Source organism: Vipera berus (assembly GCF_964194415.1).
Source record: "Vipera berus genome assembly, chromosome: W".
Classification (NCBI taxonomy): domain Eukaryota; kingdom Metazoa; phylum Chordata; class Lepidosauria; order Squamata; family Viperidae; genus Vipera; species Vipera berus.
The window spans coordinates 15,244,267-15,300,811 of NC_138210.1; the positions used below are offsets into that span (position 1 = coordinate 15,244,267).

Here is a 56,545-nt window from a genome sequence, read left to right on the forward strand (position 1 = left end):
CGCAATACACAATAGTGGCGATGAAGATGGGATGTTGGTAAAGGAAAGAGCTGAAGCACTTGAGCCAGAAGTCACTTGGGTGTCAGACCAGGCACAAGAGCCCTGGTAGGGACCACGTCCCCACCCTGCCTGCCAGTAAGCCACAATGGAGGTGCAGTCACCCTGAGGGATCCATCCCCAGGATTCACCCAGCAGCTCCTTAGCAGCAGAAGGCTACGACCAGGACCTCGTTTATTTATTTATTTAATTAGATTTCTATACCGCCCTATTCCCGAAGGACTCGTTGAGCATCAGCCATGGCCAAACTGGGCAAGCTGAATGAATTCAATGTTTCTCACCCTGAACGATGGAGCTCCTATGTCTCCAGGGTAGATAACTACTTGCGGGCCAACCAGGTGACAGAAGATGGACTGAAGGCAACAACCCTGCTCTGTGCATGTGGGCAGGCGACCTTCGACATCGCAGAGAACCTGATAGCCCCAGCCAGCCTCAAATCAGTGACATACGGTGATCTGAAACGAAGGCTGAAGGAACATTTCGAGCCCAAGCTGTCTGTTATCGCTTGGCAGCATGCATTTGAACAGAGAGAGGAGTTGGCAGCAGAATTTGTGGCCGCACTCCGACAAGCATCAAGACTCTATGAGTTTCCTGACCTGGAAGATCGACTTAGAGACAGACTCGTGTGTGGACTGAGGAATAGAGACTCGCAGCAGAGACTTTTCGCAATGTAAAATCTGACATTCCAAGATGCCCTAAAAGATGTCATGGCAGACGAGGCTGCCAGTGGAGCGATAAAGGCTCAACGACCTCAAAAGACGCCCCCCAGCCAGACAGCCATGTACCAAGAAACAACGAAAAGACTGGAAGAATCAGATGAAGGTGATGAGATTGACCGGTTACAAAAGGAACCCGTCAGATGGCATTGGCCTACTGACAAGGCAGTTCTGTTCTCTAGCTGTGCAAGCTGTGGCGGGCAACACAAGAGATTGGAGTGCAGATTCCACACAGCAGTGTGTCGTGCTTGTGGCAAGCAAGGGCACATCACCAGAGTCTGTAGAGGTCGCCAGAGAGAAGTTAAGTCTGAGGATGTCCCACAAAGAGGTAAATGGGCCCCGGGACAAAACAGGGTCGGATACTGCTCCAGGAGGAGAAGCATTTTAAGGACAGGAGCCCAACGTCCTCTCAAAGAGAAGCTGAGACTTAAAGTCAGGCTACAAGGGGTTCCTTGCTCTATGGAACTAGACACCAGGTCTGCCCTGTCCATAATCTCTCTCAGAACATTTAGCCATATCTGTAGGCAAGGCAGAAAGCAAGTCCAACTCAAACCGTCAAGCCTGGTCCTGACAGACTTTCAAAATTGCCGCATAGCGGTGAAGGGTGAAGCCACAGTAAAAGTCAGCTTTAAAGAGTTTGAGGGTCTCCTCAACGTTGTGGTCATTGAAGGCCAATGCACCAGTTTAATTGGACTAGACTGGTTTGATGCCCTGGGCATTCGAGTAACTGGCATCCATCGCACACAAACAGCTGACCTAGCAGCTGTGTGCCAAGAATTTGCTGATGTGTTTAGCCCTAACCTTGGTCAATACAAGGGAGCACCAATCTCCCTTAACCTTGATCCATTAGTAACTCCTATCAGGATCAAACCACGCAGAGTGCCCTTTGCACTAAAGCCTAAGATAGAAGTGGAGCTGGACAAACTAGTACAGCAGGGAGTGCTTCAACCTGTAGATAGCAGTGTGCAGGAAACCCACATTGTAACCCCAGTGAAGCCCAATGGGAACATTCGCATTTGTACAGATTACAAATGCACAATTAACAAAGCATTGCAGCAACATGCTTACCCATTTCCAGTGGTAAGCCATATCATGGCATCACTTCAGGGGGGTCATTTATTTGCTAAACTGGACCTCGCACAGGCATATCAGGAGCTGCCTGTGGACGATGCCACAGCAGAGGCACAGACAATAGTCACACACAGAGGGGCATTCAGGGTTCATCACCTGCAGTTTGGGGTAAGTGTTGCCCCGGGGCTATTCCAGAGTGTCATGGAATGAACACTTAAGAATATTCCAGGTGTCTGCCCTTATTTTGATGATGTTCTGATTGCTGGAGAATCCACAGCAGTCTTAGCAGAACATCTCAGAGCAGTATTTCAACGGTTCCGCGAAGCAGGGTTGAAGTTAAAAAAAGACAAGTGTCAGATAGGTGTGGACTCTACTGAGTTCTGGGGATTCCAAATAGATGCTGCCGGTATCCACCCCTCTGAGTCTAAGCTTAAAGCTATACAACAAGCCCCCAGACCTAAATCAAAGAGGGAGCTGCAGGCATTTTTAGGGCTGTTTAATTTTTATCATTCATTCCTGCCACACAATTAATTTAATTTAATAATTTAATTTGTATACCGCCCTTCTCCCGAAGGACTCAGGGCGGTGAACAGGGCAATACATAATAAAAAACAGAATACAAAAATTAAAAAGTGATTAAACCATTATGCCCGTAATAATTAATACATATTAAAAATTAGAACTAATTATAAAAAAAAACCCAACCCCATCCCGTCAGACCAGGCCAGCTTGTTCAAAAAAGAAGGTTTTGAGATCGCGCCGGAAGGAGTGAAGGTCGAAGGTCGGGGGCCATCCGGAGCTCGACCGGTAAGCGGTTCCAAAGGTCTGGCGCGCCCACAGAGAACGCTCTCCCCCTGGGGGCCACCAATCGGCATTCTTTGATCGGAGGCACCCTGAGGAGGCCCTCTCTGTGGGAGCGCACTGGACGGAGGGAAGTTGACGCCAGCCGCAGGTGTTGCCGTAGGTAATCCGGACCCATGCCATGAAGGGCTTTGTAAGTCATCACTAACACCCTGAACCTCACCCGGAGAGCAACCGGTAGCCAATGCAGCTCGCAGAGCAAAGGTGTAACATGGGAGTATCGGGAAACCCCCAAGACAACTCACGCGGCTGCATTCTGCACCAGTTGAAGTCTCCGGGTGGACCTCAAGGGCAGCCCCATGTAGAGAGCATTACAGTAGTCTAGACGAGAAGTCACGAGCGCATGAGTGACTGTACGCAAGGCATCCCGGTCTAGATAGGGCCGCAACTGGCGCACCAGGCGGACTTGGGCAAAGGCCCCCCTAGTCACAGCTCCAATATGCTCTTCCAAAGAGAGCTGTGAATCTAGAAGGACCCCCAAGTTGCGAGCCCTATCTACGGGGGGTAATAGCTCACCCCCCCATGGCCAGAGATGGAATAATCGGAATTTCCCAGGATGCCGGCACGAACAGCCACTCAGTCTTGTCAGGGTTGAGTCGAAGCCTGTTCCTCCCCATCCAGACCCGGACCACCTCCAAGCAGCGGGACATCACGTCGAGGGCATCACTGGGGTGGTTTGGGGTCGAAATAAAAAGCTGGGTATCATCAGCATATTGATGATACCCAACTCCAAAACCATGAATGATCTCACCCAGCGGCTTCATATAGATGTTGAACAGGAGAGGCGAGAGAACCGATCCCTGAGGAACTCCACAAATGAGAGGTCTCAAGGTCGATCTCTGCCCCCCTGCCAACACCGACTGCGAACGTCCCAGAAGGTAAGAGGAGAACCACTGGAGAACTGTGCCTCCCACTCCTAACCCCCTGAGACGTCCAGCAGGATACCATGGTCGATGGTATCAAAAGCCGCTGAGAGGTCTAAAAGGACTAGGACAGAGGAGCAACCTCTGTCCCGAGCCCGCCAGAGATCATTCACCAGCGCGACCAATGCCGTCTCCGTGCTGTACCCGGGCCTGAAACCCGATTGGTACGGGTCTAGATAATCAGCTTCATCCAAGAACAAAGGGAGCTGCTGCGCCACCACGCTCTCAACAACCTTCGCCAGAAAGCGAAGGTTGGAGACCAGACGATAGTTGTTTAAAATTGCTGGGTCCAAGGCAGGCTTCTTGAGGAGGGGTCTCACCACCGCCTCCTTCAAGGCGGCGGGAAAACTACCCTGACTCAAAGAGGCAGTAATCACTGCCTGGAGCCAGCCTCGTGTCCCATCGCGGGCCGCATAAGTCAGCCAGGAGGGGCACGGGTCCAACAAACACGTGGTGGAGCTCAGCTTCCCCATGATCTTGTCCACTTCTTCAGGAGTCACAGGGTCGAACTCTTCCCAGATTAAATCGACAAGGCCGATTTTATCCTCATCGTCAGACTCTGCCCAGTCGGAGTCGGAGCCCAGTCGGAGTCCAAACCGGTCCGGATCTGAGCGATTTTGTCCGACAGAAATCGACTAAACTCCTCGGCTTGACCCTGCAAGGGTTCCTCCCTCACCTCCTGATTAAGGAGAGAGCGAGTTACCCTAAACAGGGCGGCCGGGCGATTATCTGCGGACGCGATGAGGGTGGCAAAGTGGTTAGACCTTGCCACCCTCAACGTCGCGAGATAAGTTCTCGTAAATGACCTTAGTCGTAACCGGTCGGATTCGGATCGGCTGGATCTCCAACAGCTCTCTAGGCCCCGTCTCCGACGCTTCATCTCGCGGAGCTCCATGGAGAACCATGGGGCCCGTTGGGATCTGCGTCGGGTCAAGGGCCGCATGGGTACAACTTGGTCGAGTGCCTCTGTGGCTGCCCTTTCCCAGGCTTCCACTAGGGCATCGACCGAGCTGTGGGCAAAGGAGGCAGGTGGGGGCCCAAGCGCCGTTTGGAACCGCTCAGGGTCCATAAGGCGCCTAGGACGGAACCATCTTATTGGCTCAGCAACCCCACGACAGGGAGTGGCAAAACGGAAGACCAACCGCAGGAGATGATGATCGGTCCATGACAGGGGTGTAATAATTGGGGAAACCCCCCCAAGATCATCTAACCACCGTCCAGATAGAAAAACCAGATCGAGCGTGTGATCCCCCCCCGTGAGTTGGGCCCAGAATAACCTGCATCAGGTCCATGGCCGTCATGGAAGCCATGAACTCCCGAGCTAACTCAGATGATCCCCCCAGGGATGGTAGGTTGAAGTCACCCAAAACTATAAGTTTGGGGAACTCAACCACCAACCCTGAGAGGATATCGAGAAGCTCAGGCAGGGCTGCTGCCACGCGACTGGGCGAAATGTACACCAGCAGCAAGCCCAGCTGAGCTCTAGGGCCACATCTCAGGAGGAGGGACTCACACCCGACTATCTGGACTATGGTGGCCTCCCGCAGACATAAGGTCTCCCTCACAACAACTGCCACTCCATCGCCCCTACCCTGAGCCCGAGGCTGGTGCAGCACCCGGAAACCTGATGGGCTAAGATCAACCAGGGGGACCCCGCCCTCTGGGCCCAACCAGGTCTCCGTAATGCAAGCCAGGTCCGCATGCTCCTCCTCAATCAGATCACGAATGAGAGGTGCTTTATTCATTACGGACCTGGCATTAAAATACACGAGCCTGAGCTCAGGTGGCTGCTCATCCTCGCTCCCGGTACCACGTGCTGAAATCAGAGGGTCGGAGCGCATCACCGCTTGAAGACAGCGGGGACGCACTCCCGGATATTGATATGGCCCTCTGTTCATACACCTGTGGCCATTCCCAACCGCCGTGGGAATAGACAATCCCACACCCTGCTCCGGGGCCCCGTAGGCCCCCAGCCCAACCCCCACCACGGCGCGATCAGTCCCTGACCTGGTCTGAGAAACGGTTGGTGGAACCCCCCTAGTTTCCAACCAAACCTATAAACCCACCCCCCTCCCTAACCCTACAAAACATTTAGCTAAAAAACACACCAGGGGCCTCTTGTTAAATTTGGAAGAGAGGCTCCTGTCCCTGCCCAGCCATCTCTCGGGGTCCCAACAATTGGGCCCGTCATCAAGAGGAGAAATCAAAAAACAGGCGGGTCACTCCCAGGAAGGGGGGGCACCCTTGAGAGCAAACAAATCCTTGCTAGAGTAGCGTAGCCGAGCCATAATTGTCTATGAGAGTCCAGCAGGGCAGACCCATAATTAATAGGGAATCTTGAAACAGAGGAAAATAGATGTCCAGACCGCCACAGCTTTGGCACAGCAGCTCCATCGCTCCTGGACAAAAAAGCACCATGGGTGTGGACAAACACCCACGAAAAAGCTTTTAAAGCAGTCAAATCACTGCTGTCATCGAGCTCCTTACTAGCTCACTTTAATGAAAAACTGCCCGTAAGTTTAGCATGTGATGCATCACCTTATGGCATAGGAGCAGTTTTAACCCATCTAATGGCAGATGGTTGCCAAGCACCCATTGCTTACCATTCCAGAACATTATCACCAGCAGAGAGAAACTATGCTCAGATAGATAAGGAAGCTCTCGCTATTGTAGCTGGAATTTTAAAAATCCATGATTTCCTATATGGGTGTTCCTTCACCATTTTTACAGATCATAACCCTCTGTTAGGTCTCTTCACAGCAGACAAGCAGACCCCACAGATCCTATCACCAAGGATGCTGCGATGGTCAATTTTTATGGCTGCCTATTCATACAGGCTAGTCCATAAGCCAGGCAAGGAAATGGGCCAGGCTGATGCACTCAGCCGACTGCCTTTGCCTCACACAGACCCGGACCCAGCACCTGCAGCTCACATCCTGGCAATCCAGGATCTCCCTGAGACACCCCTTCATGCAGGAGATGTGGCTGCTGAAACTGCCACTGACAGAACACTCAGTCGTGTTCTGAAAAGGGTGTTGAGGGGGTGGCCTGAAAGCAGACCAGGTCCAGAATTTCATAGTTTCACTAGCAAAAAAGATGAGCTGTCAGCTCATAAAGGCTGCGTGCTGTGAGGAAGTAGGGTGATAGTCCCACCCACATTAAGAGCCAGGGTTTTAGAATCCCTGCATGAGGGACATCCAGGCATTGTTAGGATGAAGGCACTTGCAAGGAGCTACTTGTGGTGGCCTGGCCTGGACAAGGACATAGAGGATCAGGTAAGGAGCTGCCAGGTCTGCCAGGAGACCCGACCTGAAATGCCTCAAGTACCAGTGCATCGCTGGGAGACCACGCAAGCTCCTTGGTCTCACGTGCACATAGACTTTGCAGGGCCCTTTCAAGGACAGGTGTTCCTCATTGTTGTGGACAGCTACTCAAAATGGCTAGAGGTAGCACCTGTCCAAACTATGACTACTGCCAGGACCATCCAGGAACTGTGCAGAAGCTTTGCCACGCACAGCCTGCCAGATGTTATTGTGTCTGACAACAGGACACAATTCACAGCAGCAGAGTTCCAGTCCTTCCTGAGGACCAATATGATCAGGCACACTACTTCAGCTCCTTTCCATTCTGCTTCCAATGGACAAGCTGAATGAATGGTAAGAATGACTAAAGAGGCGCTGAGGGGATTAACAACAGGTGACGGGCATCATTGCTTAGCAGATTTCTTATTATGCCAGCACACAACACCTTGCACCCCAACGGGCCGCAGCCCAGCTGAGTTGAAATGGGGTCATTGGCTGACAACCAAGCTGGACCATCTCCATCCTGACAGATCAGCTGCAGAGACATCACAACCCAAGCCTCCAAGAAATTTTCAGCTTGGTGAGAATGTGTGGGCAAGAAACTACGGGTGGCTGATGTTGTTTCAAAGGTGTCAGGGCCACTATCTTACGAAGTGGCCCTGGACGATGGTAGTGTGGTCCGATGCCACATAGACCAGTTGTGGCGGCGGCCTACACAGAGCCTTGGCGCTGACAGTGAAAGAATTGTTGGGTTGCCTGGTGTCCTTGCCATGCCTGAGTCACCCAAGACTACTGAGACTGTTCCTGTGGAACTGGGGTCACCAACAGACTGTGTCCTGAGTTTGCTGGCCAGTGTCGTGAGTGAATACAGTGGCACTGGTGTACCCAGCAAGAATGGACATGATGGCACCGGTCTACCTGGTATGAACGAACATAGATGTACCGGACTACCCGAAGCGATCAGACTAAAGGGCCCTGGTCTAAACAGCACAGCAGGATGACTGGTTGATCGGGAGCCCCAAGCAACACTGCGGTGCTCCGAAAGGACATGCAAACCACCGGCCTATTTAAGTGATTCTGTACATAGCTTACACTAGCTATGACTTTGTCCAGGGGGAAGGGGTGTTATGTATTGGTTTGAAAAGTTAATGGTTGTTATGAACAATTGTTTTATATTAGAAAGAGTCTCCAACTGTTTTGGAGGGAAGCTGCAGCCTGCAACTGAGCGGGAAAATATCCTTTAAACTGATTGGCTGCCGCCTAGTGGCAGCAATGTATAAATAGCTGTCAGTGTGACAGAGCACTTCTGTGTATTCAGCAATAAAGAGCAGTTGTATTACATCGGTTTAGTCTATGTCTCAATGAACGCAATACACAGTAATGGGTTTGTCAAAAACAGATCATGTCCAAAAAATCTTATTGCATTCTTTGACCAAGTGACAAAATTAGTGGACCAGAGGAATGCTGTGGATATAATTTACTTGGACTTCAGTAATGCATTTGATAAAGTAGATCACAACCTACTACTTGATAAGATAGAAAAATGTGGGTTAGACAGCATCACCACCAGATGGATTCGTAGCTGGCTGACCAGCCGCACTCAGCGTGTGGTCCTCAATGAAACCACATCTACATGGAGGGAGGTGTGTAGTGGGGTGCCCCAGGGCTCTGTTCTAGGCCCAGTGCCCTTCAACATCTTCATCAACGATTTGGATGAGGGGATAGATGGGGAACTCATCAAATTTGCAGACAACACCAAGCTGGCAGGAATAGCCAACACTCCAGAAGATAGGCTCAAGATACAGAAGGATCTGGACAGACTTGAACACTGGGCGCTATCTAACAAAATGAAATTCAATGGTGAAAAAAGTAAGGTTCTACACTTAGGCAAGAAAAGCCAAATGCACAGGTATAGTATAGGTGGTACCTTGCTCAATAGTAGTAACTGTGAGAGGGATCTTGGAGTCCTAGTGGACAATCACTTAAATATTTATTTATTTTAAATTCTGAGCCAGCAATGTGCTGCAGCTGCCAAAAAAGCCAACACAGTGCTAGGCTGCATTAAAAGAGGGATAGAATCAAGATCACGTGAAATATTAATACCACTTTACGATGGCTTGGTAAGGCCACACTTGGAATACTGCATCCAGTTATGGCCACCATGATGTAAAAAAGATGTTGAGACTCTAGAAAGAGTACAGAGAAGAGCAACAAAGATGATTGGGGGACTGGAGGCTAAAACATATAGGGAACGGTTGCTGGAATTGGGTATGTCTAGTTTAATGAAGAGAAGGATGAGGGGGGAACATAATAGCAGTGTTCCAATATCTCAGGGGCTGCCACAAAGAAGAGGGAGTCAAGCTATTCTCCAAAGCGCCTGAAGGCAGGACAAGAAGCAATGGATGGAATCTAATCAAGGAAAGAAGCAACCTAGAACTAAGGAGAAACTTCCTTACTGTTAGAACAATTAACTAGTGGAACAACCTGCCTCCAGAAGCAGTGAATGCTCCAACACTGGAAGTTTTTAAGAAGAGACTGGACAGCCATTTGTCTGAAATGGTATAGGGTTTCCTGCCTGCGCAGGGGGTTGGACTAGATAAACTCCAAGGTCCCTTCCAACTTTATTATTATTATTATTGTTATTGTTGTTGTTTTGTTGTTGTTTTCATGTCATATATCCTGTTTACAGTTCTTGTTTACATTTGTTTTTCCCACAATGCTCTAAACATTTTTACCGATTAGGATTTTCTCAGAATTTGTTGTTGTTGTTGTTAGTTGTGAAGTCGTGTCCGACCCATCACGACCCCATGGACAATGTTCCTCCAGGCCTTCCTGTCCTCTACCATCTTCTGGAGTCCATTTTTCTGGAACTCCCTAGCTTTCTCCATGATCCAGCGTATGTTGGCAATTTGATCTCTAGTTCCTCTGCCTCTTCAAAATCCTGCCTGTACTTCTGGTAGTTCTCGATCCACATACTGCTGGAGTCTAGCTTGAAGGATTTTAAGCATAACTTTACTAGCATGTGAAATGAGTGCAAAGGTGCGATAGTTTGAACTTTCTTTTGGCACTGCCTTTCTTTGGAATTGGAATGTAAACTGATCTTTTCCAATCCTGTGGCCACTGTAGAGTTTTCCAAATTTGCTGGCAAATTGAGTGTAGCACTTTTACTGCATCATCTTTTAAGACTTTGAATAGCTCAGCTGGAATACTGTCACCTCCACTAGCTTTGCTGTTGCTAAGATTTCCTAAAGCCCATTTCACTTCACATTCTAGGATGTCTGGCTTGAGGTCAGTGACCACCCTATCATGGTTATCAGGGATGTTAAGATCGTTCTTGTATAGTTTTGTGTAATTTTGCCATCTCTTCTTAATCTCTTCTGCCTCTGTTAGGTCCCTGCCATTTTGGTCCTTTATCATGCCCATCTTTGCATGAAATGTTCCCTTCATCTCTCCAATTTTCTTGAAGAGATCTCTGGTCCTCACTAATCTATTGTTTTCTTCTATTTCTTTGCACTGTTCATTTAAGAAGGCATTCTTATCTCTTCTAGCTATTCTCTGGAATTCTGCATTCAATTGGGTGTATCTTTCTTTTTCTCCCTTGCCTTTCACTTCCCTCCTTTCCTCAGCTATTTGCAAAGCTTCCTCAGCCAGCCATTTAGCTTTCTTGCATTTCTTTTTCTTTGGGATGGTTTTAGTTGCTACCTCTTGTACAATGTTGCGAACCTCCGTCCATAGTTCTTCAGGCACTCTGTCTATCAGATCTAATTCCTTAAATCTATTTGTCACCTCTACTGTATATTCATCAGGGATATGATTTAGTTCATATTTGAGTGGCCTAGTGCTTTTCCCTACTTTCTTCAATTTAAGCCTAAATTTTGCAACGAGAAGCTCATGATCTGAGCCACAGTCAACTCCTGGTCTTGTTTTTACTGACTGTATAGAGCTTCTCCATCTTTGGCTGCAGAGCACATAGTCAATCTGATTTCTGTGTTGGCCTTCTGGTGATGTCCATGTGTAGAGCCTTGGGTTGTTGGAAAAGAGTGTTTGCTATGACCATCGTATTCTCTTGACAAAATTCTATCAGCCTGTGCCCTGCTTCATTTTGTACTCCAAGGCCAAACTTGCCTGTTATTCCGGTTATTTTTTGGCTTCCTACTTTAGCATTCCAATCTCCCATGATTATAAGGACATCATTTTTTGGTGTTAGTTCTATAAGGTGCTGTAGGGCTTCATAGAACCGGTCACTTTCATCCTCTTCAGCACCGGTGGTTGGGGCATAGACTTGGACTATTGTGATATTGAATGGTTTGCCTTGGATTCGAACTGAGATCATTCTGTCATTTTGGGAATTGTATCCCAGTATTGATTTTCCTACTCTTTTATTGACTATGAAGGCTAGTCCATTTCTTCTGAGGGATTCTTGCCCGCAGTAGTATACCTGGTGGTGATCTGAATTAAATTCACCCATTCCTGTCCATTTTAGTTCGCTGATTCCTAAGATGTTGATGTTCAGTCTTGTCATCTCTTGTTTGACCATGTCCAGCTTTCCTTGATTCATGGATCTTACATTCCAGGTTCCTATGGAGAAAAAATCTTTACAGCATCGGACTTTCCTTTCACCACCAAATGCATCCACAGCTCAGCGTCCTTTTGGCTTTAGCCCAGTCTCTTCATTCTTTTTGGCGCTACTAGTACTAGTCCTCTGCTCTTCCACAGTAACATATTGGACGCCTTCCGACCTGAGGGGCTCATCTTTCAGCGTCATATCTTTTTGCCTTTTGGTATTGTCCATGGGGTTTTCTTGGCAAAGATACTGGAGTGGGTTGCCATTTCGTTCTCCAGTGGATCATGTTTTGTCAGAACTCTCTGCTATGACCTGTCCATCTTGGGTGTCCCTGCACGGCATAGCTCATAGCTTCATTGAATTACACAAGCCCCTTCGCCACGACAAGGCAGTAATCCATGAAGGGGTAGAATATTACATGCAATCAATAAAACAAGAAGTGTTTTGAACCTTATGTCTCGCTCAATGCCTGCAAAGAACCGGCTACACAACAGTATCTTTGTTAGAGGCATTTGCCCACTCATTTTTATTGGGAATTTTTTCCCTTCTTTTTCTCTCTGCTTCTCTCGTCATTTTTTGTCTCTCCAGTTCTAGTCTTTTCACTGGCATCTCTGTAGCCTGTTTTATCCAGTCTTTTTTCTTATCCTCAAGTTTATTTTGTAGTGTTGAAATATAAGTTGTCTTTTCCAAATCCAGTATTTCTTGTAAATTTGTTTCCACTTGGCTTAAATCATACTTGTTTTGTAGAATTCCATCTTTAAGTCTCTATCCTCAAATTTATGTACAGTTATCTGTTTTATCTGTTCCTTCTCTGTTATATTTTCCTGGGGGGGGGGGGTTGTTGGTATAAAATTGAATTGGAGATGAGTTGATTTGTATTTTCAAAGTTATTTTGAATGTCTTTGTGATTTGAAATCATTTTTATTTGAATTAGTTGCAACATATCATATGTCTCCTCTTGAAAAGTATTTATTTTTTTCTTGATAAGTACTTCCTATAACTCTCTGAATTTCCATGATGGCCAAGAATCCAGATTTTTAGCTTTGAAGTCAGTTACATAAATACTTATAATCGAGAGAGTTCAAAAAAGGTCTTTTTTTGTTCCCTAGAGTTTGTAAGTCTCACTTTATCTACAGCCCAAATTATTTTCTTTTTTGTTCCAGCTGTTCTGTATTGTTAAAGCTTTGAAGATCACAAGTAGAGATTAGTTTTTTCCCCCAGACCTTGCCAAGTCCTACATGAAAGCCATAGCTGTCATAATCCTCATCTACCAGTAGGTGTCAGCATTGGTTCATTTTTTCAGATTTTAGTCCTCCATAAAAGGTTCAATTTGCCACTTCCGTTAGCAAAAAGGTGGGGCAAAAAAGCCCTCCTTCACTTTTGAAGGTTTTTTTTTTTTTTGCTTCTTGGGAATTTTTCCCCTTCAGGAAAGTTGATAGGTAGGATAGAGAAAATCGATGTTCTTACCCAGATTCAAGCACACTGTTTATGATTCACCTAAAATAGTGCTTTTGACTTCGGTTGCTCACAGCTTGGGCTAGACTCTGAAGTTAGGCTAGCCTTTCTCCTGTTGGTTTCTGGAAGGCTTGACCGCTGTCTCTCCAGGGCAGCTTCTGGCCCATTTAGGGTCCCCAAACAGGAAGAAACTCAGCTGGAGGGCACGGAGTCCCGAACCCCTCAACTGCTACACTGCGCACAGGACCGAAAGTCCCAAGATACAAAATCTACTGCCTTTAGGACCACTCTAATTCTTCTTGCTTGCCAACAGAATGGGGATGGGGTTTGGGAGAGTTGGGGGTCTACAGGTGTCTCTTATCACCATGAGAGCTGAGACCCATTGTGGAGTTGTTTTGACGAACTGAAGGTTCTTCTCATAACAATTAGCAGAAGATGTTTTGGATAATGTGACCTAAACTGTCAGAGAGGGGAGGGAGGATTTTACTTTTTTAATTATCTGCTTCCCGCCATTTCCTCAGAGCTAGTTTTAATTCAGTTATGCTGGTTTGATTCATGTCCAATAAAAGTTTATATTAGAGAACACAATAACTCTGGTGTTTTCCTTGATTGGGCTTTTTCAACCGGGACGTGACACTAAGCTCTCTAAACAAATACAATTCTGTTGAGGGGTCCTGAGCCCCTACACCCCTCTGATAACCCCCACCTGGTACCAAGCTTGGAGATTGTCGGGGATCCCCCAGGGAAGGCAGTTCTGGTACACCTCTCTGCTTAGCCCATCTCGAAATTGGTAGACCAGCAGACACTCCGGCCACCCCCTCAGTCTCCCAGCTATGCTGCGAAACTCCCTAATATACTCAGCCACAGATCGGTCCCCTTGCCTTATGGAGCAAATGTTGGATTCTGCCTGGCGGGCTTGGGTGGGGTCCCCGAACCTTGCCCAGAGCCCTTCCAGGAAAGTGTCAGCATCTGCCAACTCTGGAGCCCCCTCATCATGGAGTGCCACCATCCATTCAGCAGCATCCCCTTCCAGATTTTCTGCTATAGCATTCACATGGGCTATGTCATCTGGGAATGCTGCCCCATGTCGATCCAGGTAGATCCATGCCTGGCTCAGGAAGTAGGCAAGCTTCTCAGGTCGTCCGTGAAATGTGGACTTCAGGGAAGGTGGCCCACGATCATCCCATACCAGCAGGTAGACAGGTGGCACTCCCACAGCCTGTTGAGAGGCTTGGGCTGGAGCTCCCCCCACTGCAGGGATGGGGGGGGCTTGCCTGGCAGCCACTGATGGACTCCCCACTGTTACCTTGCCTCCTGGTGGCCCTTGACACACTTGGGTCAGCGCTGCCAGCTGAGACAGGATGGGTGAAGCCACAGCTGGGGCCATCTTCAGTGCTGCTCCTCTCAGCCCCCGTCCGTCGAATCACCAGAAAGAATGAGTCCGGAACGAGAGCTGGTTCTCCTGAGCCACGTTTATTTGCTTCATAAACAGTCACTCGAAGACAGACGAAGTCAGCGTTGATTCCACAGCACAATCAACGCTGCTAAATAGCCGGCAAGGCCGACACCCACCACCACACCCTTAATTGCCTAATCACCCCTCACCCTACTTAACCACCACCCCCCTTGGCCCCTGCCCTTTGGCACCCACCCCCAGGTACGTATCCTCCCCATCCTCGTCCCACCACCATTGCAGCCGGTAAGCCACCCCCCAGCCCAGACCACCCCCCTTTTCCCCTCGGGCCCGCACACCCTCGCCACCCCCCACAGGTCCCCAGACCGCCGCGAACTGCGCTCCTTGGGCCATTCGCTGTTGGTGCTTGCCGTGCAGTCCCTCGGCAGGCAAAGAGGCCGGCAGGGCTTCGGAGCGAGCTGTCTGCGGGTTTCCAGGGGAACGCTGCGCTGGTGCGCGTCCTTGGCCCCTCCCCGTTCTGCCGGAAGGCCCTGCTGCCTCCTGGGCCGCCCTAGCGCTCTTCCTCGGCCCGCTGCATCGGCGCTGGGTGACGACGGCCGGCTGCACGTTTCCACGGCTGCTGCCCGGCCTGCCGGAAGGCCCCGGTGGCTGCTGGGGCATCGAGGGGAGCGCGGGTGGCTGCTGGGCCGTCCCGGCGGCCGCGCTCTTCCCCGGCTCGTTGGAAGGCCGCAGACGCCGGCAGCTGGTCACGGGGCCCGGTGAGTCACTCCGCGGCCTCACCGGGTGTCGGGCGTGTCGAGCCCGACAGCGGTGCCCTAACACCAAGCACCAAACTCTGGAGCTGGAGAAAGAGTTTTTGTTCAATATATACTGTGTGTCGCCTAGAAATCAGCTGTAGTGTTCACCTTACGCATAGAGAAGTTAAAATCTGGTTTCAGAACCGAAGAATGAAGCTGAAGAAAATGAACAGAGAGAATGGGATTTGGGAGCTCACAGCCAACTTCAATTTTTCCAGATGGACCTATGGACGCTTTTGAATAGTCTAACAGCCCATACGACCCTGCACCCCATCCCATCTGGTCAGGCTTTAGCTATTGGCACCTGTGTAGATCTGAACCTTTCAATCCTATTCTCAGCCTCTCCACTGCTTTGGTTTAGTTGGGATAAAGCCATAGCAAGGCATAGCCCAGCATTCCTTCTGGACTGCCGTTCTGTTGTCACTTCTGGAGAGCCTGGCCATTGAGAAATAGGATGTCCAAAACCCTATGTGCCTATTTTCTTTCCCTTACCTACCCCTTAAAAACACACCAACAAAAACAATTTTAAAAACCTAGCCAAAGGAAAGGTGCATTCGGATCTATGCCACATGTTGCAAAGTGGGTTTGAGTGTTATTTTCCATCATTTAAATATTTGACCACCCCACCCCAAATATGGATCAGGTTTGATGAGATTATGATTATGATGATTATTATTTCTTGTGCAGCCAATGTTTAGCAATGTTTGGAAGGAAAAAGGGTCAGATTATACAGTGCAAGAAGCCAAAACTGTTCATTTGTTTACTCATTTATTTTCCTAAATGTTGAACATTTCAGCTTTAAAAGTTTTCTTGGGGGGGAACTGCTCCCCTCCTTTCTTGAATAAACAGTTTTATGTTCCTGAATAGTTATTATTTTCTAGTTGTAGGACTGAAAGTCATTTTTGCTTTAGACAAATGATTCTTATTGTTCCTTATGCTTCACTAGCACATACAAAGAAAGATAGGAAGGAACATTTATCCAAATGGAGAATGGGGTGGAGACCCCAATTTTGCCTTTTCTGTTCCTAAAGATGTGTGTATCCTCTCAAGAATTTCCTGGCTGTATGAAACTAAAAAAAGAAAACACCCTTATTTCCTTGGTGCTGTGAAGTTACAGGCATTGAAAAAGTCAAGCATGTAGTGCAGAGAAGAAAAGAACCTTATGAAACATATGTATAAATTTCTATTATTTTTAAAATATTAAAATACCAATACAGTTGGAAGCAAAACATTCTATTAGGTTATTTTAGATGCTAGCTTTAGTTTAATCTCATTCTTGCTCTTATCTTAAGTCTTGAATAAATTAATATTCTAAAGATGCTGTGCACAAAGATGAACCAAAATGGAGACACTGTTCATATTTTATTAGAAGAATAAAAAGTTGTGGAATGGCTTTAACAACAGCAACCATCACCAAACAAAAACTGGTTTGGTGGCTACTTACTCTCAGAACCCTATGTTTAAATCGTTGATAACTTTTACAATAAATAATAGTTGGACCAAGCTGCCTGCAATTACTTTAGGAATCTACTTGAATGTCACCTAGACAGTCACAATATGTCTGGGCCGTACAGCAATGGTGCAGTAAGATTTGTCAGCTTTTGTTTAGTTTTACGACTTGCTAGTATATCTGCATTGTAACCGTCTTGGAGGAAGAAGTGGTTTCAGTTGAGTGAGGAGCTGTACAGACTAATGAAGCTGAGAATCCTGTCTTTGAATGTAGAGAATTGGAATTATTATTATTACTATTTCATAAGTATAACTCAATTAATTTGGTAGTCTCTGAGCGTGAACAAAGCAGAACCTAAAACACTAAAGGAAAGCAATGCAAAAAGGTGAGCAATAAGAATTTGGATCTTAAACTTCACTTGCCTGTGTTGCAGGTCTTCTGCCATGATTCACCTGGCTGCAAGATGTGACTAGGCAGAAATGCCCTCGTAAGGTTCTATATACCAGCAAATGAATATCAACTGTAAAATTGAGACAATGGAATCATCGAGGTGGGGAGGAGATAGATAAGGAAGGAGGGTGGGGTTGGCTGAGATGAGGTTGATGACAATTTTAATGGTAGCCTCCTCCTCCTCCTCTAAAACAGACTTTAGATCGGTTTTAAAAAAAGAAATTGACTATTTACGGAAGACTTTTTAACCACTCCCGGCCTATCTCCCCACTCTTCCTTTACTTCTCATTACCCACCTCTTTTAAGCTCTAAACGATTTTATCCAAAAACGTTTATACTGAAAAACGTTTATAAAAAAGACCCATCACACTCCATATTTATAACAAAGGAGCTTGGTAAGTGGAGATGGCAGTGGGACAAGGGATGGACATAAGGAAGGGCTGGGCTTGCTTACTGGCTTGTATTTATGTACTGGGCTGGGGTTCCCCCATTCTTTCTTTTTAACCCCCACCCCACCCGGGGCTCTTTTGCTTAAGGGAAAGCGGGGAACCCTGTTAATTTGAAAGCTGAGGTCGTTGATTTAGGTACTCTTGTTGAGTCTGAACATTTCTTTCTCTGCAGCACGAAACTTTATCGCTTCAGTTTATATTCATGAAATAGGTCTAATCCCAAACAGACGTTTGAGGAGGATAAAAACATTGGCTTTAACTACCGGAAGAATAGGGGGTGGCGCGTCAAGTTCCAAGGCCATATATTCTTTCTGCGCACCAAAATGCTGCTTTCCATTAGCCAAGGTGGAGAGGGGCATTAAAACAAAACAAAAACCCGTATGGAAGAGACCTTCAGGGCTAGGCAAGATCCATTGGGTTCGAATTTCTATTAGGAGGAGGATTCTTTCCACAACCCCAAGATTTATTTCGAGGTCAGGGGCCCAGCTTTAACAATTTATGTGAACAACTTTTATGTGAACAGCTTTAACAAGTTATGTGAAGTTATGCAGGCAAAGCTTTTCTTGCCTGTAATACAAGCATTTATATAAATACACACACAAACTATTATCCAGAATGGTTATGAAGCATATAGATACATACTTATACACACAGCACCCTACATACACACATACAAACATGTAAGCATATAACATATGTTCCTGTGAATTACACTTACACTTTGAACTAGGAGTTATGCTTTTGAATGAAATATATAAATAGGACATGGCTTCCCACAATCACATTCAAGGGTTATCCTTGGGTGTATATGTCCTATACTACTTCTCTATTGCTTGGTAAGTTCTTATTTATTTGCCATGGTCTCAAAAGTCTCAGAACGCCTGAACTCCACAGAAAGGTGTGCAGTAGAGGACCTATCAAATCTTTCTCTAAATTTGTTGCTTTTGGGTGGATGTGGGAGAGAGATAGCCTTATTCCTGGACAGGCACAGGAGCAGGAGCCTGAATTTAGAAGCATATAACCTGTATTTGAAAACAATAAGTTTATGAAAGGTCTTATCAGATGGCAGACTCTTTGAAAAAAGCAAAAAAGAAACAGATCTCAATAACTCACAACTCAAATGCCCATATGAAAACTTACTTTTGTTTGCTTTGTCTGGGAGGCAGGTTCAAATATTTTACGTTTAAAAATTAGTAGATATTTTAAATGGCCCAGTGGTACTCCATAGATAACAAATAAGAAATCTGTGCACACTTGCTGAGGTAGAGCCCATTTAAATCAGCGGGGCTTACTTTGGAGTAGGTATGCATAGAATTAGATACTAGATGGGGCAGGGATTGCTGAAAACTAGTATTCCAGAATTTGGAACTAAATGTCCACAAACACTCTCTATGAAGCCCTGTACTGTACTTAAGTGGATTATCTCTGATGCCTGCATGCTTAAATACACTTCCTTGGAAATAGATCCCAAATATTTTTGTTCAGGGTAAAGAAAATCTATTACCTGTCTTATGATAATAGAATTATAAATACAATCAAACCAGCCAGTTTCATCCTGTTTTGTATTGTTATATCAAAATTATCCAGATTGGTTACAAAGCATAGTTACAAAAATATAGATGTTATTGAAATAAAATCTCATAGAGAAGAATATGAGGAACATAACATAGGAAGTGTCTGCTTTTTCCTTGCTATACACTATACATTTCTGTCATTTCAAATTGAAATATATCCCCTTTACTTACATCTTATTGCAGTTGTTCCACTGTCACCATTTAAATAATTTATATAGACTTTATTCTTTTATTATAAATAAAACTTAATTCTTCTAGTTCTCATTTAAAGATGTTAATGAAAAATAAATAACTGTAGCTTCCAAAGTGCAATACAGTAATCACTGAGGTGCCCTGCTGTTAAGATTATTGTTTTTCCTTCTAGGAGAAAGGAAGTTCTCTGCACATATTTCACAACACCAGACTCTAGGTTTTAAACAAAAAAGGCATCCATGTGTATACATAGACAAAGAGAGACATACACATTTATCATATACATTTTATATATATATATATATATATATATATATATATATATATATATATATATATATATATATATATATATATATATATATATATATATATATATATATATATATATATATATATATATATATGTGTGTGTGTGTGTGTGTGTGTGTGTGTATGTATGTATGTATGTATGTATGTATAGGAGAGAACACACACACATACACCTTCATTAGTTCTTTTGTGGCCTATACCCTGTTTCTCACTGAGACAGCTGTAGAGTTCAACTATGTTTAGTATAGAAAAATCTTTGTCTGATTTTAAAATAACTGGGTGGGGGAAAGGTGGCCAATAATACCCCCTTGAAATTTTTCCTCTTCATATATGTAACATATTCTTTCTTGTGATTTCAAGATCTCAGGTAAAAAAAATATATGGCTGACTGCTAATTTTATTTTTTTTTGTTTCAACTTTTAGCCATCGGAGAGTTCTGCGGAAAAAAGAGCAAATCATTGAGGCGATGTAAACCAAATAAGAAATATATCTTTTGCGTGCTGAATATTCACACATGACTTTAATTAGCACACGGTTCCCCCTACAACTCTGAATTTTCCCGCTAAAGCATTTGTTAAAATAGAGGGATTGTAGAGATCGTCTTTTTCTTTTATTTTACTGTTCAGGTTCTCCGCGCCCCCCAAAACCCAACCTCAACAGTGGGGAAAGTGCAGGAATCCTTCGGAGAACATACTGGATTCAAATGTCTTAGACACCCCACATTTAGCCCTAACTTTAATTCACAGCACTGGACTTGATTAGAGACCCGAATCACCTTTTTCGTTTCCCCGGGGGCGATGTAACCCTCCGCTCAGTTCCGATGTGCCAGGTTCTGCACAGAAGCCTCAGAGCATACAAGGAAAGAAACAACTACTTATACCCCAAACCCAGTTGCTTGGGATTGAAATCCTAATTTAAAAAGCCCAACGGGGAAATGCTTTAACCTGACATCGAAGGCGGCTTCTGTTTCTTACGGCTTCCATTCTTTCTTAGGAATCAACCATAGATACAGAGACACAGATATTACATAAATATATATGCCGCAGACATCCCAGGCAATCGATATGCATGCGATTATCACCCACCCCCACCCTCCATACACACGTATGGATGTGTGTTTGTATACTGCTCAAAAAAATAAAGGGAACAGAAAATAAGACATCCTACTATTAAATACAGTACATTGTGTTGTTTAAGTGTTCCCTTTATTTTTTTGAGCAGTATATATCTACAGTATCTCCCAAGCGCACGCTACAACCAGCCTCACACAACCTTTCCGTGCTTGCGCCGTCCTAAGGAGAAGGTGTAACACTTCTGGAAGAGGCTTACAAACCTGGGGGTATGGATTCTCCATACAATCAACTTGTTCGGAGGGTGTGTGTGTGTCTATTTCCTCGGTAAAAAAAAAAGTCTGGGTCTTCTCTTCAGTTTACGCGCGGTCTCTCACTCTCTCTCCCACCCACCCTTCCTTTCCCTTGTTTAAAAACGCGTCCTTTGCTGGTTTGTCCACGAGCCGGAGCTCGAAGCATAATTCTCTTCCACCACCACCACCCTCCAACGCAAGGAGATGTTGTGGATAAGGTTGCGGAAGTGCCATAGAAGTAAAGCACCAGCCACCAATGCTCGCGCGTGTGTGTGTGCGAGAGCGCATTACTTCCCACTCGCCTACAAGTTACCTTAACGGCAAAAGATAAAGGGATCGATTGACCTCCCTGTCGAAAAAGTTATTTTTAAGGGGGCAGACAACACCCAGTTTCCAAGCGAGTCTGCTTGGGAGCTCCGGCGACTGAACCCCTCTTGCGACTCGGAGAAAATCCGCGTCCGAGGTGCCTTTAAAGAGGTTGGTCTCTCTGGGGGCTGGAAATCACTCCCGCGCCTTGCCTCCGCTGTTGGGGCGCCTGAAAGTTGGGACCGGAGCGTCTTTCAGAAGGAGCCCAGGGTTGGATCTGACTTTTTTCCTGCCAGCCCGTCAGCTCTGAACTCTGCGGCGCGCTGTCATTTACAGCGAGCTCCCAAACTAAATAAAATAGTATAATTTAACCTTTCCAGGCACTCGTAAATTTTTACGCATGTGAAACAGAGCAACGACAATGAATATGCCCATAGTTACTGACTTAACAGTCTGTGGCTCCCGGAACAATAACTCCTTATGAAATATAATAACATTGGCGGCATTCTGTATTTAAATATTTATTTTCTCTCTTTTTTTTGGCTTAAACGATTGTATAACTTTATGTGGAGGTCTCCGATCACAAGGAGAGCAGCATGTCTGCGCGGTGTCTTTCTCTCGATCGCTTTCTCTTTTCTCAAGCAACAAGAACCATTGATGGAATGATTAATTATGATATAAAATAGTCCACTTAAAAAGAGTGATCATAATAGACCCCCTCAAAAAAGTCTGATCTTTTTATGTCATTTGACCACAATTAAAACAAACCGTGCTCTACAACTTGCTTATTCCTTTGAATTAAAAAAAAGAGCATATGCCTTTGCTATAAAAATGATGGCTGGAAAACACTGACCCATTTAATAGCCTGCGGAATGATTTATTCTTATTGTTCGGCTGCCCGGGCACCTGACACGCGGCAGCCAATGGGCTGCAAGGCAGCCTTCAACTTATTAGGTGACTGTACTACTTCGCAAGGACTAAGTTGTTACATGAAATCTGTAGTTTCATAATTTCGCCAGTGCTTGCCTCTCCTTTGGCTTGGCTGGGGTGGCGATGTCTTCGTCTGGGACGCTCAGCAGCTACTACGTGGACTCGTTCCTCCTCCACGAGACCGCGGAGCTAGTGCAGTTGCACTACGCCTCGGCCCCCCTGGGCCAGCCAGGCAGGCAGGCGACCCTCGGAGAGCATCCCGAGTTGACCCCCTGCAGCTTCCAGTCGAAAGCGTCCGTCTTCAGCACTTCCTGGAATGCCGTGCACCCGCCGAGTGTCAACAATGTGCCGGCCGCCTACCACCCTTACGTGCATCATCAGCCACCCGACAGCAGGTACAAGCGTTCGTGGCCGGAGCCTCCTTGTCTTTCCCCGGCTTGCCAACCAGCAGGCATTACGGCATTAAACCTGAACCGCTCACGGCCAGGAGAAGTGACTGTACCACCTTTGACACGCATGCACTCTGACTGATTATGCTTGTGGTTCTCCTCCAGCTGATAGAGATAAGCCAGCCAACGAAGGGGCATTCTCGGAAAACAATGGCGAGAGCGAGGCAAACGGAGACAAACCCCAGCTGGATCTAAGTAAGTGCACTTGCATCAGGGCCCAGTTGGACTTGAGAGAGAGAGAGAGGGAGCGAGGGAGGGAGCGAGGGTAAGCCGTGGCCGGCTTCTCAGGTAGGATCCACTTTGGGCTATGCGGCAAGAACTGGGGGGGGGGAGGTAAGATGGGTGAGGGTTTCTGTGGTCAGAGGTGGGATAGAAAGTGCAGAGGCTCCCCGGAGTTGGGGCGTGTGAACCGCTATGTGCGTGTGTGTGGCCTCTCTTTTTCTTTTCTTCCTTGCCCCTCTCTGAGTCAAAGCACAGTAGGCTTGGTAGGAGAAGACATTCACAGAGATGGTCTGATTCTTAGTTTCAGTCTGCCTCTTTCAGACACAGTGTGCAGGGGAGTGTCACATGCATGGTTTTTCCTGGCTATGGCTTCCACTAGAAGGCTAGATAGTGTAAATTCGGGTGGGGCAGGGGGATAGCTGTGAGGGAAGGTAATCCAAAACACTGGGTGTGAATCCCTTTCCTTTAGCTCACAAAGCCAAGAATGCCCAGTTTGGGGAAAAATCACCATCTTTCTCTCCAGATCTTTGAGAGGAACACACCCACAAATCGGGTTCATAGGGAAGTCAGGTTTATCATTAAAAGCCGAAATGTGGGTAGGTTCTTTTGTCCCCTTATCCCCATATAAGATTCAAGGAGACATACCAGAGGTGGTCAGAAAATGGACACATTTTCAATGGGCCCTCTGTTTTTATGGGTTGTTCACTACCCTCTTTTTAATAGCTGGGGCATGGGGAGAGGTGTGGGGAGAAAGCTGTAAATGCCAGGTTTAAAATTACATTCTAGATAAACAATATGAAGGAAGGTGGCTGCTGACATTTTTCTCCAATTCCATATGACTCTCCAGTGTGTCCCAATTTGAAGCCTATTGTTGCCCCAGTAAAAGAACGTGGGAAACTAGCAGTATTTGGTGTGGGGGTGGGTAATGATGAAGGCAGAAAAATATACATTTGTGTGTGAAAGTCTTTGCTTCCTTCAACCTGTTTCCCTGCAGATAACCCAGCCGCAAACTGGTTACATGCAAGGTCCACTAGGAAAAAGCGTTGCCCTTACACCAAACATCAGACACTGGAGTTGGAGAAAGAGTTTCTGTTCAACATGTATCTCACCAGGGACCGGAGGTATGAAGTGGCCAGGCTCCTGAATTTAACTGAGAGACAAGTGAAAATCTGGTTTCAGAATCGTAGGATGAAAATGAAGAAAATTAACAAAGACCAAGCAAAGGATGAATAATGCTGGGCAGCAGGTTTAATCTGTCAAAACAGCAAAATCTGCCACTTCCCCCCCACCATGGTCCTTTAACACCACACAACGCAACTCCCCTCCCCCACACCCTGAAACTGTCCAGGCCTCACATATTTTTATTTTTTCATTGCTATTTGTCCTTGGTTAATTCAGCTCTTGAATGTACCTTGCCAGCCTGTAGAGAGACTGCCACGTTCTGGTGCTATTTTGGAGGTACCCTCTTTCTCCCTTTTTCTATTCATAGGAAAGTGAAGGAGGAACATTACTGCACCAGGGTGATAGGAAGGAAGGGAAGGGAAGGGAAGGGAAGGGAAGGGAAGGGAAGGGAAGGGAAGGGAAGGACCTTTTAGTGCACAATTCTTCATGGACCATATAGGTTAGTTAAATTTATTTGCTTGTAGCACAGCAGAGAGAGGTTTGCTGTAATACTTGAACACTGTTTTATTGTGGTATTTTTGTGGTTCAATTTTTGTGCTTGAGTGCCGTACCAGATGTGATTGTGTAAGCTAAAATACAATTTGAACTCAGGTTGTTTATTATAAAGATTCTATAGAGTATAGCTCTGTAGTGTAAAAACTGAGTTTTTTCTGTACCATTGAACAGTGAACCTTGGATTGTACGGGATAAAAGTTATAAATCATTCATTTCTTATTCTAAAGTTTAAACATAAAAAAGCAAAATCTAGAATAAAAAGCTTATTTGTGTGTGTGTGTATAAATATAAATATAAAAAGAGGGATGCGGTGGCTCAGTGGGTTAGGACGCTGAGCTTGTCGATCAAATGGTCGGCAGTTTGGCGGGTCGAATCCCGGGTGCCACGCACGTAAAAATGCAAGTAGAAAAATAGGGACCACTACGGTGGGAAGGTAACAGCGTTCCGTCGTGCACCTTTGGCGTCTAGTCATGCCGGCCAAGCGCTGGCTCTTCAGCTTTGAAACGGAGCACTGGCCCCTAGAGTTGGAAACGACTAGCACGCATGTGCAGGGGAACCTTTACCTATCTCCTTAATAATCAAATTAGCTTGAACATTGTTTTTGCACCTGAAAGCAGTTCTCAGATATCAGAGCTATACCTATATGTGAAAAAGGTAACTACTTCCTATGGTTTACCTTTTAAGATTAATCAAAATTATTTCTATTGTAATGAAGTTTAATTTTATTGATAATAAATCATACACTAAACAGGACAAGAAATACTGAGATGAATGCCAAGTGAAGTTCAGGAAGGCAACGAGAACCAAGTTTTAGATACCACAAACTACTTGAAGAAAATTTCGCCCACCAGAAACTGTTCCAATGCTCCTCTTCCTTTCAAAACTAAAAACGCGAGCACTCCCAGCTCAAAAATCTGGTATGAAGACGGTATAAGGAGCATACAATAAAAGAAAAAGACGGCTGTAACCCTTTCTGGGTGTAAAAGCCCAGGCGGGTGAAAGAACCTCGTCCGGGTCTCAAGGTCTGTAAAAGTCCCCCCACCTCCACCTCCACGCCAGGATGGCCGGGACGGGGTCTGTCTGGCTGTTATTTTTGTCTTTGTTTCTGACTATGCCTTGAGTGAAAATAAAAAGTAAATAAAAAACAAAATCTCTGTGCTATGCTTCACAAGTGGGAAAAACGGGATCGGCGCTGGCGACGGGAAAGGAAGATGGAGGGGCCATGGAAGCTGAAATTGCTGTCTGTCCCAGGAGTTTGGGATCTGGGATGCCCTCTGTTGCTGTGTACAGAGGGGACTTCAAAGCACCAGACTTCGGAGCGCCTAATAAACGGGGGGGGGGGGGTCTGTAAATTGTCTGGAATTCGGTCCTTAATGAGTTTACACCTGTCCAGCCGCAATTAAGTTTTTCTACAAAAGCTCTTTCATTTGTTTTGACTGGCTCTTTTAGATAAAGCGGGACTTCGGAAATAGCCTGCCTTTATGAGTCCCCTTCCTCTGAAATGTAGGCTTGAACGGTGGACGTTTATCTATAATGCATTTTCCGCCGGGATCTTTTTCTATAATAGCCAAGGCAAGGCGAGGCAGATTATTTAAAACGTTTGCGATGTAGGAAACACATCAGTTTTTCCGATTTGTAAGAAGAGTCCTGCACATTTTGGATCTTTTGTAAAGACCACGAGGAAACAGCAGATGGCAGTGTTGTTCCATGAAAACGAGAGAGTGTGCCTAAAAGCCAGGGGAAGAGTCTAAATGTTGATTTCTAGAAGCAGCATAATGCATGCAGGGTGGAAACTGCTGACTGGATTTTAACAAAGGACAAAAGTGCTCGTTGCCTATTTACCCCTGTGAACATCTGAATGCTTCAAAAGGAATGCAGCAATGTCAGGCTGGATGCATATTTACAGGTGAAACTCGAAAAATTAGAATATGTGCAAAAGTTCATTTATTTCAGTAATGCAACTTAAAAGGGTAATGAGTCTATCTCATATATTAGTTTCCCCTTTTAAGTTGAATTACTGAAATAAATGAAGTTTTGCACGATATTCTAATTTTTTGAGTTTCACCTGTAATCATACGAAGAAAAAAACTAGCAATTAACAGTGAGAATTTAAGATAGCTTTGATTAAAACGGTCCAGTTGTTCATCAGTATGTCATTTATTGTTAAACTTAATTTTAGCACTCCAAACCAGTAAGCTTTTTATTATTGTTTTTAAAAATGTATCAAAGATCAGATTTTGTGTGTTTGTAAGTTCAGGCCTGTGAGTAATATGTAGGTATGTGTATGTATGTATATATGTAATTGTATGTATACAAACACACACTACAATCAATATATGAAAAAACAATGGCAACAATTTGCCTTAATGAACTTAAAGTGGAAATTGACCTAGAATGAGGTGTATGACAAGGTGATACAATATCACCTATCCTTTTCTCAGCCTGCCTTGAAGAAGTATTTTGCAAACTAGACTGGGCAAAAGATGGAATAAAAATCAATGGCACCTATTTAAATCACTTAAGATTTGCAGATGATGTTCTCTTCTCACAAGACCCAGAAGAGCTACAAAGACACATACAAGAGCTGCACAAAGCAGGAGAACCATTTGGCTTAAAAATAAACCTGAAAAAGAACCAAGTTATGTTTAATAAATTCACCCCCCCAAAAGAAAAAAAATATAAAGCTGGAGAAGAACTAGATGTAGTAGACCACTACATATACTGTACCTTGGCCAACGGATCTCAGTGGAAGGTGATACAATAAAGGAAATTGACCAGCATGTTAAATGTGGTTGGCAGGCATTTGGCAAGCTAAGCATAATTTTCAAGAATAACCTCCCCCTATACCTGAAGAGAAAAGTTTTCGATCTGTGTGTACTACCTGCTCTAACATACCGGTATGCCAGTGAAATATGGACTTAAAAGGGGAAACTAATATATGAGATAGACTCAATACATGCAAAGCAAGATAGTTCAAGATAGTGATTTGTCATAATTGTGATGATTATGGCGTACAGCTCATGAAAACCCCAAATCCACAATCTCAGAAAATTAGAATATTACATGCAATCAATAAAACAAGGAGTGTACATAGAACAATATCGGACCTCTGAAAAGTATAAGCATGTATATGTACTCAGTACTTGGTTTGGGCCCCTTTTGCAGCAATTACTGCTTCAATGCCGCGTGGCATGGAAGCTATCAGCCTGTGGCACTGCTGAGGTGTTATGGAAGACCAGGATGCTTCAATAGCGGCCTTCAGCTCTTCTGCATTGTTCGGTCTCATGTCTCTCATCTTTCTCTTGGCAATGCCCCATAGATTCTCTATGGGGTTCAGGTCAGGTGAGTTTGCTGGCCAATCAAGCACAGTAATCCCACGGTCATTGAACCAGGTTTTGGTGCTTTTGGCAGTGTGGGCAGGTGCCAAGTCCTGCTGGAAAATGAAGTCAGAATCCGCATAAAGCTCATCTGCGGAAGGAAGCATGAAGTGCTCCAAAATCTCCTTGTAGACTGAACCAGACTGAGAGACCATTTAAAGGCTCAGGAACCCTTTGCAGGTGTTATGGCTTAATTAGCTGATTAGAGTGAGACAGTTTGAGCCTAGAATATTGCACCTTTTCATAATATTCTAATTTTCTGAGATTGTGGATTTGGGGTTTTCATGAGCTGTACACCATAATCATCACAATTATGACAAATCACGGCTTGAACTATCTTGCTTTGCATGTAATGAGTCTATCTCATATATTAGTTTCCCCTTTCAAGTTGCATTACTGAAATAAATGAACTTTTGCATGATATTCTAATTTTTCGAGTTTCACCCATAGGTTGCCTTTGCTTTCTTTCCACTTCTTAGCCGTTTCATTGGCTTTGGGGGGGTTGTTTGATTTCAAAAAGATTTTCCTGGAAGAATGGGGTTGGTAGAGAGGGAGCCTTCTCTTGGCCTTCCTTTGTTTTTGACAGTCATCTTAGGATGCGGATCAAAATTGTGGGGAGAAAAGAGCCCAAACAGTACGGCTTTGGATTCCTGCCCCTAAACAAAATGCTGCATTAGCATTGTAGTCCCCAGGCTAACATCACCATAGAATGAATGAATGAATGAATGAATGAATGAATGAATGAATGAATGAATGAATGAATGAAAGAATGAATGAAAGAATGAATTGGAGGATCAGAGGACTTATCTGCGTCCATAGGATTACACTATTAGGATCACCATTTCAGTCCACGGTCCTGTTCTATGATGGGCTTTATTGGTCCTTTAACTGGACTGGCTGGGGCGGTAGTATCGAAATATACCCTCTCAAAGCTGCCGTGAGAAATATCACCAGTGGCAGTTTCTAGCACATGACAGGCTCTTTGTAGACACAGGATACCCAGTTCCATAATTTAAGGGGAGAGTTTCTGGGACAATTCCATTGTCTTCCTTCCAGTTTATGATGTGGAATACAGCAGAGCAGTAACAGATGCCTCTGTGCAAACTTCACGGAGGGGAGGAAAATCATTTTATGGCGGGGGACAAGAGATGCACCAAATTCTCCCGGGATGGGCTGCGTGTGCATGTGTGTGTGGAGGGGGAGGGAATTCTTAAAAAAATAAGGAGACCTATTGTCCGTGATATGTGGGGAGGAGGCATTGCCTTGGCCCAAGCATAGAAGATCCTCAAAGATAGGCGTTTCCTGAAGAATCGGGGCTTTTAAAAAAGATTTACGTTTCAACGTCCTCCGTACTAGAGGAGATTCCCCTTCCCGACGGTTATGAAAGCTCGTTTATTTTGTCACTGCAAATACGTTTTTTTTAAAAACAAACAAACAAACAAAACAAACCAGGGCGGTGTTATTGGGTAGAGCAGGCCGGGTAATAAAGGCGCTTCTGTATGTCGTAATTCCTGCAAGGAGTTTTCTGATGTAGCCTTCCCTGGAATAGCTGGCAAAATCAGGCACAGCCTCTTAGAAAAACTTCCAAACAAACTAGGATCCGTTCCGGCCCTTTTCTAGGCATGGAGTTTGGCAACAGAAGAGGAGGAGCCTTTGCCATTCCTAAACCGCAAATAGGATGTCAGTATCTCAAGAAATCTGCTAGCAAAGTGGGAAGGGCAACCATTTTAACCGAATCCTGCAAATTCTGTTATTCTTTCTATGATCATGTATATTCATCCCATCAAGCGCAAAGAAAAGTCCGGAATGGTATAGGATCTCCAAGGTCACTTCCAACCCTATTAATCTATGTCCTACGTTCTAAACCTATTAATGCACAAAGAGAGATGGAACGACCGTGTGCGTGATACAGTTTCCTTTTCTGCAGGAAAAGGTAGAGGAACACGGTGGTGGCGATGCGTTTGTTTCGATGTCTACTAATGTGCACAAGCCCACCGGCCAGGAGTGAGAACGAAAGCCCGCGTTTGCAGTTGACTAAGCTGGGAGGAACTATATTAAGGGGGTTGTTGGGTAGGTGCAACTGCGCTCTTTTTCCGAACAGAACACGCCAAAAGGCTGCCCACAACACAGAAAGTAGAGGGGGGGGGAGGGACTCTAAATGCAGCCGGTAGTTTATTTGAAGTGGTAAGAAAGAGATTGTCTTGGGGCTGGGGGAGATTTAAAGAAAGCGCATAACGACTCCGTCACCCCGAACCCCGTTGGCAGAAGCGGAAGAGAAGGGTGGACGAAGGCGAAGACGGCTGGCCTTAGCTTTCCAAATGCTATGTGACAGCCCGTCTGAGGAAGAGTCCCTCGGCTGTTTTCGGTCTTTCGCGAGGCGCGGCTGTGATGCTCTTCCCTTCTATTACAGGACCTTGTACGCTTCCCTGATCTCTACCACCGGTGATGCAGGGGCAGATTGGCGGATGGGGTCACGTGGGGGAAGCAGCTTGGTCCAAAAGAAAATTGGGTTTGGTGTAAATCTGGGGGTGTAATGTTATCATATATCACGCCACCTCATAAAACCGACACCGAAGCCTACCGGACAACAAATCGTCAGTCAAAATTATGAGTTCTTCGTATTATGTGAACGCTCTTTTTAGCAAATATACGACGGGGGCTGCTTCTCTCTTCCAACATGCGTAGCCTACGTCTTGCTCCTTTGCTACCAACTCCCAGAGAAGCGGCTATGGACCTGGCGCTAGCGCATTCACCTCCTCCATGCCTTCCTTGTACAATGTGAACAGTGCCATATAACAAACCCCGTTCTCTTCCTGATACAGCCTGGGCTCTGATACCTATAACCTGCGTTGTTCCTCTTTTGATCTGAACATTACCGTCTTCTGCAATGACTTAAGCAAACCCAGCTGTGAGAAAGCGGAGGCAAGTAACCTGCACAGCCAGGCTGAGAGTAATTTCCGGATATACCACTGGATGAGGTCTTCAGGTATGAGGAGCGGGCGCGGGCGCGGGACGACCAAAAGCCTTGTTCAAAAACATAAAAGGATAGCTCCAGCTGCGGGTGAATTTTACGCGACCTCAAGCAGGCTAAGCAAGGCGGCACATGCAAACTTGCTCGCCAAAAGTGCTCCTGCCTCTCTGCGTTTAATTAGAGCAAAGGCGCCATTGCGCAAAAGCCTGTGGCATTGTATGTAAATGAACCTCATAACACCTTTTATTGCCCAGTCAATGAGTTAGAGCTTCGTAAATTTATCTAACTCCTCTTCACGATGCAACTTGTGAGATTTAAAAACCCAAAATCTGATACTCACAACTCGAAGACAAGTCTGGTTAACAAAGGCAAAGATTTATTGAAAAGAAAATTGAAAATAATAAAGAAAGCGTTTGCAAACGCGGCCTCTTAGACCCTTCCCAAATTGGATTGGGTTCAAAGAGCGCACTGAGCAAGTTTCAAACCAGGCATTTATACTTTTTCTCAATACATGCCCCCCTAAGAAACTTAAGTTAGTCTTTGAAGTCATTTACATTTCTAAAAGATCTTCTTTGAAGCTTTTTAACATTTCAAATGAACTTTGTAACAACTTCCTTACATCCCTCACTATCTTATCTTGTTTACTTGCAACCTTGGGATGTTCCTATCTTCTTTGAAGCTTTTTAACATTTCAAAAGAACTTTGTTAATTACCATTTGTGAGCTCTCTGAGCAGGAAATAGCCCCACATCTTAGTGTTACATTTGATACAATTCGTTGGTGTTACATTTTATACAATTTATAAAAGAATAACCTTTATTTATTTTCCTTTAAACTGTAGAGTCGGGCTGAACACCGAGCTGCACCACAGGGAAAAGTGGCTAGGGGTGGCGAAGGAGTCGGGAGAGCATGGCTGGTGAAGAGGTGCCTCTCTCTGCCCGCAACAGCAGAGAAGGGGCATCTCGAATAGGAATCAGGGTGGCGGGCCGAGATGGAGGAGACAGCAACGACTGAGAAGCCATTTCTGCATGGATTGGGCTAAAATGTGTGATTTCTTTCTGTTCTCGAATGTTCTTTGTCAGAAAGATAAGGTCCTATTATAGTCAGGGAGAGAAGTACTTGGTGCAGGTAAACCTCGCTGTGCATCCCCTACACCAGGGCAAGGCGGGAGGTGAAGGCTTTATTTTAATTTACACTGAATAGAGTTTGCGAGCAAGGCTTCGACCTCGGACATTGCCTAGAATGTGACCTAATTTTAGGCAGAGTTCCACTAAGTCATTGTAGGAAGTCAGCACACCCTTCCCAGAATGAAATATTTTGGGGAATGTTAAAAAAAAGGCGGGATAGACTATTTCCCCTAAAGGAGAAATGGAGAAAAATCTTAACAAAGGCAGAAAGCAGCCCCAGTCTCCCTGCCATAAGAAAAAAACAGCTTCAATCTTTTGAAATGGAGATTTGGTAATCCATTCAGAAAGACTGGGGCACACTATTCATAAGCAAAATACCTTCAGCCCCCACAGCTGATGGGATTAAGAATTTACATTCCCCCACCCAGCTCCAAGGACAGGACATGACCTCCCAGCCATAATGGGAGTCAGGCAACAATAATTAGAATACCAAAAGGGCACACTCAAGAACAGGTCAAAGTACATTGCACAGGCATCTTAAATACAAAGCTCAAAGATGGTATAAGAACCCACCCACTCTCAGCTCCATTTTGTCAGCTGTCCCAGAACTTTGTTGTTGGTTCTACGCATCATTAAACCTTCTTTCCTAAGAAACTAGCTTCCATTTTATTTACTCCTGGCTTGGAACTGGACCTGATTTTTCTTTCAACACCATTTTGCCTCTGTCTCAGATTTTTCTTTAAGATTAAGGGTTAAAAACCTAGGATCCAGCCCCCAGACTGGATTCTAGCTGCTTTCAGTCAAAAAGGCATTTACAGTTCCATGGAACACAACCAAATTTATTTTGGAGGCGACAGATTCTAGCTGAGAGAACTATCGACTCTGTGGGGTTTACTTTCGAATAGGGGCTCACTAGGCCTTTCAAGAGGTCCTGCCTAACCCTGTGTTAATGACCTTTGGCAGGGCTGGGTATTGTAACTAGCAAAAATGGAGGGTCGGGAGAGAGAAGAGTTACTCCATTTACTTGCTGATTTGTTTGTAAATTCTGAGTTCTATTCAGGTGGATTTTCTTCCTTTTCCCTCTTAACTTAGATGGTCTCTGGCCCTCCCCCCACCTGTCCTTTAGGTCCAGATCGGAAGAGAGGACATCAGACTTACACCCTTTACCAAACACTGGAGCTGGAGAAAGAGTTCTACTTCAACCACTACCTGACCCACCTGTGGAGGATAGAGATCGCTCATGCCCTGTGCTTGACCAAGAGGCAGATCAAAATCTGGTTTCAGAACCATTGCATGAAATGGAAGAAGGAACATAAAGAAGATGCCTCTGGAGGGGCTGCTGTGGCCATCGAGGACACCACTACCTGGATGGAAAAGGTGGTGGTGGAGGAGGAAGACGCGGAATAAATGCCAAGGCTCTTTTCACGTGCTGTTTGCATGTGACAGCTGTAAACATGAAGGTTTTTTTTAAATTAAAATAAACATAAAGGTACCGGTGTTTTTTAATGGCCATTTCCATTCTCTGGGGAGAGGACAGGCCAGGTAGATCTCTTCCACTATCTTTTGATATCCCTGGATTATTCTCAGTCTAATTTGCAGAGTCCCATGCTGTAGATTCTGTGCTAGATTGGCTTTGGGCATCCAAGCTGGTAGCCGTTTAAGTTAACAAGTGATAACATAGTATTAATTTTTTACTAATATTTGTGAAAGGAAAATGAAGCCAATAATTGCCTGTTTTGGGGGGGGAGCGAGAGAGAGCATGCAAGAGCCCCATCTATATTAGCTTCCAAATAAACTACCTGACTGCACAGATCCCCAAAAATCCAAAAGGGAAAAGGGCTTAATTTCAGACTATCTAATTTTTCACTAAAGTTGTATATACCTCCAAGTGGTTGGACTTTCTAACTTATTTGTTTAAATAATGGGGTTTGCGGTTTGGGAAGAAATCCTTAAGAACAATAAACTACTACACTCAACTGCAATGATTCATACTACCTGTTTTGAAAACTACCTATTTTTTAACTCCACCTACCTATCACCAAAATGGTATTGTATACAGGTGAAACTCAAAAAATTACAATATCGTGCAAAAGTTCATTTATTTCAGTAATGCAACTTAAAAGGGGGAAACTAATATACAGGTGAAACTTGAAAAATTAGAATATCGTGCAAAAGTTCATTTATTTCAGTAATGCAACTGAAAAGGGGACACATATATGAGATAGACTCATTACATGCAAAGCAAGATAGTTCAAGCCGTGATTTGTCATAATTGTGATGATTATGGCTTACAGCTCATGAAAACCCCAAATCCACAATCTCAGAAAATTAGAATATTGTGAAAAGGTGCAATATTCTAGGCTCAAAGTGTCCCACTCTAATCAGCTAATTAAGCCATAACACCTGCAAAGGGTTCCTGAGCCTTTAAATGGTCTCTCAGTCTGGTTCAGTAGGAATCACAATCATGGGGAAGACCGCTGACCTGACAGTTGTGCAGAAAACCCTCATTGACACCCTCCATAAGGAGGGAAAGCCTCAAAAGGTAATTGCAAAAGACGTTGGATGTTCCCAAAATGCTGTATCAAAGCATATTAATAGAAAGTTATGTGGAAGGGAAAAGTGTGGAAGAAAAAGGTGCACAAGCAGCAGGGATGACCGCAGCCTGGAAAGGATTGTCAGGAAAAGGCCATTCAAAAGTGTTGGGGACTTTCACAAAGAGTGGACTGAGGCTGGAGTCAGTGCATCAAGAGCCACCACACACAGACGGATCCTGGACATGGGCTTCAAATGTCGTATTTCTCTTGTCAAGCTGCTCCTGAACAACAAACAAGGTCAGAAGCATCTTACCTGGGCTAAAGAAAAACAGACCTGGTCTGTTGCTCAGTGGTCCAAAGTCCTCTTTTCTGATGAGAGCAACTTTTGCATCTCATTTGGAAACCAAGGTCCCAGAGTCTGGAGGAACAATGGAGAGGCACACACTGCAAGATGCTTGAAGTCCAGTGTGAAGTTTCCACAGTCTGTGTTGATTTGGGGAGCCATGTCATCTGCTGGTGTTGGTCCACTGTGCTTCATTAAGTCCAGGGTCAACGCAGCCGTCTACCAGGAGATTTTGGAGCACTTCATGCTTCCTTCCGCAGACGAGCTTTATGGGGATGCTGACTTCATTTTCCAGCAGGACTTGGCACCTGCCCACACTCCAAAAGCACCAAAACCTGGTTCAATGACCGTGGGATTACTGTGCTTGATTGGCCAGCAAACTCGCCTGACCTGAACCCCATAGAGAATCTATGGGGCATTGCCAAGAGAAAGATGAGAGACATGAGACCGAACAATGCAGAAGAGCTGAAGGCTGCTATTGAAGCATCCTGGTCTTCCATAACACCACAGCAGTGCCACAGGCTGATAGCTTCCATGCCACACCACATTGAGGCAGTAATTGCTGCAAAAGGGGCCCAAACCAAGTACTGAGTACATATGCATGCTTATACTTTTCAGAGGTCCGATTTTGTTCTATGTACACTCGTTTTATTGATTGCATGTAATATTCTAATTTTCTGAGATTGTGGATTTGGGGTTTTCATGAGCTGTACGCCATAATCATCACAATTATGACAAATCATGGCTTGAACTATCTTGCTTTGTGTGTAATGAGTCTATCTCATATATTAGTTTCCCCTTTTAAGTTGCATTACTGAAATAAATGAACTTTTGCACGATATTCTAATTTTTCGAGTTTCACCTGTAGAAAAATAGGGACCACTATGGTGGGAAGGTAACAGCGTTCCGTTCACCTAACCAAGAAGTCAGCGTCCATAAATAGACCCCCTCAGAACCTAAATTTCAGTTTATTATCTTGGATACCTTTACAGACGTCTCCTCAGAGCATTAGCTGGGTTGAAATTCTGTCAGGCAGCAGGGTCAGTTTAGACTGCAGACTGCCCTGCCAGTGTTCCTGCAGGCTTAACTAGCCTTCCTCGATAAAAATCCGAAGGGCCATTTTAATGAATGGGAACGGCCTTAAAAGCGCCCTGGGACCACTTCTCCAATGCCTTTTATTGCAAAGTACTTTGTGCAGGAGGCATTCCTGCTACAAGGGAAAATTAAGTGATAACAATAGCAATGTACTACTAGTAGTAGGAATATCCAAACTTTTACGAAGTAGGACATTTTAATTACTGATCGCTCATAATTCTGAAAAGCGATGCAAGCAAGACATAACTATACCAATGATACTCGTATCCAAATACTAGCAAAAATAAGTCTCTGTATAGAGCCGCGAGTGTGGAAGGGAAAGACATACACACCCCTCAAATCTTCAACTCTGCAGATACTAAGGAACCAAGTATCTCTCATTTTTCAATGTGCCAGGTACAAGTCCAGTGGCTTGTCATCTTCTTGCAACCCGTCAAACAATATAATCTGTGGAAGAGGGAATTGATCCTCTGATCCTATGCAGGTTTGCTTGTCCTATTGAATTAAACGGCTTCAATTTCCATATACACAGCCGTGGCATTTTATTTATTTAGCTAGCTTAGCTAAATCTGAGCTGAGTAACAGATTTGGGCTGGGGGAAAAAAAATCTCAGAAAGGGAAAGCGGGGAACAATTTTAAGTTTAGTACCCTACTCGTGGGGCTGTATTTTCACACCATCTGTCTCTTCCCTTCAAAAGAGGGTGTTTTTTTGTTTTTGTTTTTAGGAAAAACGGTTCAGGGCAAGACAAGTGACTGGCATAACTCGCCGGCATCAACTCCAAAATCCAGCGGCTGTTGCTCAGGAGACCAATCGGGAGGGAAGCAAGTCAATGAGCGTGCTAATTGTGTCACTCAGTACTTGGGCAAGGGCAAGGGCAAGGGCGGAGGGGGGGAGACTTTCGAAACGGGCTTTGGAAAAAGGACTGTGGCCCCTTGAAGATTGTCTCAAACTTAAGCACAGTAGAGAAGCCCTCAGGTGTCCCTCCCATCTCTTTCCTGGTGTCCTTAGTAGTGTCCCTTTTTTTTTTACAAAAAGTAGGCTGCCAGAAGGGAGAGTATGCAGCCAACTGGCTCACTGCGAAAAGTGGTAGAAGCGGTGCCCTAACACCAAGCACCAAACTCTGGAGCTGGAGAAAGAGTTTTTGTTCAATATATACTGTGTGTCGCCTAGAAATCAGCTGTAGTGTTCACCTTACGGATAGAGAAGTTAAAATCTGGTTTCAGAACCGAAGAATGAAGCTGAAGAAAATGAACAGAGAGAATGGGATTTGGGAGCTCACAGCCAACTTCAATTTTTCCAGATGGACCTATGGACGCTTTTGAATAGTCTAACAGCCCATACGACCCTGCACCCCATCCCATCTGGTCAGGCTTTAGCTATTGGCACCTGTGTAGATCTGAACCTTTCAATCCTATTCTCAGCCTCTCCACTGCTTTGGTTTAGTTGGGATAAAGCCATAGCAAGGCATAGCCCAGCATTCCTTCTGGACTGCCGTTCTGTTGTCACTTCTGGAGAGCCTGGCCATTGAGAAATAGGATGTCCAAAACCCTATGTGCCTATTTTCTTTCCCTTACCTACCCCTTAAAAACACACCAACAAAAACAATTTTAAAAACCTAGCCAAAGGAAAGGTGCATTCGGATCTATGCCACATGTTGCAAAGTGGGTTTGAGTGTTATTTTCCATCATTTAAATATTTGACCACCCCACCCCAAATATGGATCAGGTTTGATGAGATTATGATTATGATGATTATTATTTCTTGTGCAGCCAATGTTTAGCAATGTTTGGAAGGAAAAAGGGTCAGATTATACAGTGCAAGAAGCCAAAACTGTTCATTTGTTTACTCATTTATTTTCCTAAATGTTGAACATTTCAGCTTTAAAAGTTTTCTTGGGGGGGAACTGCTCCCCTCCTTTCTTGAATAAACAGTTTTATGTTCCTGAATAGTTATTATTTTCTAGTTGTAGGACTGAAAGTCATTTTTGCTTTAGACAAATGATTCTTATTGTTCCTTATGCTTCACTAGCACATACAAAGAAAGATAGGAAGGAACATTTATCCAAATGGAGAATGGGGTGGAGACCCCAATTTTGCCTTTTCTGTTCCTAAAGATGTGTGTATCCTCTCAAGAATTTCCTGGCTGTATGAAACTAAAAAAAGAAAACACCCTTATTTCCTTGGTGCTGTGAAGTTACAGGCATTGAAAAAGTCAAGCATGTAGTGCAGAGAAGAAAAGAACCTTATGAAACATATGTATAAATTTCTATTATTTTTAAAATATTAAAATACCAATACAGTTGGAAGCAAAACATTCTATTAGGTTATTTTAGATGCTAGCTTTAGTTTAATCTCATTCTTGCTCTTATCTTAAGTCTTGAATAAATTAATATTCTAAAGATGCTGTGCACAAAGATGAACCAAAATGGAGACACTGTTCATATTTTATTAGAAGAATAAAAAGTTGTGGAATGGCTTTAACAACAGCAACCATCACCAAACAAAAACTGGTTTGGTGGCTACTTACTCTCAGAACCCTACGTTTAAATCGTTGATAACTTTTACAATAAATAATAGTTGGACCAAGCTGCCTGCAATTACTTTAGGAATCTACTTGAATGTCACCTAGACAGTCACAATATGTCTGGGCCGTACAGCAATGGTGCAGTAAGATTTGTCAGCTTTTGTTTAGTTTTACGACTTGCTAGTATATCTGCATTGTAACCGTCTTGGAGGAAGAAGTGGTTTCAGTTGAGTGAGGAGCTGTACAGACTAATGAAGCTGAGAATCCTGTCTTTGAATGTAGAGAATTGGAATTATTATTATTACTATTTCATAAGTATAACTCAATTAATTTGGTAGTCTCTGAGCGTGAACAAAGCAGAACCTAAAACACTAAAGGAAAGCAATGCAAAAAGGTGAGCAATAAGAATTTGGATCTTAAACTTCACTTGCCTGTGTTGCAGGTCTTCTGCCATGATTCACCTGGCTGCAAGATGTGACTAGGCAGAAATGCCCTCGTAAGGTTCTATATACCAGCAAATGAATATCAACTGTAAAATTGAGACAATGGAATCATCGAGGTGGGGAGGAGATAGATAAGGAAGGAGGGTGGGGTTGGCTGAGATGAGGTTGATGACAATTTTAATGGTAGCCTCCTCCTCCTCCTCTAAAACAGACTTTAGATCGGTTTTAAAAAAAGAAATTGACTATTTACGGAAGACTTTTTAACCACTCCCGGCCTATCTCCCCACTCTTCCTTTACTTCTCATTACCCACCTCTTTTAAGCTCTAAACGATTTTATCCAAAAACGTTTATACTGAAAAACGTTTATAAAAAAGACCCATCACACTCCATATTTATAACAAAGGAGCTTGGTAAGTGGAGATGGCAGTGGGACAAGGGATGGACATAAGGAAGGGCTGGGCTTGCTTACTGGCTTGTATTTATGTACTGGGCTGGGGTTCCCCCATTCTTTCTTTTTAACCCCCACCCCACCCGGGGCTCTTTTGCTTAAGGGAAAGCGGGGAACCCTGTTAATTTGAAAGCTGAGGTCGTTGATTTAGGTACTCTTGTTGAGTCTGAACATTTCTTTCTCTGCAGCACGAAACTTTATCGCTTCAGTTTATATTCATGAAATAGGTCTAATCCCAAACAGACGTTTGAGGAGGATAAAAACATTGGCTTTAACTACCGGAAGAATAGGGGGTGGCGCGTCAAGTTCCAAGGCCATATATTCTTTCTGCGCACCAAAATGCTGCTTTCCATTAGCCAAGGTGGAGAGGGGCATTAAAACAAAACAAAAACCCGTATGGAAGAGACCTTCAGGGCTAGGCAAGATCCATTGGGTTCGAATTTCTATTAGGAGGAGGATTCTTTCCACAACCCCAAGATTTATTTCGAGGTCAGGGGCCCAGCTTTAACAATTTATGTGAACAACTTTTATGTGAACAGCTTTAACAAGTTATGTGAAGTTATGCAGGCAAAGCTTTTCTTGCCTGTAATACAAGCATTTATATAAATACACACACAAACTATTATCCAGAATGGTTATGAAGCATATAGATACATACTTACACACACAGCACCCTACATACACACATACAAACATGTAAGCATATAACATATGTTCCTGTGAATTACACTTACACTTTGAACTAGGAGTTATGCTTTTGAATGAAATGGTTATCCTTGGGTGTATATGTCCTATACTACTTCTCTATTGCTTGGTAAGTTCTTATTTATTTGCCATGGTCTCAAAAGTCTCAGAACGCCTGAACTCCACAGAAAGGTGTGCAGTAGAGGACCTATCAAATCTTTCTCTAAATTTGTTGCTTTTGGGTGGATGTGGGAGAGAGATAGCCTTATTCCTGGACAGGCACAGGAGCAGGAGCCTGAATTTAGAAGCATATAACCTGTATTTGAAAACAATAAGTTTATGAAAGGTCTTATCAGATGGCAGACTCTTTGAAAAAAGCAAAAAAGAAACAGATCTCAATAACTCACAACTCAAATGCCCATATGAAAACTTACTTTTGTTTGCTTTGTCTGGGAGGCAGGTTCAAATATTTTACGTTTAAAAATTAGTAGATATTTTAAATGGCCCAGTGGTACTCCATAGATAACAAATAAGAAATCTGTGCACAGTTGCTGAGGTAGAGCCCATTTAAATCAGCGGGGCTTACTTTGGAGTAGGTATGCATAGAATTAGATACTAGATGGGGCAGGGATTGCTGAAAACTAGTATTCCAGAATTTGGAACTAAATGTCCACAAACACTTTCTATGAAGCCCTGTACTGTACTTAAGTGGATTATCTCTGATGCCTGCATGCTTAAATACACTTCCTTGGAAATAGATCCCAAATATTTTTGTTCAGGGTAAAGAAAATCTATTACCTGTCTTATGATAATAGAATTATAAATACAATCAAACCAGCCAGTTTCATCCTGTTTTGTATTGTTATATCAAAATTATCCAGATTGGTTACAAAGCATAGTTACAAAAATATAGATGTTATTGAAATAAAATCTCATAGAGAAGAATATGAGGAACATAACATAGGAAGTGTCTGCTTTTTCCTTGCTATACACTATACATTTCTGTCATTTCAAATTGAAATATATCCCCTTTACTTACATCTTATTGCAGTTGTTCCACTGTCACCATTTAAATAATTTATATAGACTTTATTCTTTTATTATAAATAAAACTTAATTCTTCTAGTTCTCATTTAAAGATGTTAATGAAAAATAAATAACTGTAGCTTCCAAAGTGCAATACAGTAATCACTGAGGTGCCCTGCTGTTAAGATTATTGTTTTTCCTTCTAGGAGAAAGGAAGTTCTCTGCACATATTTCACAACACCAGACTCTAGGTTTTAAACAAAAAAGGCATCCATGTGTATACATAGACAAAGAGAGACATACACATTTATCATATACATTTTATATATATATATATATATATATATATATATATATATATATATATATATATATATATATATATATATATATATATATATATATATATATATATATATATATATATATATATATATATATATATATATATATATATATATATGTGTGTGTGTGTGTGTGTGTGTGTGTGTGTGTATGTATGTATGTATGTATGTATGTATAGGAGAGAACACACACACATACACCTTCATTAGTTCTTTTGTGGCCTATACCCTGTTTCTCACTGAGACAGCTGTAGAGTTCAACTATGTTTAGTATAGAAAAATCTTTGTCTGATTTTAAAATAACTGGGTGGGGGAAAGGTGGCCAATAATACCCCCTTGAAATTTTTCCTCTTCATATATGTAACATATTCTTTCTTGTGATTTCAAGATCTCAGGTAAAAAAAATATATGGCTGACTGCTAATTTTATTTTTTTTTGTTTCAACTTTTAGCCATCGGAGAGTTCTGCGGAAAAAAGAGCAAATCATTGAGGCGATGTAAACCAAATAAGAAATATATCTTTTGCGTGCTGAATATTCACACATGACTTTAATTAGCACACGGTTCCCCCTACAACTCTGAATTTTCCCGCTAAAGCATTTGTTAAAATAGAGGGATTGTAGAGATCGTCTTTTTCTTTTATTTTACTGTTCAGGTTCTCCGCGCCCCCCAAAACCCAACCTCAACAGTGGGGAAAGTGCAGGAATCCTTCGGAGAACATACTGGATTCAAATGTCTTAGACACCCCACATTTAGCCCTAACTTTAATTCACAGCACTGGACTTGATTAGAGACCCGAATCACCTTTTTCGTTTCCCCGGGGGCGATGTAACCCTCCGCTCAGTTCCGATGTGCCAGGTTCTGCACAGAAGCCTCAGAGCATACAAGGAAAGAAACAACTACTTATACCCCAAACCCAGTTGCTTGGGATTGAAATCCTAATTTAAAAAGCCCAACGGGGAAATGCTTTAACCTGACATCGAAGGCGGCTTCTGTTTCTTACGGCTTCCATTCTTTCTTAGGAATCAACCATAGATACAGAGACACAGATATTACATAAATATATATGCCGCAGACATCCCAGGCAATCGATATGCATGCGATTATCACCCACCCCCACCCTCCATACACACGTATGGATGTGTGTTTGTATACTGCTCAAAAAAATAAAGGGAACAGAAAATAAGACATCCTACTATTAAATACAGTACATTGTGTTGTTTAAGTGTTCCCTTTATTTTTTTGAGCAGTATATATCTACAGTATCTCCCAAGCGCACGCTACAACCAGCCTCACACAACCTTTCCGTGCTTGCGCCGTCCTAAGGAGAAGGTGTAACACTTCTGGAAGAGGCTTACAAACCTGGGGGTATGGATTCTCCATACAATCAACTTGTTCGGAGGGTGTGTGTGTGTCTATTTCCTCGGTAAAAAAAAAAGTCTGGGTCTTCTCTTCAGTTTACGCGCGGTCTCTCACTCTCTCTCCCACCCACCCTTCCTTTCCCTTGTTTAAAAACGCGTCCTTTGCTGGTTTGTCCACGAGCCGGAGCTCGAAGCATAATTCTCTTCCACCACCACCACCCTCCAACGCAAGGAGATGTTGTGGATAAGGTTGCGGAAGTGCCATAGAAGTAAAGCACCAGCCACCAATGCTCGCGCGTGTGTGTGTGCGAGAGCGCATTACTTCCCACTCGCCTACAAGTTACCTTAACGGCAAAAGATAAAGGGATCGATTGACCTCCCTGTCGAAAAAGTTATTTTTAAGGGGGCAGACAACACCCAGTTTCCAAGCGAGTCTGCTTGGGAGCTCCGGCGACTGAACCCCTCTTGCGACTCGGAGAAAATCCGCGTCCGAGGTGCCTTTAAAGAGGTTGGTCTCTCTGGGGGCTGGAAATCACTCCCGCGCCTTGCCTCCGCTGTTGGGGCGCCTGAAAGTTGGGACCGGAGCGTCTTTCAGAAGGAGCCCAGGGTTGGATCTGACTTTTTTCCTGCCAGCCCGTCAGCTCTGAACTCTGCGGCGCGCTGTCATTTACAGCGAGCTCCCAAACTAAATAAAATAGTATAATTTAACCTTTCCAGGCACTCGTAAATTTTTACGCATGTGAAACAGAGCAACGACAATGAATATGCCCATAGTTACTGACTTAATAACAGTCTGTGGCTCCCGGAACAATAACTCCTTATGAAATATAATAACATTGGCGGCATTCTGTATTTAAATATTTATTTTCTCTCTTTTTTTTGGCTTAAACGATTGTATAACTTTATGTGGAGGTCTCCGATCACAAGGAGAGCAGCATGTCTGCGCGGTGTCTTTCTCTCGATCGCTTTCTCTTTTCTCAAGCAACAAGAACCATTGATGGAATGATTAATTATGATATAAAATAGTCCACTTAAAAAGAGTGATCATAATAGACCCCCTCAAAAAAGTCTGATCTTTTTATGTCATTTGACCACAATTAAAACAAACCGTGCTCTACAACTTGCTTATTCCTTTGAATTAAAAAAAAGAGCATATGCCTTTGCTATAAAAATGATGGCTGGAAAACACTGACCCATTTAATAGCCTGCGGAATGATTTATTCTTATTGTTCGGCTGCCCGGGCACCTGACACGCGGCAGCCAATGGGCTGCAAGGCAGCCTTCAACTTATTAGGTGACTGTACTACTTCGCAAGGACTAAGTTGTTACATGAAATCTGTAGTTTCATAATTTCGCCAGTGCTTGCCTCTCCTTTGGCTTGGCTGGGGTGGCGATGTCTTCGTCTGGGACGCTCAGCAGCTACTACGTGGACTCGTTCCTCCTCCACGAGACCGCGGAGCTAGTGCAGTTGCACTACGCCTCGGCCCCCCTGGGCCAGCCAGGCAGGCAGGCGACCCTCGGAGAGCATCCCGAGTTGACCCCCTGCAGCTTCCAGTCGAAAGCGTCCGTCTTCAGCACTTCCTGGAATGCCGTGCACCCGCCGAGTGTCAACAATGTGCCGGCCGCCTACCACCCTTACGTGCATCATCAGCCACCCGACAGCAGGTACAAGCGTTCGTGGCCGGAGCCTCCTTGTCTTTCCCCGGCTTGCCAACCAGCAGGCATTACGGCATTAAACCTGAACCGCTCACGGCCAGGAGAAGTGACTGTACCACCTTTGACACGCATGCACTCTGACTGATTATGCTTGTGGTTCTCCTCCAGCTGATAGAGATAAGCCAGCCAACGAAGGGGCATTCTCGGAAAACAATGGCGAGAGCGAGGCAAACGGAGACAAACCCCAGCTGGATCTAAGTAAGTGCACTTGCATCAGGGCCCAGTTGGACTTGAGAGAGAGAGAGGGAGCGAGGGAGGGAGCGAGGGTAAGCCGTGGCCGGCTTCTCAGGTAGGATCCACTTTGGGCTATGCGGCAAGAACTGGGGGGGGGAGGTAAGATGGGTGAGGGTTTCTGTGGTCAGAGGTGGGATAGAAAGTGCAGAGGCTCCCCGGAGTTGGGGCGTGTGAACCGCTATGTGCGTGTGTGTGGCCTCTCTTTTTCTTTTCTTCCTTGCCCCTCTCTGAGTCAAAGCACAGTAGGCTTGGTAGGAGAAGACATTCACAGAGATGGTCTGATTCTTAGTTTCAGTCTGCCTCTTTCAGACACAGTGTGCAGGGGAGTGTCACATGCATGGTTTTTCCTGGCTATGGCTTCCACTAGAAGGCTAGATAGTGTAAATTCGGGTGGGGCAGGGGGATAGCTGTGAGGGAAGGTAATCCAAAACACTGGGTGTGAATCCCTTTCCTTTAGCTCACAAAGCCAAGAATGCCCAGTTTGGGGAAAAATCACCATCTTTCTCTCCAGATCTTTGAGAGGAACACACCCACAAATCGGGTTCATAGGGAAGTCAGGTTTATCATTAAAAGCCGAAATGTGGGTAGGTTCTTTTGTCCCCTTATCCCCATATAAGATTCAAGGAGACATACCAGAGGTGGTCAGAAAATGGACACATTTTCAATGGGCCCTCTGTTTTTATGGGTTGTTCACTACCCTCTTTTTAATAGCTGGGGCATGGGGAGAGGTGTGGGGAGAAAGCTGTAAATGCCAGGTTTAAAATTACATTCTAGATAAACAATATGAAGGAAGGTGGCTGCTGACATTTTTCTCCAATTCCATATGACTCTCCAGTGTGTCCCAATTTGAAGCCTATTGTTGCCCCAGTAAAAGAACGTGGGAAACTAGCAGTATTTGGTGTGGGGGTGGGTAATGATGAAGGCAGAAAAATATACATTTGTGTGTGAAAGTCTTTGCTTCCTTCAACCTGTTTCCCTGCAGATAACCCAGCCGCAAACTGGTTACATGCAAGGTCCACTAGGAAAAAGCGTTGCCCTTACACCAAACATCAGACACTGGAGTTGGAGAAAGAGTTTCTGTTCAACATGTATCTCACCAGGGACCGGAGGTATGAAGTGGCCAGGCTCCTGAATTTAACTGAGAGACAAGTGAAAATCTGGTTTCAGAATCGTAGGATGAAAATGAAGAAAATTAACAAAGACCAAGCAAAGGATGAATAATGCTGGGCAGCAGGTTTAATCTGTCAAAACAGCAAAATCTGCCACTTCCCCCCCACCATGGTCCTTTAACACCACACAACGCAACTCCCCTCCCCCACACCCTGAAACTGTCCAGGCCTCACATATTTTTATTTTTTCATTGCTATTTGTCCTTGGTTAATTCAGCTCTTGAATGTACCTTGCCAGCCTGTAGAGAGACTGCCACGTTCTGGTGCTATTTTGGAGGTACCCTCTTTCTCCCTTTTTCTATTCATAGGAAAGTGAAGGAGGAACATTACTGCACCAGGGTGATAGGAAGGAAGGGAAGGGAAGGGAAGGGAAGGGAAGGGAAGGGAAGGGAAGGACCTTTTAGTGCACAATTCTTCATGGACCATATAGGTTAGTTAAATTTATTTGCTTGTAGCACAGCAGAGAGAGGTTTGCTGTAATACTTGAACACTGTTTTATTGTGGTATTTTTGTGGTTCAATTTTTGTGCTTGAGTGCCGTACCAGATGTGATTGTGTAAGCTAAAATACAATTTGAACTCAGGTTGTTTATTATAAAGATTCTATAGAGTATAGCTCTGTAGTGTAAAAACTGAGTTTTTTCTGTACCATTGAACAGTGAACCTTGGATTGTACGGGATAAAAGTTATAAATCATTCATTTCTTATTCTAAAGTTTAAACATAAAAAAGCAAAATCTAGAATAAAAAGCTTATTTGTGTGTGTGTGTATAAATATAAATATAAAAAGAGGGATGCGGTGGCTCAGTGGGTTAGGACGCTGAGCTTGTCGATCAAATGGTCGGCAGTTTGGCGGGTCGAATCCCGGGTGCCACGCACGTAAAAATGCAAGTAGAAAAATAGGGACCACTACGGTGGGAAGGTAACAGCGTTCCGTCGTGCACCTTTGGCGTCTAGTCATGCCGGCCAAGCGCTGGCTCTTCAGCTTTGAAACGGAGCACTGGCCCCTAGAGTTGGAAACGACTAGCACGCATGTGCAGGGGAACCTTTACCTATCTCCTTAATAATCAAATTAGCTTGAACATTGTTTTTGCACCTGAAAGCAGTTCTCAGATATCAGAGCTATACCTATATGTGAAAAAGGTAACTACTTCCTATGGTTTACCTTTTAAGATTAATCAAAATTATTTCTATTGTAATGAAGTTTAATTTTATTGATAATAAATCATACACTAAACAGGACAAGAAATACTGAGATGAATGCCAAGTGAAGTTCAGGAAGGCAACGAGAACCAAGTTTTAGATACCACAAACTACTTGAAGAAAATTTCGCCCACCAGAAACTGTTCCAATGCTCCTCTTCCTTTCAAAACTAAAAACGCGAGCACTCCCAGCTCAAAAATCTGGTATGAAGACGGTATAAGGAGCATACAATAAAAGAAAAAGACGGCTGTAACCCTTTCTGGGTGTAAAAGCCCAGGCGGGTGAAAGAACCTCGTCCGGGTCTCAAGGTCTGTAAAAGTCCCCCCACCTCCACCTCCACGCCAGGATGGCCGGGACGGGGTCTGTCTGGCTGTTATTTTTGTCTTTGTTTCTGACTATGCCTTGAGTGAAAATAAAAAGTAAATAAAAAACAAAATCTCTGTGCTATGCTTCACAAGTGGGAAAAACGGGATCGGCGCTGGCGACGGGAAAGGAAGATGGAGGGGCCATGGAAGCTGAAATTGCTGTCTGTCCCAGGAGTTTGGGATCTGGGATGCCCTCTGTTGCTGTGTACAGAGGGGACTTCAAAGCACCAGACTTCGGAGCGCCTAATAAACGGGGGGGGGGGGGGTCTGTAAATTGTCTGGAATTCGGTCCTTAATGAGTTTACACCTGTCCAGCCGCAATTAAGTTTTTCTACAAAAGCTCTTTCATTTGTTTTGACTGGCTCTTTTAGATAAAGCGGGACTTCGGAAATAGCCTGCCTTTATGAGTCCCCTTCCTCTGAAATGTAGGCTTGAACGGTGGACGTTTATCTATAATGCATTTTCCGCCGGGATCTTTTTCTATAATAGCCAAGGCAAGGCGAGGCAGATTATTTAAAACGTTTGCGATGTAGGAAACACATCAGTTTTTCCGATTTGTAAGAAGAGTCCTGCACATTTTGGATCTTTTGTAAAGACCACGAGGAAACAGCAGATGGCAGTGTTGTTCCATGAAAACGAGAGAGTGTGCCTAAAAGCCAGGGGAAGAGTCTAAATGTTGATTTCTAGAAGCAGCATAATGCATGCAGGGTGGAAACTGCTGACTGGATTTTAACAAAGGACAAAAGTGCTCGTTGCCTATTTACCCCTGTGAACATCTGAATGCTTCAAAAGGAATGCAGCAATGTCAGGCTGGATGCATATTTACAGGTGAAACTCGAAAAATTAGAATATGTGCAAAAGTTCATTTATTTCAGTAATGCAACTTAAAAGGGTAATGAGTCTATCTCATATATTAGTTTCCCCTTTTAAGTTGAATTACTGAAATAAATGAAGTTTTGCACGATATTCTAATTTTTTGAGTTTCACCTGTAATCATACGAAGAAAAAAACTAGCAATTAACAGTGAGAATTTAAGATAGCTTTGATTAAAACGGTCCAGTTGTTCATCAGTATGTCATTTATTGTTAAACTTAATTTTAGCACTCCAAACCAGTAAGCTTTTTATTATTGTTTTTAAAAATGTATCAAAGATCAGATTTTGTGTGTTTGTAAGTTCAGGCCTGTGAGTAATATGTAGGTATGTGTATGTATGTATATATGTAATTGTATGTATACAAACACACACTACAATCAATATATGAAAAAACAATGGCAACAATTTGCCTTAATGAACTTAAAGTGGAAATTGACCTAGAATGAGGTGTATGACAAGGTGATACAATATCACCTATCCTTTTCTCAGCCTGCCTTGAAGAAGTATTTTGCTAACTAGACTGGGCAAAAGATGGAATAAAAATCAATGGCACCTATTTAAATCACTTAAGATTTGCAGATGATGTTCTCTTCTCACAAGACCCAGAAGAGCTACAAAGACACATACAAGAGCTGCACAAAGCAGGAGAACCATTTGGCTTAAAAATAAACCTGAAAAAGAACCAAGTTATGTTTAATAAATTCACCCCCCCAAAAGAAAAAAAATATAAAGCTGGAGAAGAACTAGATGTAGTAGACCACTACATATACTGTACCTTGGCCAACGGATCTCAGTGGAAGGTGATACAATAAAGGAAATTGACCAGCATGTTAAATGTGGTTGGCAGGCATTTGGCAAGCTAAGCATAATTTTCAAGAATAACCTCCCCCTATACCTGAAGAGAAAAGTTTTCGATCTGTGTGTACTACCTGCTCTAACATACCGGTATGCCAGTGAAATATGGACTTAAAAGGGGAAACTAATATATGAGATAGACTCAATACATGCAAAGCAAGATAGTTCAAGATAGTGATTTGTCATAATTGTGATGATTATGGCGTACAGCTCATGAAAACCCCAAATCCACAATCTCAGAAAATTAGAATATTACATGCAATCAATAAAACAAGGAGTGTACATAGAACAATATCGGACCTCTGAAAAGTATAAGCATGTATATGTACTCAGTACTTGGTTTGGGCCCCTTTTGCAGCAATTACTGCTTCAATGCCGCGTGGCATGGAAGCTATCAGCCTGTGGCACTGCTGAGGTGTTATGGAAGACCAGGATGCTTCAATAGCGGCCTTCAGCTCTTCTGCATTGTTCGGTCTCATGTCTCTCATCTTTCTCTTGGCAATGCCCCATAGATTCTCTATGGGGTTCAGGTCAGGTGAGTTTGCTGGCCAATCAAGCACAGTAATCCCACGGTCATTGAACCAGGTTTTGGTGCTTTTGGCAGTGTGGGCAGGTGCCAAGTCCTGCTGGAAAATGAAGTCAGAATCCGCATAAAGCTCATCTGCGGAAGGAAGCATGAAGTGCTCCAAAATCTCCTTGTAGACTGAACCAGACTGAGAGACCATTTAAAGGCTCAGGAACCCTTTGCAGGTGTTATGGCTTAATTAGCTGATTAGAGTGAGACAGTTTGAGCCTAGAATATTGCACCTTTTCATAATATTCTAATTTTCTGAGATTGTGGATTTGGGGTTTTCATGAGCTGTACACCATAATCATCACAATTATGACAAATCACGGCTTGAACTATCTTGCTTTGCATGTAATGAGTCTATCTCATATATTAGTTTCCCCTTTCAAGTTGCATTACTGAAATAAATGAACTTTTGCATGATATTCTAATTTTTCGAGTTTCACCCATAGGTTGCCTTTGCTTTCTTTCCACTTCTTAGCCGTTTCATTGGCTTTGGGGGGGTTGTTTGATTTCAAAAAGATTTTCCTGGAAGAATGGGGTTGGTAGAGAGGGAGCCTTCTCTTGGCCTTCCTTTGTTTTTGACAGTCATCTTAGGATGCAGATCAAAATTGTGGGGAGAAAAGAGCCCAAACAGTACGGCTTTGGATTCCTGCCCCTAAACAAAATGCTGCATTAGCATTGTAGTCCCCAGGCTAACATCACCATACAATGAATGAATGAATGAATGAATGAATGAATGAATGAATGAATTGGAGGATCAGAGGACTTATCTGCGTCCATAGGATTACACTATTAGGATCACCATTTCAGTCCACGGTCCTGTTCTATGATGGGCTTTATTGGTCCTTTAACTGGACTGGCTGGGGCGGTAGTATCGAAATATACCCTCTCAAAGCTGCCGTGAGAAATATCACCAGTGGCAGTTTCTAGCACATGACAGGCTCTTTGTAGACACAGGATACCCAGTTCCATAATTTAAGGGGAGAGTTTCTGGGACAATTCCATTGTCTTCCTTCCAGTTTATGATGTGGAATACAGCAGAGCAGTAACAGATGCCTCTGTGCAAACTTCACGGAGGGGAGGAAAATCATTTTATGGCGGGGGACAAGAGATGCACCAGGTTCTCCCGGGATGGGCTGCGTGTGCATGTGTGTGTGGAGGGGGAGGGAATTCTTAAAAAATAAGACCTATTGTCCGTGATATGTGGGGAGGAGGCATTGCCTTGGCCCAAGCATAGAAGATCCTCAAAGATAGGCGTTTCCTGAAGAATCGGGGCTTTTAAAAAAGATTTACGTTTCAACGTCCTCCGTACTAGAGGAGATTCCCCTTCCCGACGGTTATGAAAGCTTGTTTATTTTGTCACTGCAAATACGTTTTTTTAAAAAACAAACAAACAAAACAAACCAGGGCGGTGTTATTGGGTAGAGCAGGCCGGGTAATAAAGGCGCTGTTATGTATGCAGGCATCTGCATGGCAACAGCCATCAGGGGGCGTTGGCCTGGACAGTTTCGGCGGGAAACCTAGGTCCAACCCCATTGGCTGTTAGCTTACCTGGCCAGGTATATAAGGAGGACAGGTAGCCCTCATTCCCCAGTTCACTTCCCCTTCCAATAAAGAGCTGAACTCACACACCGGCTGGCGTCTCTCTTGCGTCGGACCCACTACACAATAGTGGCGACGAACGTGGGATTGCTGCTGACCAAGAGCTGAAGTCACTGGGGAAACGCTCCGCGAGCTGAAGGGAAAGGCATTTTTCCTTCTTCCCCCCACGACCGCCAGCCGAACCGGCAACGCCAAGCGCCACATCCACGACCAACTGACGCCATGGCTAGAGCCGGACAACCCCGCGAATTCGAGACCTGCCGTCCCGAAACCTGGACCCGTTACCTGGCTCACATTGAACTGTACATGCGGTTCAATCAGATATCGCAGGACGGTGCAAAGGCGGCCGCCCTGCTCTGCCTTGGGGGACCAGCGCTGCTGGAAGTCGCCGCGAACCTGTTCCCCCAGGAGGCCATCAACACCGTCGCATACCGAGACCTCGTGGCCAGGCTCAACGCACATTTCAGGCCCCGGCGCTCCAAGGTGGCCGCACGGTCACAATTCGAGAAAAGGGACCAGCGACCCGACGAGACCAGCGCCGACTTCCTCGCCGCCCTGCGGGAAGCTGCCGTCGCTTGCAGGTTCACAAATTTGGAGGAGCGACTACGGGACCGGCTGATTTGCGGCCTACGCGACAGGCGGTTGCAGGAGCGCCTGTTCAAAAGAGAGGAGGTCTCTCTCCAGGAAGCCGAGGACGCCATTCTAGCACATGAAGCGGCCTGCGGGGCCGTCCAAGCCTGCCAGGGAACCCGGCCCGGCAACCAGGCAACCAGCATCCACTGGCAAGGGGCCACAGCGGAGGACGACCTGAGCATCGACCTCCTCCAGCGGAAGTCAACCCCCGACCAGCGAGCCAGACGCCCAGACAGGCCCAGGCCTCCCAGCAACACCGCCGTGTGGTGGGAACCACGTGCGCAGCCTCTGCAAGTTCCGGTCTGCCACGTGCCGGGCCTGCAAGAAAACAGGCCACATAGCCGCCGTCTGCCGTAGCCGCCGCCCCCGGGAGGAGATCCACGAGCTGCAGCCGGAGGAACCACCATTCGAAGGTACTGGGGCCCCCACCAAAACAAAAATTGGCTATGTCGAGAGCCGGCTGGCCATTAACCACACAGGTAGCCGCCGGCTGCTCAAACCCAAAATTAGATTAGCAATCCGTTTGCAAGGCGTCCCTTGCAGCATGGAGCTTGACTCCGGATCAGCGGTCTCGATTATTTCGGACGAGACCCTTAACCACATAATTAGCCGGAGCAAGCAACGGATTAAATTACGGCCTACTAAATTAACCCTGACCGATTTTCAGAATTCGCCGGTCAAGGTGAAGGGGGAGGCCACCATTTCAGTGGGGTTTAAGGGTCGTGAAGGGCACCTGGACGTTGTAGTGGTAGAGGGCCGCAGAGCCAGCCTGGTCGGGCTGGACTGGTTTGAGGCCCTGGGAATCTCAGTATTCGGGATCCATCGGATCCAGGGGGACTCCATTGAGACCGTTTGCCGGGAGTTCGCCGACGTCTTCGACGGGTCATTAGGCAAGTACACTGGGGCCCCCATATCGTTCAAGCTTAACTCGAACGTCTCCCCCGTTAGGGTCCGGCCGTGGCGAGTCCCGTTTGCGCTCAAACACAAAATCGAGCGCGAACTAGACAAGTTGGTGGCCCAGGGAATCTTAGAGCCCATAGATGGAGGGGAGTGGGAAACCCCCATCGTGACCCCCCTCAAATCCAACGGGGAAATAAGGATCTGCGCCGACTATAAGTGCTCAGTGAACCGCGCCCTAAACCCGCACGCTTACCCGGTTCCCGTGGTCAGCCACGTTCTCGCTTCCCTCCAAGGCGGCGCCATCTTTGCAAGGCTCGATCTTGCACAGGCGTACCAGCAACTCACAGTCACTAGGGAAACAGCTGACATCCAAACCATAGTAACCCATAGGGGGGAATTCCGGGTGAACAGGCTGCAGTTTGGAGTCAGCGTTGCTCCCGGCATTTTCCAGGAGGTTATGGAAAAGACACTCAAGGGCATTCCAGGAGTCTGCCCCTATTTTGATGACATCCTGATCGCAGGAGCATCAGCAGAGGAACTGGCAGGGAGGCTTAGGGAAGTGCTGGCAAGGCTGCGCACAGCTGGCCTCAAACTCAAAAAGGAAAAATGCAGCATAGGCGTTCCTTCCACAGAATTTTTGGGGTTCAGAGTAGACGCCAGGGGAATCCACCCCACAGAATCCAAGGTGAGGGCCATCAAACTAGCACCCACACCCAAGAACAAAGCAGAGCTTCAGGCATTCCTGGGTCTGCTGAATTTCTACCATACATTCCTCCCACACAAGGCAGCCATTGCTGAACCGCTCCACAGGCTGCTAGACAAACAGGCAACATGGGCCTGGACGGCCACCCATGATCAGAGCTTCAAGGCCCTGAAGGCATTGCTGTCGGACAAGTCCACAGTAACCCATTTCATCGAGTCCAAGCCCATTTGTATCGCCTGCGATGCATCCCCTTATGGTGTGGGCGCTGTCCTAAGCCACCTTGAGCCCAACGGGGCACAAGTCCCCATAGCATACTATTCTAGGACACTGTCTGGAGCAGAAAGAAACTACGCCCAAATAGACAAAGAAGCCCTGGCAATCGTGGCAGGAATCAAGAAATTCCACGATTACTTATATGGCAGGGAGTTCACTGTCTTCACGGACCACAAACCACTCCTGGGCCTGTTCACCACAGACAGGCAAACCCCCCAGATTCTGTCCCCCAGGATGCTCCGGTGGTCCATCTTCCTTGCAGCATACAATTGCAAGCTGGTGCACAAGCCAGGGAAGGAGATGGGCCACGCAGACGGTCTAAGTAGGCTCCCCTTAGACACACACGACCCAGACCCAGCACCAGCCACACAGATCCTAGCCCTGCAGGAACTACCCGAGTGTCCAGTTCTTGCCAAGGACATTGCCAGCCACACAGCCACAGACAACATCATGGGCAGGGTGCACTCATGGGTTTGCACAGGGTGGCAGGACAAATCCCCGGGACCAGAGTTTCAGGCCTATTTCATTAGACGCGATGAAATCTCCACACACAAGGGGTGCCTCCTTTGGGGTAGCAGGGTCATCATTCCACCCGCACTACGCGCCAGGGTATTGGACTCCTTACACGAAGGGCACCCGGGGGTGGTCAGGATGAAGGCACTGGCTAGGAGCTACCTCTGGTGGCCCGGGTTGGACAAGGAGGTTGAGGATCGGGTCAAGGCCTGTTATACGTGCCAGAGATCCAGGCCAGAAGTGCCACATGCACCAGTACACCGGTGGGAGGCCACACACACGCCATGGTCCCGCATTCACATTGACTATGCGGGGCCATTCCAGGGTCAACTATTTTTAGTAGTGGTGGACAGTCACTCCAAGTGGTTAGAGGTAGTCCCTGTCCTCAACATGACCTCGGGGAGGACAATCCAGGTGCTCAGAGCTCTCTTTGCCACACACGGCCTCCCCGACGTAATTGTGTCTGATAATGGGCCTCAGTTTACTGCTGCTGATTTCCAGGCGTTCTTGAAGGCGAACTGGATTAGGCACGCCACCTCCGCGCCTTTCCATCCATCTACCAACGGGCAGGCTGAACGGATGGTAAGGACGACCAAAGACGCACTCCGGCGCATCATCAGCGGGGACTGGCACCACAGACTGGCCAAATTTTTACTAGCCCCACACACAACACCATGCGTGGCTACCGGCAAGAGCCCAGCAGAACTGCGATGGGGACGGCGCCTCATCACCAAGCTGGACCGCCTACACCCAGACCGGGTAGCAGCCGAAACCGGAAGGGCAACATCACCATCATCACCATCATCACCATCACCACCAGCATCACTACCATCACCATTGCCATCATCACCCACACACAGGGTCCTCAACCTGGGGGACCTGGTCTGGGCAAGGAACTATGGGGCTGGACATCCTTGGGTTCCGGGGACAGTGGTCGGGAAAACAGGACCCCTTTCGTACATTGTAGGGGTGGAGGGGGACAGACGCATAAGGCGACACATCGATCAGCTCAGAGGAAGAGTCCCTGAGCACGTCACACACGCCCTGAGCGTGTCACACACGTCCCTGAACTCAACGCACACGATCAACAGGAGGACCACACTCCAGGAGGGGTCAACCCAGCTGAGGACGTCACAGGGCAGGGACCAGAGGAAGAGGACTTCCTGATGCTGGCTCCTTGCAGCCCTGCACAAAGGCCTCAGGAACCCACGGTCCAAGCCCAGGGGCCAAGCACACCCAGACGATCCACCCGTCCACACAGGACACCAGCCTACCTGTCGGACTATGTGTGCAAGTGACCCTCACACAAGAACACCACTGTTTTTTTATATATATATACTCATAGTTATAGTAGTTGCATGTTGTTGTTGTTATGTGGGTCTTCTCTAAGGGGGGAGGGGTGTTATGTATTCAGGCATCTGCATAGCAACAGCCATCAGGGGGCGTTGGCCTGGACAGTTTCGGCGGGAAACCTAGGGCCAACCCCATTGGCTGTTAGCTTACCTGGCCAGGTATATAAGGAGGCCAGGTAGCCCTCATTCCCCAGTTCACTTCCCCTTCCAATAAAGAGCTGAACTCACACACCGGCTGGCGTCTCTCTTGCGTCGGACCCACTACACAATAGGCGCTTCTGTATGTCGTAATTCCTGCAAGGAGTTTTCTGATGTAGCCTTCCCTGGAATAGCTGGCAAAATCAGGCACAGCCTCTTAGAAAAACTTCCAAACAAACTAGGATCCGTTCCGGCCCTTTTCTAGGCATGGAGTTTGGCAACAGAAGAGGAGGAGCCTTTGCCATTCCTAAACCGCAAATAGGATGTCAGTATCTCAAGAAATCTGCTAGCAAAGTGGGAAGGGCAACCATTTTAACCGAATCCTGCAAATTCTGTTATTCTTTCTATGATCATGTATATTCATCCCATCAAGCGCAAAGAAAAGTCCGGAATGGTATAGGATCTCCAAGGTCACTTCCAACCCTATTAATCTATGTCCTACGTTCTAAACCTATTAATGCACAAAGAGAGATGGAACGACCGTGTGCGTGATACAGTTTCCTTTTCTGCAGGAAAAGGTAGAGGAACACGGTGGTGGCAATGCGTTTGTTTCTATGTCTACTAATGTGCACAAGCC

The 56,545-nt window shown here is 45.1% G+C and overlaps 3 pseudogenes across 3 annotated transcripts; all 3 read left to right on the top strand.

Moving 5' to 3' along the window:
* Window positions 1-22,309: 22,309 nt before the first annotated feature.
* On the top strand, window positions 22,310-24,090 carry LOC308676679 (homeobox protein Hox-A9-like; annotated as a pseudogene). Its single transcript has 2 exons — window positions 22,310-22,830; window positions 23,852-24,090. The product of its transcript is annotated as a homeobox protein Hox-A9-like (transcript).
* A 6,327-nt stretch (window positions 24,091-30,417) lies between these two features.
* Window positions 30,418-33,415, top strand: LOC308676657 (homeobox protein Hox-A7-like; annotated as a pseudogene). Its single transcript has 2 exons — window positions 30,418-30,897; window positions 33,135-33,415. The product of its transcript is annotated as a homeobox protein Hox-A7-like (transcript).
* Window positions 33,416-44,203: 10,788 nt separating this feature from the next.
* Window positions 44,204-45,981, top strand: LOC308676766 (homeobox protein Hox-A9-like; annotated as a pseudogene). Its single transcript has 2 exons — window positions 44,204-44,724; window positions 45,743-45,981. The product of its transcript is annotated as a homeobox protein Hox-A9-like (transcript).
* The last annotated feature ends 10,564 nt before the right edge of the window (window positions 45,982-56,545 follow it).